Source organism: Ranitomeya imitator, chromosome 6 (assembly GCF_032444005.1).
Source record: "Ranitomeya imitator isolate aRanImi1 chromosome 6, aRanImi1.pri, whole genome shotgun sequence".
NCBI lineage: Eukaryota > Metazoa > Chordata > Amphibia > Anura > Dendrobatidae > Ranitomeya > Ranitomeya imitator.
The window spans coordinates 387127742-387199830 of record NC_091287.1 but is presented as its reverse complement, the minus strand read 5'-3'; the positions used below and the strand labels follow the sequence as shown (position 1 = coordinate 387199830).

Here is a 72089-nt window from a genome sequence, read left to right as displayed (position 1 = left end):
ATAATAATAGTTGAAGAAAATGAATATGAAGAATGTAATAAAAAAAAATGTAGAAGATGAAGAAGAAGATGAATAAGGTGAAGAAGAAGTTTGTCGATGATGATGAAGATGAAAGTGTGGGAAAAGGAAAAAAAAAGAAGGGGAAGGGCGTGGAATAGTGAAACATCAATAGCTGACAAAATAAAAAAAAACTTTACATAGTCAATATCTTTGTACCTCCGAACGTCTTAAAAAAAAATTAAAATTCCCGCTATTCTATTTGATTGGGCTAAACCTCTATGCCTTTAATGTCTCCGCCACCTCCCCAAATACATCCTGCATTATTCTTAGTTGTTTTCCTTCTAATGAACCTACAAGGAAAGAAAGGGTTTATTTTAATTCCGATATTTTGGTCCCATTGACTTGTATTGGGATCGGGTATCGGTATCGGCGATATCCAATATTTTTTGAATATCGGCCGATCCAATCCGATACCGATACTTTCCGATATCGGAAGGTATCGCTCAACACTGATTATAAAGCCTATACTCTTTCTTTCTTTAATATAACTGTGGAAAAAGAAATGCAGTTTCAAAGTTATAAGCTAGTCCTCCTTTTGGCATTGTACTAAAGTGGGGCAAAGTAGGAGCTCCTATGTGACTGAATATACACACACATATTATTATAATATTTGAATTGCACACAATTATAGGGAAAATGAAGGGTGATAATTAAATGTGTTTCTTTTTTGTTCTCTGGCATGTCATGAATATACTTGTTCTAAAGTCTGCACTGTTAATTGCATGTTTACTTTACATAATAGTACCTTTTGAACAAAGGCACAGCTCAGCAATTCTTGGGGAAAGTAAGCATTGATTAACTGCTGAAGCAACCAATGGCTGAGAGAGAGGATCTTGTGATTTTGTGGGCCTGATAACAGTAGGTCTAGATCAGGAGCTGATAGGGAGGGGTAAGAGATCAGCACTGTCAAAATACACTGTGTGCAGACTTATTAGGCAAGTTATATTTTAGAGGATTATTTTTATTATTGATCAACAATTATGTTCTCAATCAACCCAAAAGACTCATAAATATCAAAGCTTAATATAGTTGGTGTTTTTTTTTATTTTTTAGATTTGGCTATCTTAGGAGGATATGTTTGTGCAGGTAACAATTACTGTACGGAATTAATAGGAAACTTAATAAAAACCAAATATATTCCCATCTCGCTTGTTTATTTTCACCAGGTAAACCAATATAACTGCACAAATTTTAGAAATAAACATTTTTGACATGCAAAAACAAAACCCCAAAAAATTAGTGACCAATATAGCCACCTTTCTATATGATGATACTCAACAGCCTCCCATCCATAGATTCTGTCAGTTGCTTGATATGTTTACCGTCAACATTGCGTGCAGCAGCCACCACAGCCTCCCAGACACTGTTCTGAGGGGTGTACTCCCTGTAGATCTCACATTTTATGAGGGACCGCAGGTTCTCTATGGGCTTCAGATCAGATGAACAAGGGGGCCATGTCATTATTTTTTTCTTCTTTGAGACCTTTACTGGCCAGCCACACTGTGGAGTAGTTGGAGGCATCTGATGGAGCATTGTCCTGAATGAAAATCATGTACCACTGCTTGAAGAAGTTGTCTTCCAGAAACTGGCAGTAGGTCTGGGAGTTGAGCTTCACTCAATCCTCAACCCAAAAAGGTCCCACAAGTTCATCTTTGATGATACCAGCCCATACCATTACCCCACCTCCACCTTGCTGGTGTATGAGTCGGAGTGGAGCTCTCTGCCCTTTACTGATCCAGCCTCTGGCCCATCAAGAGTCACTCTCATTTCATCAGTCCATAAAACATTTGAAAAGTCAGTCTTAAGATATTTCTTGGCCCAGTCTTGATGTTTTATCTTATGTTTTTTGTTCAAAGGTGGTCATATTTCAGCCTTCCTTATCTTGGCCATGTCCCTGAGTATTGCACACCTTGTGCTTTTTGTTACTCCAGTAACGTTGCAGCTCTGAAATATGGCAAAACTGGTGGCAAATGGCAGCTTCACCCTTGATTTTCCTCGATTCATGGGCAGTTATTTTGCTCCTTTTTTGCCCAACATGCGTCTTGCGACCCTGTTGGCTATTTGCCATGAAACGCTTGATTGTTTGTTGATCTCGCTTCAGAAGTTTGGCAATTTCAAGACTGCTAAATCCCTCTGCAGAGCCCTTCAAATCTCTCTTCTGACCCATTTTGCCAAAGGAAAGGAAGTTGCCTAATAATTAAACACACCTTTATATAAGGTTTTGATGTCATTAGACAACACCCCTCATCATTACAGAGATGCACATCACCTGATTTACGTAATTGGTAATTGGCTCTCAAGCCTGAACAGCTTGGAGTAGGACAACATGTATAAAAAGTATCATGTGATCAAAATACAACTTGCCTAATAATTCTGCACACAGTGTATATTATAGAATTTAGTGGGTAGAGAGGTAACTTGGGATCTCAGTAGTTAGCTGTCAGATCTCCACCTTAAATGTAGCTACTGTGCCTGCTCGGTCTTTCTTTGCTGGTCTCTACCTTTTGGCATCAAGCTATAAGCAATGTAAGACAAAAATATGACAGAGACTGACAGTTCTGACTTAAGAATCCTTAGTGATGGTCCATAAAGCATAAGATATGTGGGTAGCTTAACCCCTTTCTGCCATATGACGTACTATCCCGTCGAGTTGGGGTGGGCCCGTATGCCCACCGACTGGATAGTACGTCATATGTGATTGGCCGCGCTCACGGGGGAAGCGCGGCCGATCGCGGCCGGTGTCAGCTGCCTATCGCAGCTGACATCTGGCACTATGTGCCAGGAGTGGTCACGGACCGCCCCCGGCACATTAACCCCGGCACATTGCGATCAAACATGATCGCGGTGTGCCGGCGGTATAGGGAAGCATCGCACAGGGAGGGGCTCCCTGCGAGCTTCCCTGAGCCCCCCGCAGCAACGCGATGTGATCGCGTTGCTGCGAGGGTCTCCTATCTACCTTCCTGCAGCAGGCCCGGATCCAATATGGCCGTGGCATCTGGGTCCTGCAGGGAGGGAGGTGGCTTACCAAGTGCCTGCTCAGAGTAGGCGCTTGGTAACCCTGCACTGCTCTGAGACAGATCGGTGATCTGACAGAGTGCTGTGCAAACTGTCAGATCACCGATCTGTGATGTTTCCCCTGGGACAAAGTAAAAAAGTTAAATTTTTTTTCCAAATGTGTAAAAAAAAATATATATATATATTATTCCCATAAATATCTTTCTTTATATAAATAATAAAAAAAAAACAATAAAAGTGCACATATTTAGTATTGCAGCGTCCGTAACGACCCGACCTATAAAACTGGCCTACTAGTTAACCTTCAGTAAACATCGTAAGAAAAAAAAAAACGAGGCAAAAAACGCTTTATTATCATACCGCCGAACAAAAAGTAGAATAACACGCGATCAAAAAGACAGATATAAATAACAATGGTACCGCTGAAAACGTCATCTTGTCCCGCAAAAAATGAGCTGCCATACAGCATCATCAGCAAAAAAATAAAAAAGTTAGTCCTCAGAATAAAGCGATGCAAAAATAATAATTTTTTCTATAAAATAGTTTTTATGGTATAAAAGCGCCAAAACATAAAAAAAGATATAAATGAGGTATCGCTGTAATCGTACTGACCCGAAGAATAAAACTGCTTCATCAATTTTACCAAACGCGGAACGGTATAAAAGCCTCCCCCAAAAGAAATTCATGAATAGCTGTTTTTTGGTCATTCTGCCTCACAAAAATCGGAATAAAAAGCGATCAAAAAATGTCACGTGCCCAAAAATGTTATCAATAAAAATGTAAGCTCGTCCCGCAAAAAATAAGACCTCACATGACTCTGTGGACCAAAATATGGAAAAATTATAGCTCTCAAAATGTGGTAACGCAAAAAATATTTTTTGCAATAAAAAGCATCTTTCAGTGTGTGACGGCTGGCAATCATAAAAATCCGCTAAAAAACCCGCTATAAAAATAAATCAAACCCCCCTTCATCACCCCCTTAGTTAGGGAAAAATTAAAAAAATGTATTTATTTCCATTTTCCCGCTAGGGTTGGGGCTAGGGTTGGGGCTAGGGTTAAGGCTACAGTTAGGGTTGGGGCTAAAGTTAGGGTTAGGGTTGGGGCTAAAGTTACAGTTAGGGTTTAGATTACATTTACGGTTGGGAATAGGGTTGGGATTAGGGTTAGGGGTGTGTCAGGGTTAGAGGTGTGGTTAGGGTTACTGTTGGGATTAGGGTTAGGGGTGTGTTTGGATTAGGGTTTCAGTTATAATTGGTGGGTTTCCACTGTTTAGGCACATCAGGGGCTCTCCAAACGCGACATGGCGTCCGATCGCAATTTCAGCCAATTCTGCGTTGAAAAAGTAAAACAGTGCTCCTTCCCTTCCGAGCTCTCCCGTATGCCCAAACAGGGGTTTACCCCAACATATGGGGTATCAGTGTACTCAGGACAAATAGGACAACAACTTTTGGGGTCCAATTTCTCCTGTTACCCTTGGGAAAATACAAAACTGGGGGCTAAATATAATTTTTGTGGAAAAAAAAGATTTTTTTATTTTCATGGCTCTGCATTATAAACTGTAGTGAAAGACTTAGGGGTTCGAAGCTCTCACAACACATCTAGATGAGTTCCTTCGGGGGTCTACTTTCCAAAATGGTGTCACTTGGGGGGGGGGGTTTCTACTGTTTAGGTACATTAGGGGCTCTGCAAACGCAATGTGATACCTGCAGACCATTCCATCTAAGTCTGCATTCCAAATGGCGCTCCTTCCCTTCCGAGCCCTCCCATGCGCCCAAACAGTGGTTCCCCCCCACATATGGGGTTTCAGCGCACTCAGGACAAATTGTACAACAACTTTTGGGGTCCAATTTCTTCTCTTTCCCTCGGGAAAATAAAAAACTGGGGGCGGAAAGATAATTTTTGTGAAAAAATATGATTTTTTTATTTTTACGGTTCTGCATTATAAACTTCTGTGAAGCACTTGGTGGGTCAAAGTGCTCACCACACCTCTAGATAAGTTCCTTAGGGGGTCTACTTTCCAAAATGGTGTCACTTGTGGGGGGTTTCAATGTTTAGGCACATCAGTGGCTCTCCAAGCGCAACATGGCGTCCCATCTCCATTCCTGTAAATTTTGCATTGAAAAGTCAAACGGCGCTCCTTCCCTTCCGAGCTCTCCCATGCGCCCAAACATAGTAACATAGTAACATAGTTAGTAAGGCCGAAAAAAGACATTTGTCCATCCAGTTCAGCCTATATTCCATCATAATAAATACCCAGATCTACGTCCTTCTACAGAACCTAATAATTGTATGATACAATATTGTTCTGCTCCAGGAAGACATCAAGGCCTCTCTTGAACCCCTCGACTGAGTTCGCCATCACCACCTCCTCAGGCAAGCAATTCCAGATTCTCACTGCCCTAACAGTAAAGAATCCTCTTCTATGTTGGTGGAAAAACCTTCTCTCCTCCAGACGCAAAGAATGCCCCCTTGTGCCCGTCACCTTCCTTGGTATAAACAGATCCTCAGCGAGATATTTGTATTGTCCCCTTATATACTTATACATGGTTATTAGATCGCCCCTCAGTCGTCTTTTTTCTAGACTAAATAATCCTAATTTCGCTAATCTATCTGGGTATTGTAGTTCTCCCATCCCCTTTATTAATTTTGTTGCCCTCCTTTGTACTCTCTCTAGTTCCATTATATCCTTCCTGAGCACCGGTGCCCAAAACTGGACACAGTACTCAATGTGCGGTCTAACTAGGGATTTGTACAGAGGCAGTATAATGCTCTCATCATGTGTATCCAGACCTCTTTTAATGCACCCCATGATCCTGTTTGCCTTGGCAGCTGCTGCCTGGCACTGGCTGCTCCAGGTAAGTTTATTATTAACTAGGATCCCCAAGTCCTTCTCCCTGTCAGATTTACCCAGTGGTTTCCCGTTCAGTGTGTAATGGTGATATTGATTCCCTCTTCCCATGTGTATAACCTTACATTTATCATTGTTAAACCTCATCTGCCACCTTTCAGCCCAAGTTTCCAACTTATCCAGATCCATCTGTAGCAGAATACTATCTTCTCTTGTATTAACTGCTTTACATAGTTTTGTATCATCTGCAAATATCGATATTTTACTGTGTAAACCCTCTACCAGATCATTAATGAATATGTTGAAGAGAACAGGTCCCAATACTGACCCCTGCGGTACCCCACTGGTCACAGCGACCCAGTTAGAGACTATACCATTTATAACCACCCTCTGCTTTCTATCACTAAGCCAGTTACTAACCCATTTACACACATTTTCCCCCAGACCAAGCATTCTCATTTTGTGTACCAACCTCTTGTGCGGCACGGTATCAAACGCTTTGGAAAAATCGAGATATACCACGTCCAATGACTCACCGTGGTCCAGTCTATAGCTTACCTCTTCATAAAAACTGATTAGATTGGTTTGACAGGAGCGATTTCTCATAAACCCATGCTGATATGGAGTTAAACAGTTATTCTCATTGAGATAATCCAGAATAACATCCCTCAGAAACCCTTCAAATATTTTACAAACAATAGAGGTTAGGCTTACTGGCCTATAATTTCCAGGTTCACTTTTAGAGCCCTTTTTGAATATTGGCACCACATTTGCTATGCGCCAGTCCTGCGGAACAGACCCTGTCGCTATAGAGTCACTAAAAATAAGAAATAATGGTTTATCTATTACATTACTTAGTTCTCTTAGTACTCGTGGGTGTATGCCATCCGGACCCGGAGATTTATCTATTTTAATCTTATTTAGCCGGTTTCGCACCTCTTCTTGGGTTAGATTGGTGACCCTTAATATAGGGTTTTCATTGTTTCTTGGGATTTCACCTAGCATTTCATTTTCCACCGTGAATACCGTGGAGAAGAAGGTGTTTAATATGTTAGCTTTTTCCTCGTCATCTACAACCATTCTTTCCTCACTATTTTTTAAGGGGCCTACATTTTCAGTTTTTATTCTTTTACTATTGATATAGTTGAAGAACAGTTTGGGATTAGTTTTACTCTCCTTAGCAATGTGCTTCTCTGTTTCCTTTTTGGCAGCTTTAATTAGTTTTTTAGATAAAGTATTTTTCTCCCTATAGTTTTTTAGAGCTTCAATGGTGCCATCCTGCTTTAGTAGTGCAAATGCTTTCTTTTTACTGTTAATTGCCTGTCTTACTTCTTTGTTTAGCCACATTGGGTTTTTCCTATTTCTAGTCCTTTTATTCCCACAAGGTATAAACCGCTTACACTGCCTATTTAGGATGTTCTTAAACATTTCCCATTTATTATCTGTATTCTCATTTCTGAGGATATTGTCCCAGTCTACCAGATTAAGGGCATCTCTAAGCTGTTCAAACTTTGCCTTCCTAAAGTTCAATGTTTTTGTGACTCCCTGACAAGTCCCCCTAGTGAAAGACAGGTGAAACTGCACAATATTGTGGTCGCTATTTCCTAAATGCCCAACCACCTGCAGATTTGTTATTCTGTCAGGTCTATTAGATAGTATTAGGTCTAAAAGTGCTGCTCCTCTGGTTGGATTCTGCACCAATTGTGAAAGATAATTTTTCTTGGTTATTAGCAGAAACCTGTTGCCTTTATGGGTTTCACAGGTTTCTGTTTCCCAGTTAATATCCGGGTAGTTAAAGTCCCCCATAACCAGGACCTCATTATGGGTTGCAGCTTCATCTATCTGCTTTAGAAGTAGACTTTCCATGCTTTCTGTTATATTTGGGGGTTTGTAACAGACCCCAATGAGAATTTTGTTACCATTTTTCCCTCCATGAATTTCAACCCATATGGACTCGACATCCTCATTCCCTTCGCTAATATCCTCCCTTAAAGTGGACTTTAGACAAGACTTTACATAGAGACAAACCCCTCCTCCTCTCCGATTTTTACGATCCTTTCTAAACAGACTGTAACCCTGTAAGTTAACTGCCCAGTCATAGCTTTCATCTAACCATGTCTCGGTTATTCCCACTATGTCAAAGTTACCTGTAGATATTTCTGCTTCTAGTTCTTCCATCTTGTTTGTCAGGCTTCTGGCGTTTGCGAGCATGCAGTTTAGAGGATTTTGTTTTGTTCCAATCTCCTCACTGTGGATTGTTTTAGAAATGTTCTTACCTCCCTTCTGAGTATGTTTTCCTGGGTCGTCTTTGTTCGAGTCTAATGTTTTTCTTCCCGTCCCCTCTTCTTCTAGTTTAACGCCCTCCTGATGAGTGTAGCGAGTCTTCTGGCGAATGTGTGTTTCCCAGGTTTGTTGAGGTGTAGTCCGTCTCTGGCGAGGAGTCCATCATACCAGTAATTCACACCGTGGTCCAGGAATCCAAATCCTTGTTGTCTGCACCATCGTCTTAGCCAGTTGTTTGCATCAAGGATCCTGTTCCATCTCCTGGTGCCATGCCCGTCTACTGGAAGGATAGAAGAAAAAACTACCTGTGCATCCAGTTCCTTTACTTTCTTCCCCAACTCTTCAAAGTCCTTGCAGATTGTCGGTAGGTCCTTCCTTGCCGTGTCATTGGTGCCAACATGTATCAGAAGAAATGGGTGGACGTCCTTGGAGCTGAAGAGCTTTGGTATCCTATCGGTCACATCCTTGATCATCGCACCTGGAAGGCAGCATACTTCTCTTGCAGTTATGTCCGGTCTGCAGATGGCTGCTTCGGTGCCTCTCAGTAGTGAGTCTCCCACCACCACCACTCTTCGTTGCTTCTTGGCTGTACTTTTTGCTGTCACTTGTTGCTGTGTGCCCTTTTCTTTTTTGCTTGCTGGTATTGCTTCATTCTTAGGTGTGCCATCTTCATCCTCTACAAAGATTTGATATCGGTTCTTCAGTTGTGTGGTTGGTGATTTCTCCAGTGGTTTACCCCCACATATGGGGTATCAGCTGTAAGGCAGTGACCGGTGTCATATGCGAGGGTCGCTATGTATCCCCCAGGATGTGCTTAGAAGCATATTAGATCCGCTGGAGTGTCCTGTGCTCACAGCAGGTTTGCCTGTGAGACACAGGGAAGAATAAAAGTGAGTGTGAACTAGTTCAAGTTATTTGACCCAGAAATTATTCAGGAAAACCTGGTATGGGCTTTTATTTTTGAAACGGACTGCAGGAAGGTAGTGGGGCCGGTCCGTTTCCTCCAGCCCAGATCTTATAGTGGCCCATGGTCATAGAATCTGGAGGATAGAAAAAAAAACCCTGCAAGAGAGTTTGGGTGTGTCAGTGTTGGTCTGGGAGTCAGACCTAGCAGGAGGCTTATAAAGGGCTCTTTCCCTGTGGAGCAACACGGGCCTGGCAGAGCCTGAAAAGCCTGACACCCCAGCGTATACGGGGGGTGTAATACGCTCACGGCAGCGGATTGTGGACTGTTGTTATTTTTCCCGGCTGCATACTGAAGGACTTGTTGCTTATGTTTTCGGTTTGTGAGTATGCTGTGAAATAAACAAGACTTTATTTGAACTTTATATGGGTCACTGCCTATTCACTGCACAGCAAGGACATCGCTACATCACACAACGTACTCAGGACAAATTGTACAACAACTTTTGGGGTCTATTTTCTCCTGTTACCCTTGGTAAAATAAAACAAATTGGAGCTGAAGTAAATTTTTTGTGAAAAAAAGTTAAATGTTCATTTTTATTTAAACATTCCAAAAATTCCTGTGAAGCACCAGAAGGGTTAATAAACGTCTTGAATATGGTTTTGAGCACTTTGAGGGGTGCATTTTTTAGAATGGTGTCACACTTGGGTATTTTCTATCATATAGACCCCTCAAAATGACTTCAAATGAGATGTGGTCCCTAAAAAAAAAAGGGTGTTGTAAAAATGAGAAATTGCTGGTCAACTTTTAACCCTTATAACTCCCTAAAAAGAAAAATTTTGGTTCCAAAATTGTGCTGATGTAAAGTAGACATGTGGGAAATGTTACTTATTAAGTATTTTGTGTGACATATCTGTGATTTTATTGCATAAAAATTCAAAGTTTGAAAATTGCAAAATTTTCAAAATTTTTGCCAAATTTCCATTTTTTTCACAAATAAACGCAGGTAATAGCAAAGAAATTTTACCACTATCATGAAGTACCATATGTCACGAGAAAACCTTGTCAGAATCGCTGGGATCCGTTGAAGCGTTCCAGAGTTATAACCTCATAAAGGGACACACCCTTGGGGGTAAAGGGGTTAATTTATACTAAAAACTAAATCAGACACTCGCCATTGTTTCCTGTCAAAAATGATATCGGATACAATTTAATGATAAATGTTTCAGTATCAAATGTGACTGGAATTGGTGGGCTCAATATAATTAGGGCTAGCATAAAGCTGGAAGGCAGGAATCGAACATATCAGTTTGTTGTGTGTGGTTTTTTTTGGGGTTTTTTCTGTTTCCTTCAGAAAAAATGCAGGAGTAAATTCATAATAAGGAAAATCATAACAGCCTGACACTGGTACCAGTGTTTGACTCAAAGCTGCATCACTTGACTGCAATTGAATAAATTGTCAGATGAGGCTTATCTTCTTTCTCTGTGAAAAGGAATAATGTATAGTGATGAGCGAGTGTACTCCTTGCTCGGGTTTTCCAGAGCACGCTCGGGTGACCTCCGAGTATTTGTTATTGCTCGGAGATATAGTTTTCATTGCCTCAGTTGCATGATTTTACGGCTTCCAGATACGCTGAATACATGTGGGAATTCCCTATCTAGAAGCCGTAAATAATGCAACTGAGTGGATGAAAACTATATCTCCGAGCAATAACAAATACTCGGAGGTCACCCGAGCATGCTCGGGGAAAACCCGAGCAACGAGTATACTTGCTCATCACTAATAATGTAATAAGAATTTATACAGCTTACTATGTGTTCAATATTCGCTATATTAATCCACATGTAGTTAGTCCCACAGCTTACCCAGTGTTAACTGTATGCAGCAGGAATTTTCTAGTTAAACCTTATATCAGTAAGGATATCTGTCAGCTCTGTCTACAGACAAATGCAAAGCATGCCTCTTTGTTTAGCAGATCCCAAGAATTCCCTGGTGTCTAACTTTTAACCAATATACAGTGCATCTGGTCTTGGTTCCATGGGCTCAAAGAAGCCATTCTCAGAATAATTGCTGGCCGGTGGAGTGAGTTTAGGGAAAATCATAACGCTCTGTCTTCTCATCTTCGCTGATATTGTTGAAGCAAAGAAAACCTGTTGTTTCCCCTTTTTAAACAGATCACCTTTTGAATGCTCAACTTGTTCTACCATCAGTGCCTGACAGGCATCTGACAACGATTGAGACAGCACAATAGTTAGGCAGGCATTTAAAGAGTATTGCCACATTTACACTTTTCAGGTTAACCCCTTGCATCACATCCCTTGCTATCTCCGCTAACTCCATTATTAATACACGTACAAAATATTAGGATGGAATTTTGGAGCTGGGAATACCCCTTTAACTTGGGGGACTGGAAGTACACTTAGTAAGGCTATTTTTCTATATCCTGGTGGTATGTATAGTGTAGCATCTTAAAGTAGATGACACTTTTTGTTTAACACTGATACAAATGTTAGATGAGTTTTGATGCATCCTAACAATGGTATTGTGCATGTAAAAAAATGGTGCGTTAGGGGAAAAGTGAATGAGAAATTTCAGCAAATTTGAAGTCTCTTTAATATGGTAACAATTGTGGCTATTATTACAATATTATTAAACCTATTACAAGCTTTTCTGCTAATGATCACATAACTGCTTTCTTTGTGACCACTATATAAAACTAATGACTGGCTTATTAGGAGCATATTTAATATAACTTCCTTTGATACATCAATTCTATTAAGATTTCCATGCTTGTAATGCATAAACAGAAGAAATCTCGTAATTGGATGAACGTTTGTCTGAATAAGCTCTGCTGGGTGCACACTCTAATTTTCCTCTAGCTGTGATTAAGATACTTCTGATTATCTTGATAGTCACATAAAATACAAACAAAGAATAATAGAAAATAGTCATGTACTGCTCAGTGGTATGATCTAAAATGGGATTCACAAGACCTAGGAAACAGGAGAGATGGTAAAGGAAATGGCTTTGTGAAATGAGTCAATATTATAGGCCAATTCACATAATTCTTAGCTCTGTTCTTGATTGAAGGCATAGAAATTGAATGTTTGATGAAACCAAAGTGTCCTTTCAGATGGAGGGGAAGTGTTTAGTAGAAAACAGCAGCAATACTTTATAAGAAAAATATTGCTTCTGTCCATGAAGTATAAAGTATGTAAGTGATTTGGTAAAATACCTGAAAAGTAAGGTTGTATTCAAATGGTTATAGTAATGTGTCTGTGCCAAATATATTGAACCTTTTGGTAACCTTTTAAGAGCAATTACTACACTTTAATAGATCAATCTGTGGTTATGTAACATTAGTGATTTTATTAGTAAATGTTTTTTTCATTTATTGAAGAAAAAAGTGTGTATATGTATGTGTATATATTGACCAGAAGTTAATATACACTGTATAAAAAGACTCATAAGCATGTTTTGGTCAATATCTGCAATGAAATCAGAATAAAACTTTCCCGTTGTAATGTCAGTTAGGATTGCCATCATTTATTTGCCAAATGCCAGAATAATAGAGAATGTTTTAAGGCATTTTTTATTACTGCAAAACAAGTTTACATACTAATGAAATGTATTTAATACCATTGCCATTAAACTGAATGACTTGAGTCAAATGATTGGGATAACCTTCCACAAGTTTCTCACAATAGTTGGTCGAAATTTGGGCCATTCCTCCTGACAACTGGTGTAACTCATCCAAGTTTGTAGGTCGCCTTGCTCGCACCTGCCTTTTCAGCTTTGCCTATACATTTTCAATAGGATTGCGATCAGGGCTTTGTGATTGCCACTCCAAAACATTGACTTTGTTCTCTTTAAGCCACTTTGCTACCATTTTGGCAGTATGCTTCGTAACATTGCCCAATTGGAAGACCCATTTCTGCCCAAACTTTAACTTCCTGGCTGATGTCCTGAGATGTTGCTTCAGTATTGCCACATAATCTTTTTTTCTCATGATGCCATCTATTTTGTGAAGTGCACCAGTCCCTCCTGCAGCAATACAACCCCACAACATGATGTGGCCACCCCTGTGTTTCACAGTTGGGATGGTGTTCTTAAGCTTCCAAGATTCTCCCTTTTTCCTCCTAACGTAAGGATGGTCATTATGACCAAAAAGTTAAATTTTAGTTTCATCAGACCACATCACCGGTCTCCAAAAATTAAGGTCTTTGTTCCTGTATGCATTTGCAATCCTTAATCTGGCTTTTTTATAGAGTAATTGCTTCTTCCTGGCAGAGTGGCCTTCCAGCCCATGTTGATACATTCGATTTATTGTGGATATTGACACAGTCTTACCAGCTTCCAAAATCATCTTCACAAGGTCTTTTGCTTTTTTTTCCTTGAGTTGATATGCAGATATCTCATCAAAGCATGTTATTCTCTAAGACATAGTACCAGTCTCCTTCCTGAGCGGTATGGTGGCTGGACATTCCCATCTTGTTTGTACTTGGCCTATAATTGTTTGTACAGATGAATGAGGCACCTTCGGGTATCTTGAAATTGTACCCAAGGATGAGTCAGAAATCTGCAAGTCCCCAATTCTCTTTCTGATACCTTGGCTTATTTCTTGAGACTTTCTCATGATGCTACACAAAGAAGCAGTGTGTTTCAGGTGTGCATTAAAATACATCCACAGATGTGTCTCTAATTAACTCAGGATTTTTTTGCAACATCTATCAGAAGCTTCCAAACACATGGCATCATCATATGGGCAATCCAGAATTGTTTGAAGGCTTAGTAATCTTATTGTATGTACACTTTTGACTTTGCACTATGCAATAAAAGTGCCTTAAAACATTCTCTCTTTTTCATTATTCTGGCATTTGGTAAATATTAATAGATATGCTAATCTATTCGTTGAACCCCTTGGGGCACAGGGATTGGATCCTGAAGGTCTGTTTGGATCCTGAGGGTCCAAGGGGCTCAATGAACAGATTCTATATACATGTTTTTAGTAAAGAGCGTACCTTGTTGCTACGTTCCTCTCAGCAAATCATGGGCCGTATTGTAACCTTGAAGCTGACATGCATCACTTCATGTGATTTCCCTATCATGAGCCTCTTATCTATATCTATTTCTGTTCTAAACTATTATGTGGTATCAATGATAATGTACTGCAAGAAAATTCTGGCCCCAATAAGGTTTATTTCCACCTCTTTTTTTTTAAATTAATTTGATGATCCATCGCAAGGTTATCTTTTACACCTCTCCACTCATACTAAAATGTGCTGGAAATGGCGTTTCCCTACGGCATCTTTTGCCACTGCTCATGGACTGACACCTGAGCCATCGACCTAAAGTTACATACTGCATACACCGGCACTGTGTGCTACATTTGCGCTTCTTCACCAAACAGGGTGGTCCTCCTCTCCGCCGCCATACACCAAAGTGCTCACGGCTATGCATTCCAGTCTGGAATGCAAGCCTTTCCGGCCTCCGGCTATCGGCGGAAGTGTAAATTCCATGAGCTTGTGTAGTTAGCATCTGTGCAGCTCAACCTGGAATGCAGACACTCTTCCGGTATCTGGCAGATGCTTCACGCTGGCACGTGACTGTAATACCGTCACATCGCTTCTACCCAATGCCTTATACAGACAATGGTCTGGGAGAGATATGGTTTGCCTCAGCATCAGCTATACCATATCTCTCCCAGACCATTGTCTGTATAAGGCATTGGGTAGAAGCGATGTGACGGTATTACAGTCACGTGCCAGCGTGAAGCATCTGCCAGATACCGGAAGTGTGTCTGCATTCCAGGTTGAGCTGCACAGATGCTAACTACACAAGCTCATGGAATTTACACTTCCGCCGATAGCCAGAGTATATACCAGAGTATTCATCTCAGCATGTGGTTGGTATAAGTTTGCTATTATGATTTGGAGAAGGGGAGGGGTCTGTGTGACCAACTAAACCTCTCCATATTCAATTAAGCAATAGCCTTTTTAGATAGAAGGATAAGCGTGGAACCATATTTAAGAGCGCATGTTGCATAGCGCAAGCACACCACCATGGGTCTTTAATCATCCTACATAATCTCTACCTTTTTTTGAACACATCAAGTCTCCTGATGAACAACCTAAGGAAGTATAGAAGCATCCTAAACCCATCTACATTAGAATAAGTAACTTCTATCTTTACTTACCACGTGTTTCCCAGCATCCCGTTCCCACTTTTAGCCTACTTGTCTATGGTCTGGTCTAGGCTCCCTGCATACATATTAGCACAAGGCCTGCAGGGTAAGTGGGGATGCCAAATATCACATTTTTTGGTGCCAGCCTCCGCTGACAGGGATGTTGGTGGACATTTCCTAGGCCGTGTGTGCATAGGGAGATGGACCAGGCTAGTGATATCTCTCTCGCATCAGGGCTGGAACTGTCCGGTCTGTCACCATTGTTGCCAAGGGGAAGTACTTTCTGATTGGATTTATGTGAATATTATTAACTAGATGGTGGCCCGATTCTAACGCATCGGGTATTCTAGAATATGCATGTCCACGTAGTATATTGCCCAGTCACGTAGTATATTGCCCAGCCACGTAGTATATTGCCCAGCCACGTAGTATATTGCCCAGTTACGTAGTATATTGCACAGCGACATAGTATACAGCACAGAGCCATGTAGTATACAGCACAGACACGTAGTATATAGCAGCCATGTAGTGTATAGTACTGCCCATGTAGTATATAGCAGCCATGTAGTATATAATACTGCCCACGTAGTGTATAGCAGCCATGTAGTATATAGTACTGCCCACGTAGTATATAGCAGCCATGTAGTATACAGTACTGTCCACGTAGTATATAGCAGCCATGTAGTATACAGTACTGTCCACGTAGTATATAGCAGCCATGTAGTATATAGTGCTGCCCACGTAGTATATAGCAGCCATGTAGTATATAGTACTGCCCACGTAGTATATAGCAGCCATGTAGTATATACTACTGTCCATGTAGTATATAGCAGCCATGTAGTATATAGTACTGCCCACGTAGTATATAGCAGCCATGTAGCCAACACAGTATTTAGCAGTGTGGGCACATATCCCTGTAAAAAAAAAAAAAAAAAAGAATTAAAATAAAAAATAGTTACATACTCACCCCTGGGATCCAACGGCGCTGTGGCGATGGGCGCGTGGCTGCCGCCATCTTCCGTTCCCAGGATGCATTGAAAAATTACCCAGAAGACTTAGCGGTCTCGCGAGACCGCTAAGTCTTCTGGGTAATTTCGCAATGCTTCCCTGGGATTGGAAGATGGCGGCAGGCGCGAGCGGCTTGGCGGACTACGGAGGGTGAGTATAGCAGGTTTTTTGTTTATTATTAACATTACATTTTTTTTACTATTGATGCCGCATAGGCAGCATCAATAGTAAAAAGTTGGGGACACACAGGGTTAATAGCGGCAGTAACGGAGTGCGTTACCTGCAGCATAATGCGGTCCGTTACCGCTGGCATTAACCCTGTGTTAGCAGTGGCTGGACGGGAGTATGCGGGCGCCGGGCAGTGACTGCGGGGAGTAAGGAGCGGCCATTTTCTTCTGGACTGTGCCTGTCGCTGATTGTGGTTGTGGCTGTTTTGACGCAACCAATCAGCAACTTGGATTTCCTTGACAGACAGAGGCCGCGACCAATGAATATTCGTGACCGAAAGAAGGACAGACAGAAAGACAGAAAGACGGAGGTAACCCTTAGATAATTATATAGTAGATACTAGTAGTAATGCATAATGCAGAGATTTGTTTTCCAATACTCAACTGTTTGGTAATGCAAAGGCACATTTCTAAATATTTTCTTGTGGTATGGTCCATTAAGACCCATGTTAGAGCAGAGAGTCACATTGGCTGTACATTGTCTTTATCAAAATAAGTCGAACACCAGCAATAATCTGGACTTTGGGGAAATTGTAATTTCTAGTATCTATATCTGCCTTTCTACTTGGAAGGAAGTAAATGGTATCAGATTAGTGATTTAATGATTTTTCCTTTGCTAATAAGATGCAGCTATCTCCACAGTACAGAGTGTATGAATTATTAACTCACTTTCTTCTTCATAGGAATGTGCAGCTGTTCCGAGGCAGAATCTGAATTGCTAGAACTTCCATTCTTTGAAGAAGACATTTCAAAAGTGTTTGAAAGTATGTCAAAACATCAGTCTTCAATTTTCATACCGGAAAGCATGAATTGTCTATTTTTTTTGTCGGAGTTGTATTTTCCTATGTATTTCCATAACTAATCTTCCTTTTAAATTCCTGAGGCATGCATAATTGATCTCTAGCAATCTGCAACTAAAAGATAAAGGTTTTTCTTGAAAACATTAACTAATTAGGATAATTAAAAGTAAAAATTTGAGTCTAGGACAAGACCTCAACTAGGATATCTATTGGATGAGTCTAGAAAGAAAGACCTGCTTAGCGCTAAATACACCACTGAATGGTTTCTGGACCTGCTGGTTAGGAGTCTTTACGCAAAAACGATAGATTACATTTTTTTCGTCCCATTTAGCCAATAATGTTTTCTGATGCAGGCGTTTTTTTTCAACCAAAGTCAGGAAGCAATGTAAAAATGAAAATGTAAGTTCTCACAGTAATTTTCTCCTGCATATGTTCCATTGCTACTGTTGGTTAAAAGCTACCCTAATAAATGGTGCTCATTATTTTTTTACTTTTTCTATTACCACCATTAATTTAAACAGAGGTATATGACCATTTTACTGGTTTTCTGCAGCCTTCGCTAGTGGATGCTTAAACATTTGCTGCATATTGTTCATATTGTCATATCATTGAGTTAAATCTACAACAATATTCAGTTTGCTCTTAACATCTTGTCATGTGCTGGAGCCCGCGTCGAAGGATGGGGTAGACGACCTTGGACGTACCTACTGTATTTGTAGAATGAACAGCGCTCTATCCGGGTGTAGAAATCTTGAAAAAAAGCTTTATTGAGCCATGATACAGCAACGTTTCGACCGACACTCAGTCTTTATCAAGCATACAATACAGCACAGGGAGCCATCTTAAGTAGTGTGGATGCCACACAGTGCACCAATCAACACCAGACGCCGCCCTCCCACATAGAACAATAAACAGGTAACTCCTAAAGAAACAGACATCGGTATTACACATACAATAGTGTCATAAATACATAACCTTATATCACATAAAAAAACACACTTCGCCGTATGAGTAGAAAGATCTTCTTATATTTATCCTGGATCCGTGAGCCGCTGTGTTATGATAAGGTAATTCAGTACCGCAATGGATATAGAGGTCAGAGCACATACAGTGACCTGACAATAACCCAAAAACATTGAACGAGCTCTGAGACGTGGGAACTCTGCTGACCGCAATCCCTAATCCTCTCCAACCACACTAGAGGCAGCCGTGGATTGCGCCTAACGCTCCCTATGCAACTCGGCACAGCCTGAGAAACTAGCTAGCCTGAAGATAGAAAATAAGCCTACCTTGCCTCAGAGAAATACCCCAAAGGAAAAGGCAGCCCCCACATATAATGACTGTGAGTTAAGATGAAAAGACAAACGTAGAGATGAAATAGATTTAGCAAAGTGAGGCCCGACTTTCTGAACAGAGCGAGGATAGGAAAGGTAACTTTGCGGTCAACACAAAACCCTACAAAAACCACGCAAATGGGGCAAAAAGACCCTCCGTACCGAACTAACGGCACGGAGGTACACCCTCTGCGTCCCAGAGCTTCCAGCAAGCAGGAAAAAACAAATAGACAAGCTGGACAGAAAAAAAACAGCAAACAAAATAGCAAAGCAGAACTTAGCTATGCAGAGCAGCAGGCCACAGGAACGATCCAGGAGGAAACAGGTCCAATACTAGAACATTAAAGAAAAAGAACCCAGCACTCAACTGATGCTTTAGTGCAATTTTAATCGTAGTAGTACCCAATAAACGTTTCGGTCCTTGAATGGACCTTCGTCAGTAACTACATGTGAAAACCAAAAACAAGTGTAAACAAAAATTACAGAAAATAAAGTTGCATACAAAATAAAGTATATACAAGGTATTTTGGAAAAGGACAATAGCATCGATACAAAACTCTGGTCAATCTATACATAGAGTATATGCTGGGGAGAAAATAACCCGAATATCTAGGCTGAATTATGTTCCACTCAGGATGAAATAAGGAGAGATACACCAGAAAGATGATAGTGGGAGAGGAGGTACATACCGTACTGTAGAATAATAGAATAGACCGTATGGTCATAGGGTACAAAAAAGCAGCGTCTGTAAGTGTAAGAAAGTCCCATAAAATTCCCATGGACCGGTAAGCACAGGGTGTCAGGGGATATAAGGTAAAACATACCTTATGTGTGAGTCAGATAGGAGCGGTACTGTGGGTGGATAATGAAAAAGAAATTACATGCCGAAAAAAAAAAAAAAAAAAAAAAAAAAAAAAAAAAAAAAAAATTACATACAGCAAAAACCGGCCGATCAGAGAAACGCTCTAGTGCAGGGGATTTACCTGAGGAGACCGAGCTGGATGGTGGTGCTGTCAGACGCGGTGTCCACCGCTAGTCTGATCAGAAGTAAGTGCGGCCGCCATCTTATAAGAAAGGGGCGGGACAAGCCAGCTCCAACAGCCAATCAGCGGCTGGGTGGCAGACAGGAAGTGACGGCGTGCTGTGAGGACTACCTCAGTGTGCAGCTCAATGAGAGTTCCTGTGTATGGTAACCGGAAGTGACATCACGTTGTCATAGGGATAGGGCAATACAATGGAAAAAAAAAAAAAAAAAAAAAAAAAAAAAAAAAAAAACAAACACGAGCGCTGCGGAAAGCGCGGCAAGGAGAAAGTAGAAAAGGAATGAAAATACAGGCAACATAGGACAAGTGATATGGAGCTGAAGTGCCTATACGGAGATGATATGCTGGGTGAACAATCTCCATGGTGATAGGTGCTCCTATGGTCTATAGGTCTGATTAGTGATATGATCAGCTAGGTGAGGATAACCAGCTTGGTCCAGTGAGGTGTGCGGGTAGACCGAAGTGATCAGTACAGACGACTCTAGAGGTAAAAGAAAGGAAGAATTAGACAATGGTAAAAATTGCATCAATGACTTACAATGGAAAAAAATAACAAAACCAGGAAGATAGAAGAAGTCCGTAATGACCTGTGGGAAAATAACATGATACCACATTGCAGGGCAAATCACCCGATAGTACCATACAGTCTCAGAGAAAAGAGGCTAGATCATAGTCTCTATTGAGTCCCAATGGGTGGAGGGTCTCCAATGTGTGGATCCAAAACGCTTCCCTCCGCTTTAGGCGAGCAACCCGATCACCACCCCGCCGGATGGGGGGGATATGTTCTATTACCTGGAACTGTAGCTGTGAGATATTATGACCCAAATTATGGAAGTGGAGGGGGATGGGTAACAACAGGTTCTTACAGCGGACCGTGGATTTATGTTTGGAAATCCGATCGCGAATAGGTTGCGTTGTTTCACCTATGTATAGAAGTCCACAGGGACATTTGATTAAGTATATAACCCATGATGAAGCGCATGTGAAATACTCCGGGATTCGGAATGACTTTCCAGAGCGAGGATGATGGAAGCGGGGTCCTTTAAGGACATTATGACATTGAGAGCAGTTCAGGCATGGGAAGGTCCCGGTACGTGGACTCTGTAAGAACCGTTGGCGGGGGGATGGAATACCTGATCCCAAGTCTGCCCTGACCAACGAGTCCTTTAAGTTGGGTGGACGTTTGAAACAGGGAAGAAAAGGGTTCTGAAACTCAGTAACGTTGGGGTAACCCTTGGACAGCAGGTGCCAATTCCGGCGTATTGACCTATGTAGAATGTACGCAAACGGGTGATATGAATGAACAAACGGGATCCGATTAGAGGCTCTATTGGGTCGTGGGGTAGGGGGGGCAGCGGCTTTTTCCAGTATCGCTGGCGGGTAACCCCGTTGAGTGAACTTAGAAGCCATTTCCTGGAGGCGGATCGATCTAAGCTCTGTGTCAGACACAATCTTAGAGACCCGATAAAATTGGGACTTAGGTACTGAATTTTTTGTGGCCGGAGGGTGGAAACTCGTAAAATGTAACAAACTGTTACGGTCAGTGCTTTTAGTGTAGAGGTCGGTAGTGAAAGAGCCATCAGGTTGTAGAATGACTAAGGTGTCTAGGAAATTGACTCGTTGGTCAGGGCAGACTTGGGATCAGGTATTCCATCCCCCCGCCAACGGTTCTTACAGAGTCCACGTACCGGGACCTTCCCATGCCTGAACTGCTCTCAATGTCATAATGTCCTTAAAGGACCCCGCTTCCATCATCCTCGCTCTGGAAAGTCATTCCGAATCCCGGAGTATTTCACATGCGCTTCATCATGGGTTATATACTTAATCAAATGTCCCTGTGGACTTCTATACATAGGTGAAACAACGCAACCTATTCGCGATCGGATTTCCAAACATAAATCCACGGTCCGCTGTAAGAACCTGTTGTTACCCATCCCCCTCCACTTCCATAATTTGGGTCATAATATCTCACAGCTACAGTTCCAGGTAATAGAACATATCCCCCCCATCCGGCGGGGTGGTGATCGGGTTGCTCGCCTAAAGCGGAGGGAAGCGTTTTGGATCCACACATTGGAGACCCTCCACCCATTGGGACTCAATAGAGACTATGATCTAGCCTCTTTTCTCTGAGACTGTATGGTACTATCGGGTGATTTGCCCTGCAATGTGGTATCATGTTATTTTCCCACAGGTCATTACGGACTTCTTCTATCTTCCTGGTTTTGTTATTTTTTTCCATTGTAAGTCATTGATGCAATTTTTACCATTGTCTAATTCTTCCTTTCTTTTACCTCTAGAGTCGTCTGTACTGATCACTTCGGTCTACCCGCACACCTCACTGGACCAAGCTGGTTATCCTCACCTAGCTGATCATATCACTAATCAGACCTATAGACCATAGGAGCACCTATCACCATGGAGATTGTTCACCCAGCATATCATCTCCGTATAGGCACTTCAGCTCCATATCACTTGTCCTATGTTGCCTGTATTTTCATTCCTTTTCTACTTTCTCCTTGCCGCGCTTTCCGCAGCGCTCGTGTTTGTTTTTTTTTTTTTTTTTTTTTTTTTTTTTTTTTTTTTTTTTTTTCCATTGTATTGCCCTATCCCTATGACAACGTGATGTCACTTCCGGTTACCATACACAGGAACTCCCATTGAGCTGCACACTGAGGTAGTCCTCACAGCACGCCGTCACTTCCTGTCTGCCACCCAGCCGCTGATTGGCTGTTGGAGCTGGCTTGTCCCGCCCCTTTCTTATAAGATGGCGGCCGCACTTACTTCTGATCAGACTAGCGGTGGACACCGCGTCTGACAGCACCACCATCCAGCTCGGTCTCCTCAGGTAAATCCCCTGCACTAGAGCGTTTCTCTGATCGGCCGGTTTTTGCTGTATGTAATTTTTTTTTTTTTTTTTTTTTTTCGGCATGTAATTTCTTTTTCATTATCCACCCACAGTACCGCTCCTATCTGACTCACACATAAGGTATGTTTTACCTTATATCCCCTGACACCCTGTGCTTACCGGTCCATGGGAATTTTATGGGACTTTCTTACACTTACAGACGCTGCTTTTTTGTACCCTATGACCATACGGTCTATTCTATTATTCTACAGTACGGTATGTACCTCCTCTCCCACTATCATCTTTCTGGTGTATCTCTCCTTATTTCATCCTGAGTGGAACATAATTCAGCCTAGATATTCGGGTTATTTTCTCCCCAGCATATACTCTATGTATAGATTGACCAGAGTTTTGTATCGATGCTATTGTCCTTTTCCAAAATACCTTGTATATACTTTATTTTGTATGCAACTTTATTTTCTGTAATTTTTGTTTACACTTGTTTTTGGTTTTCACATGTAGTTACTGACGAAGGTCCATTCAAGGACCGAAACGTTTATTGGGTACTACTACGATTAAAATTGCACTAAAGCATCAGTTGAGTGCTGGGTTCTTTTTCTTTATAGTCTATGAAGGTGTGGGAACCTAACCTAGCACCATTCTTCTCCAGTAGTGCACACGGTTTTTGTATCTGATAATCTTCCCCTACGTGATTGCACACTGACGGGTCATGTCCACATTCTCCTATAATGCTGAGGAGACCTCGAATATCCTGGCACGTTCCACTTTCAGTAGCGATTTTTTAAAAATCCCTCCTAGGGAAGCAAGGGGGAGAGATCTAGAAAGGGAACTCCGTCACTTTACCAACATCGAACTTCACTGTGCCACACTCTCTGAGTATCTTCGAGCACAACGGATCCCTAGGGGTCTACGGGTTCCACTACGTCCCACACTGTTTCGGGACTCTCCCGAGTATTGCACCAGATATGAACAAATATTAAATAAATGTTCTTTCGACATTATTACCCTGACGATTGAGCACCTGCAGAAAGCGATCTCCACAAGCTCCGAGACCATCAAATCCATCGAGGCTCAACTGTCTTCATCTGGGACCCCCGAGGAACTGATTACCCTCAAGGACCAAATATCCAGAAACATCGAGAAGCACCGACGGGAGACAGAGGACAGAAAACGTAGCAAATTCAATAGGGACACGGAGGACTACGAGCGCCAACAGGTATACAGATGGCAGGACAATTATGCCGGACGTCGAAACCCATCTCGCCAGGCCCAGCGTACCTCCCTCGACTACTCAACATCAGGCTCAGAACAGGAGTTGGGTACCCCTGCCACACTTCCACCCCGTTTTTTAGGCCAACGACAACGTTTCCCGAGAAGAAGACCACGAGGCGCGGCCACGGACATAGGAGGAGACTCGGCCCAAGGGAGGATAACGAGATCTCAGGTACCAATCCATTGGTAATTAACATCTCTGATAGATTACTTGGTGTAGCGGAATACAAAGTCCTGCAGAAGGGTTTGTCTTTTTGTCCATCATACCAATGTCATACATTTGATCTTGAAATGGATCTTCAGAGATTCTTTCGATCACTTAGACTTAAGGCCTTTTTCTCCACATCTCCCGAATCATCTTCTACCCTACCCTCCACGGGCTCATCTGACGGTCCTCTCTCTTCACGGAGCCTAGGGCTCTACACCAAAAGTCATTTCAGACCTCCCCAAGGCTCACACGCCATGGAATCTTTCATAGGTTTCGTGAAAGAATCATTTAAATTACTATGTGAGGATATCAGAAAGGGTAAATTGTTTTTTCCCCCCAATCTCTCTCCCATGGAACGACAAGCCATACGGGGCCTACAAAACGACAACAACCTCATTTTCAAACCTGCAGATAAAGGGGGCGCCCTTGTGATTATGAATAGATCGGACTACCTTCTTGAAATCAAACGCCAACTAGGTGATCCCACGATCTATGTTAAATTACCACATGACCCCCTATCCGTGACTCGTCAAATCATCTCGGACACTCTTTTGAAATATATTGAGTTAGGGGTCTTAGACCCTAAGACACGGGACTTCCTCACCAAACTACACCCTATCACCCCAGTATTTTATACCATTCCCAAAATCCACAAAAACTTAGAGAAACCCCCAGGGAGGCCCATAGTCGCCTCTACCGACTCTATCCTCTCCCCACTGGCCATTTACCTAGAAAAAATTCTCACCCCATTGATTAGGACATCAAAATCCTTTATCCTGGACACAGGATCCTTCCTTAACATCCTGAAAGACATAAGTCCCATTCCTCCACACTCAATTCTGGTAACAATGGATGTAAAAGACTTGTATACATCTATCCCCCATATAGAAGGCATCAATTCGGTCCATAAACTCCTGACCCAGTCCGGCTTGCTACCCAACCAGATCAACTTGTGTATTGACCTACTAACCATCATTCTTACCCGTAATTATTTTTTGTTCCAGGATGACTTTTATCTACAAATCCGTGGTACCGCGATGGGCTCCAACGTAGCACCCCCGTATGCTAATTGCTACATGGCCGATTTTGAGGAGAGTCAGATATACCCTCACCCACTATTTCGTGACCACGTCCTTGTATGGAAACGTTACATCGACGACGTCTTTTGCATATGGGGGGGCTCGTTGGAAGCCCTCGCGTTCTTCTTCGATTGGCTGAACACGGCCTGGCCAGGTATCTCTTTCACCATGTCTTACAGTACTACACAGATCAATTTCCTAGACACCTTAGTCATTCTACAACCTGATGGCTCTTTCACTACCGACCTCTACACTAAAAGCACTGACCGTAACAGTTTGTTACATTTTACGAGTTTCCACCCTCCGGCCACAAAAAATTCAGTACCTAAGTCCCAATTTTATCGGGTCTCTAAGATTGTGTCTGACACAGAGCTTAGATCGATCCGCCTCCAGGAAATGGCTTCTAAGTTCACTCAACGGGGTTACCCGCCAGCGATACTGGAAAAAGCCGCTGCCCCCCCTACCCCACGACCCAATAGAGCCTCTAATCGGATCCCGTTTGTTCATTCATATCACCCGTTTGCGTACATTCTACATAGGTCAATACGCCGGAATTGGCACCTGCTGTCCAAGGGTTACCCCAACGTTACTGAGTTTCAGAACCCTTTTCTTCCCTGTTTCAAACGTCCACCCAACTTAAAGGACTCGTTGGTCAGGGCAGACTTGGGATCAGGTATTCCATCCCCCCGCCAACGGTTCTTACAGAGTCCACGTACCGGGACCTTCCCATGCCTGAACTGCTCTCAATGTCATAATGTCCTTAAAGGACCCCGCTTCCATCATCCTCGCTCTGGAAAGTCATTCCGAATCCCGGAGTATTTCACATGCGCTTCATCATGGGTTATATACTTAATCAAATGTCCCTGTGGACTTCTATACATAGGTGAAACAACGCAACCTATTCGCGATCGGATTTCCAAACATAAATCCACGGTCCGCTGTAAGAACCTGTTGTTACCCATCCCCCTCCACTTCCATAATTTGGGTCATAATATCTCACAGCTACAGTTCCAGGTAATAGAACATATCCCCCCCATCCGGCGGGGTGGTGATCGGGTTGCTCGCCTAAAGCGGAGGGAAGCGTTTTGGATCCACACATTGGAGACCCTCCACCCATTGGGACTCAATAGAGACTATGATCTAGCCTCTTTTCTCTGAGACTGTATGGTACTATCGGGTGATTTGCCCTGCAATGTGGTATCATGTTATTTTCCCACAGGTCATTACGGACTTCTTCTATCTTCCTGGTTTTGTTATTTTTTTCCATTGTAAGTCATTGATGCAATTTTTACCATTGTCTAATTCTTCCTTTCTTTTACCTCTAGAGTCGTCTGTACTGATCACTTCGGTCTACCCGCACACCTCACTGGACCAAGCTGGTTATCCTCACCTAGCTGATCATATCACTAATCAGACCTATAGACCATAGGAGCACCTATCACCATGGAGATTGTTCACCCAGCATATCATCTCCGTATAGGCACTTCAGCTCCATATCACTTGTCCTATGTTGCCTGTATTTTCATTCCTTTTCTACTTTCTCCTTGCCGCGCTTTCCGCAGCGCTCGTGTTTGTTTTTTTTTTTTTTTTTTTTTTTTTTTTTCCATTGTATTGCCCTATCCCTATGACAACGTGATGTCACTTCCGGTTACCATACACAGGAACTCTCATTGAGCTGCACACTGAGGTAGTCCTCACAGCACGCCGTCACTTCCTGTCTGCCACCCAGCCGCTGATTGGCTGTTGGAGCTGGCTTGTCCCGCCCCTTTCTTATAAGATGGCGGCCGCACTTACTTCTGATCAGACTAGCGGTGGACACCGCGTCTGACAGCACCACCATCCAGCTCGGTCTCCTCAGGTAAATCCCCTGCACTAGAGCGTTTCTCTGATCGGCCGGTTTTTGCTGTATGTAATTTTTTTTTTTTTTTTTTTCGGCATGTAATTTCTTTTTCATTATCCACCCACAGTACCGCTCCTATCTGACTCACACATAAGGTATGTTTTACCTTATATCCCCTGACACCCTGTGCTTACCGGTCCATGGGAATTTTATGGGACTTTCTTACACTTACAGACGCTGCTTTTTTGTACCCTATGACCATACGGTCTATTCTATTATTCTACAGTACGGTATGTACCTCCTCTCCCACTATCATCTTTCTGGTGTATCTCTCCTTATTTCATCCTGAGTGGAACATAATTCAGCCTAGATATTCGGGTTATTTTCTCCCCAGCATATACTCTATGTATAGATTGACCAGAGTTTTGTATCGATGCTATTGTCCTTTTCCAAAATACCTTGTATATACTTTATTTTGTATGCAACTTTATTTTCTGTAATTTTTGTTTACACTTGTTTTTGGTTTTCACATGTAGTTACTGACGAAGGTCCATTCAAGGACCGAAACGTTTATTGGGTACTACTACGATTAAAATTGCACTAAAGCATCAGTTGAGTGCTGGGTTCTTTTTCTTTATAGTCTATGAAGGTGTGGGAACCTAACCTAGCACCATTCTTCTCCAGTAGTGCACACGGTTTTTGTATCCAATACTAGAACATTGACTGGAGGCCAGGATCAAAGCACTAGGTGGAGTTAAATAGAGCAGCACCTAACGACTTCACCACATCACCTGAGGAAGGAAACTCAGAAGCCGCAGTACCACTTTCCTCCACCAACGGAAGCTCACAGAGAGAATCAGCCGAAGTACCACTTGTGACCACAGGAGGGAGCTCTGCCACAGAATTCACAACACCGCTGCTTCCTGTGTCTCCGTCACCATGGGAACACTCGACCAATCCGCTACCTCCGGTCATCGCAGTGTCCAATCCCGGTGTATTACACCAAAGGGAAAAACACCCAATCACACCCTCCAGTGCATATTATCCCACAGAGGTCACCCAATCAATAGTGCTCTTTACTCCAGACAAAATCAATCCCCATACACTACTTCCGGGTCAATAAAGTTCATACACAGGACGCATTGGGAAGCGCAGGCGCACAGGTCACAAAGTGAACCGCCACCCCATGACCGCAGCTGGGGCCATCCCCCAAGACATACCCCGCACCCATACGGACACCCAAACTTCAAGCGCCGCAGACGCGCGCAGGCGCACTACATCCGGGACGAGACACCGCCGCAGGCCCGAAGCGTCAGCTCACCCCCGTGTCCCAACGCCCAGGCGCCATCTCTCAAGCCATATAGCGCACTGACAGCGGGTACATAGGGAGCTACTCCGGTGGCGCGCAGGCGCATCACAGCCAGGGTGAGATCCAAAGGAGCTCCTCCCATGACATAGATCCGCGAGCGCAACCTCCGTAGACATCATCTGCCCGCCCTCATCAGGCGCATAAGTCATAAAGAGAATTCCATCCCTATTATATTTGGTAAAAACCATAAGGAAAACCAATGACCCCCATAAACTATGGTAAGTAGCACAAACCGCAAAATGGCAATAGAAGTGAAAACCAAACATGCACCATATCTATAGTACAATGAGACAATCGGACAGCATAAATGGAGACAGATACATCAATAAACATCCATTCATTAATAAATTCTATAGGACAAAAAGAATCCTTTTAGACAATAAAGAATCCATCTCCATCAGCCTCCGACTGTCCCAGTGTAGGTACACAAAGGGGATATGCTCACATGGCTGTCTTCTCGGTGGCCTATTACAAATGCTCTCACGCGATGTATCGCGGGCCCTCATCTTAAACTCATTCACCACCACCCTTGGGTATCCCCTCTTTAAGAATTTAGCACACATCTCCTCCAGTCGTAGGTCCACCCTTTCTTCATCTGATACAATACGTCTGACACGTAGAAGTTGACTGGTGGACTTCTGGGGGGAGCTCAACAATGTGTACCCCGAATTACAGTTTACCCTTACCCATTCTACCACTCAGATACAGTTTCTAGACACCCTGGTGTATAAAGATGGGGGAGTATTGAAGACTGACATTTACATCAAGGGGACAGATAGGAACAGCCTTCTGTTATTTAACAGCAATCACCCCAGGAGAATGGTGGGCTCCCTTCCGTGGAGTCAACTTCTACGTGTCAGACGTATTGTATCAGATGAAGAAAGGGTGGACCTACGACTGGAGGAGATGTGTGGTAAATTCTTAAAGAGGGGATACCCAAGGGTGGTGGTGAATGAGTTTAAGATGAGGGCCCGCGATACATCGCGTGAGAGCATTTGTAATAGGCCACCGAGAAGACAGCCATGTGAGCGTATCCCCTTTGTGTCTACCTACAATTCTGCCAGCAATCAAATTGGTCGGGTGTTGAAGAGACATTGGGCTTTTCTCCAACGGGGACTGCCGTCCATTGTGGGTTTTAGGTCACCTCCGATGTCGTTTAGAAGGGGTCGGAATTTGAATGATAAATTAGTGAGATCTGATATCAGTTCCGAAAGGACCCCTACTCAGCAGCTTTTGGGCACAGCCAGGCATGGCAATTTTCTGTGCCTGGGTTGTGCCTGTTGTAACAATTTGCTGAAGGGTGAATTTTTTTATCACCCTCATACTGGCAAGAAGATCTTCTTAAAGGAAAGATACACCTGCTTGTCAAGTTACGTGGTGTACATGATTGTGTGCCCATGTGGCTTGACTTATGTGGGTGAGACGACTACAGCAGTAAAGATCCGTATTAGCAAACATAAAAGCATGATAAGGACGGGCTTGACGGATTTACCGGTTCCGAAGCATTTTGTGGAGATGAGGCATTCTGTGAACCAGCTTCGCTTCAGGGTCATTGATAGTGTTCCCATGTTGAGAAGAGGAGGTGATAGGGTGCAGATACTCAAGAAAAAGGAGATGAGATGGATTTACACATTGGGGTCGCTACAACCTAAGGGTTTGAATTTGGATTTTAATTTATTATCATGTGTTTAACATGGTCATTACCCCGCAGGTCAGTTGATTCGTCAGTATGTGTTTGTTTTTAATTGGACATTGGATTTTTGATATTTCTTTAATGTCATGTTTTTATCTTTTTTCTTGTAGACACTGGGACAGTCGGAGGCTGATGGAGATGGATTCTTTGTCTAAAAGGATTCTTTTTGTCCTATAGAATTTATTAATGAATGGATGTTTATTGATGTATCTGTCTCCATTTATGCTGTCCGATTGTCTCATTGTACTATAGATATGGTGCATGTTTGGTTTTCACTTCTATTGCCGTTTTGCTGTTTGTGCTACTTACCATAGTTTATGGGGGTCATTGGTTTTCCTTATGGTTTTTACCAAATATAATAGGGATGGAATTCTCTTTATGACTTATGCGCCTGATGAGGGCGGGCAGGTGATGTCTACGGAGGTTGCGCTCGCGGATCTATGTCATGGGAGAAGCTCCTTTGGATCTCACCCTGGCTGTGATGCGCCTGCGCGCCACCGGAGTAGCTCCCTATGTACCTGCTGTCAGTGCGCTATATGGCTTGAAAGGTGGCACCTGCGCGTTGGGACACGGGGGTGAGCTGATGCTTCGGGCCTGCGGCGGTGTCTCGTCCCGGATGTAGTGCGCCTGCGCGCATCTGCGGCGCTTGAAGTTTGGGTGTCCGTATGGGTGCGCGTGCGGGGTATGTCTTGGGGGATGGCCCCGGCTGCGGTCATGGGGTGGCGGTTCACTTTGTGCCCTGTGCGCCTGCGCTTCCCAATGCGTCCTGTGTATGAACTTTATTGACCCGGAAGTAGTGTATGGGGATTGATTTTGTCTGGAGTAAAGAGCACTATTGATTGGGTGACCTCTGTGGGATAATATGCACTGGAGGGTGTGATTGGGTGTTTTCCCTTTGGTGTAATACACCGGGATTGGACACTGCGATGACCGGAGGTAGCGGATTGGTTGAGTGTTCCCATGGTGACGGAGACACAGGAAGCAGCGGCTCACGGATCCAGGATAAATATAAGAAGATCTTTCTACTCATACGGCGAAGTGTGTTTTTTTATGTGATATAAGGTTATGTATTTATGACACTATTGTATGTGTAATACCGATGTCTGTTTCTTTAGGAGTTACCTGTTTATTGTTCTATGTGGGAGGGCGGCGTCTGGTGGTGATTGGTGCACTGTGTGGCATCCACACTACTTAAGATGGCTCCCTGTGCTGTATTGTATGCTTGATAAAGACCGAGTGTCGGTCGAAACGTTGCTGTATCATGGCTCAATAAAGCTTTTTTTCAAGATTTCTACACCCGGATGAAGCGCTGTTCATTCTACATTTATCGGTCTGACTATATCCGGGACGGTTCCCTGGATGTTGAACGGGCGCCCCAGGACTGTGAGTGCTGTCAGCTTTTGCTTTTTGTATTGTACCTACTGTATTTGTCCAAAGTGGTAAAAGGGTTAATTGCATGGCTACAACTGCACAATTCAAAGTGTAGAAGGTATAATGCATCACTGTGGCAAATGCTGTATCCATTTTTTATTTTAAAGTGATTATCAATACAGAATTTTAAACCTTTTTTATGTTTTAAAAGCTAGTTCAGACTTGAAATAGATGAATTTGTTAGATTGTAATTAATTCTGCAAATATCTGTGAGAATATGGCTTTTTACTGCTTTGCTAGGCACAATTTTTTTGTAATTCGTTACGCCATCTCCTAACAATAGAAAGACTAGACAAGATTGAGTTAAAAAAAAACCTCAAAAACAATACTTATCTAGCTGCTCCCTGCCCAGAGTATAATGAGAACTATTCAAATTGCGCAGAATCTCTGCAAGCTGACTTTACTGGGACAATCTGCATGAGCCGGACAGTTCAAACTTTGTCTGATACGCTCATGTCTTGTCCAGCCTTATTTAAAAAATGAGCATTCAAAACTAATTTGTTCTAAAATATTTTATGTACATCCAATCCTTATATCATTATGAAGATCTTATGAGTAGAAAATGTTTTTTTTCATTGACAACATAATTATTTCACGCTACGTATTAGATGACTTTGCAAAACCTTTTAAAGAGAACCTGTCATCAGGGTTATGCATTTTTAACTAAAACGATTCCCATATTGGCGCTGTAATACTGATTTAATACATACATTCGGTGAAGAAATCCACAGCCTGGTTGTTTTTAAAATCATAATTAGAAGTTTTGGTCTTTGTGCATTGGGGCGGAACTCTAGGTAGGGTCTTTGACTCTGCCATGGCATCTCTGCTGCCTCTGGTGTTTTTATCTTCTCCCTTATTCAAATTTTGTGCATGTGACATTTTATCCACGGGTGGCATTTGCACAAATTGATCTCCTGGCAATCTTCAGGAAAATGGTGCTGGCGCATGCACAGATTAAGATTACAGCTCAATAACAATCCAAGATCTCAATTTCCGCATGCGTCACCATCTTACTGAGGACCGCTGGAGGTTAATCTGCGCAGGCGCCGCTACTAGTGCCATTTTACTGATTTTGCCACAAAATCAATCTGTGCAAGCAACACCCAAGGTTAGGGTATTGCGAGTGCAAAATGTAATTGTCCCCTTTTCCTGCCCACACACTAATTTCTAGTAGGGCATATATAGACTAGAACAGTGTTTTTACAATTTTTTTAAGTCCAATGCACTCTTCTCGTCTATGGAAACGCATGCGTTTTTATGCACATGCGTTTGGGTGCGTTTTTGAACACATGCGTTTCAATAGAGATAACCATGTCTAGACACTGATAAGCCACCCCCTACCATTAAGGTGATAAAAGGGAGGTTGGGGACAGTTTCAGGAGACTTCTCACCAGACTCTCAAGAAGACAAGACACTGGCAGGCCACATTTTGGAGGACAAGACCCAGATCAATGTGAGTATATCCTAGCCAATGCCTTTATTTTCTATTTTTTGGCTCTACATGTCCTAATTTCTTCCATTTATTTCTTTCTACATGCATCAGAATGTCTTCTGCGGAGTCTTCATCTGATGAGGAATATCAGCCACGTCAGTCGGAAGTGGAGCAGGTCAGTGAGGTGAGTATTTGCCTCTTCAGCTTGGTAAGTATTCACTGTCACATCGACACATGTGACAATTTGATTTTTCCTTTTTTTAGAGCACTTCTACTGAGGCACAGACCGGGCTGGAGCAGCGGAGTCAAGGTCCGGTGGGAATATGGCAGCCGGTATGCATACAAGGCTGACTGTCCTCATTGTAATATTCTTGAATCTTCCTTTCTTTACACTCGTATTTCTTTAAATTTTTCTTCTGGAATCCTTTTGTATGTTGACTTTCGTATTCATGCCATTTCTCATCATCTGTTCTCTTTCTTTTCCTTATGAGTAGTGTTGAGCATTCCGATACCGCAAGTATCGGGTATCGGCCGATATTTGCGGTATCGGAATTCCGATACCGAATTCCGATACTTCCCGCGTATCGGATACCGGAATCGGAAGTTCCCAGAATTCAAATTGAACGCAGCAGCCAATGAGGAATGAATGAAAGTGTGGGCACATCCTGTTTAGCATGGTGGGCATGTAAGTACTGGCAAGGCTGTGATTGGCTGCTGAAATGATGTCACTCTGCACTATAAAAAACGCTGCCGCCATTTTGCGCTCACTCTGCTGTGATTTCAGTTAGGGACAGGACGCTGTGTTCTAACTGAGGGCCAGTTGAGCTTGCTAATTGCTTTATTTTCCTTTCCAAAGGCTAATTTAGCAAAACGCTGTGTGTTCTTCACTGTTCACCTTGCTCTTGCCTTGCAGCGCTGTTTTAACAGCGTTCTGCAAGGTCTCTGTGTGTGTGTGTGTGTGCAGCTCACTCTGTAGTCTGTGTGCAGCCATATACCCGGTTGTATTCAGCTCAGGGGGGGTTCACACTGCCTCACACAGTTGTTCTTTTTTGCTCTTAGTGCAGCCTGCTGCACATTTTTTCTCAAATTTCCTATTAGTGTTTTTCCACCAGTCTCCAGCTCTATTGTGGAAAAACACTACATAGGATAACCTAGAGGAGGGTTTTTTGGCCTTGCAGCGCCGTTTACGGCTGTCTGCACGGTCTCCGTGTGAGCCCAGCTCGCCCTGTAGTCTGTGTGCAGCCATAGCCGGTTGGATTCAGCTCAGGGTTCGTTACTGGCTCATACCTTGCGAAAAATTTTCCTTTTTTTTCAAATAGTGCAGCCTGTTTAAAATTTGAAAAAAAAAAATCCTATAAGTGTCTTTCCACTCGTATCCAGCTAAATAGTGGAAAAACACTATATAGGATAACCTAGAGGAGGGTTTTTTGGCCTTGCAGCGCCGTTTACGGCTGTCTGCACGGTCTCCGTGTGAGCCCAGCTCGCCCTGTAGTCTGTGTGCAGCCATAGCCGGTTGGATTCAGCTCAGGGTTCGTTACTGGCTCATACCTTGCGAAAAATTTTCCTTTTTTTTCAAATAGTGCAGCCTGTTTAAAATTTGAAAAAAAAAAATCCTATAAGTGTCTTTCCACTCGTATCCAGCTAAATAGTGGAAAAACACTATATAGGATAACCTAGAGGAGGGTTTTTTGGCCTTGCAGCGCCGTTTACGGCTGTCTGCACGGTCTCCGTGTGATTTAAACTAGCTCTGTAGCCCGATCTGCACCAAAAAAAAGGTTAAGTTCACCAAACACAACTTAACACTTGTGTAGGCCACATTTGAAAAATAATAAAGTTTAGTCCACAATTTACAACATTAGTGTTTCTTACACCTGTTAGGAGGAGCATTACAGGAATAAGCACACTAAGGCCTTAGTACTTTTCTGCTTATCTTTATCTGTCAACCAAGATGAAGAGGGCAGGGAGTAAGGCACGTGGGCGTGGGCTCGGAGCAGGGAGAGGAGCAGGGAGAGGACGTGGTGATTCTGTGCCTGCTGCGGGCGCCGGTGACTCGTCGTCACTCAGTTTCAGCAGGGAACAGTCCTTCATGCGCAGCTTTGTCGGAGAGCGCCGTGCACCGCTGCTGCGTGAAGACCAAATTGAAGCCGTTGTCGGGTGGATGGCAGCTAACGCCTCGGCATCGACTTCAGTTAGTGCCACATCCTCTCAGGCACAGAGCACTGGAGAGCAGCCATCTGTCTCTTCACCACCTGCCAAATTGGCCAGGCAGTCAGAGAGCCCAGGACAGGAGCCGTCTCTACTTCTGTTCTCTGAATCTCTTGGCTTGGAAACAGGGGGCCAGCCAAGCAGCATTGGAGAAATGGAAGAAGAGGCAGTGTGCAGTGATGCCCAACACCTTTTTCTCTCTGACTCTCAAGAGGCAGGTGGGCCAGTGCCTCCGGTGACCACAGCGCAGTATGCATCTGATGATGAAACTCAGGTGCCGCTTTCTCGTGCGTACTGTGCTGCTGAGACTACCCAGGAGGAGCAGTTGGTGGCAGAGGGTAGTGGAGATGATGAGGTCCTTGACCCATCGTGGCGTGAGGAACAGGAAGGTGGTGGGAGCAGCTCAGAGGAAGAGCTTCCTCTTACGGGCCAAAGAGGGAGAGGGAGGGGGAAGACTGCGGAGCCTGTAGCCTCCACTTTGGCACCCGTTAGGAGCCTGTCTCTTTCCAAAGCCAAAAAGGGCGCTCCCAAGACTTGCAGTGCCTCGTCCTTTTTTGACACAGTTGCAGATGACATTTGTTTTGTCAAATGCAAGCTGTGTCATCATAAAGTAAAAAGAGGGAAAAATGTCAGCAACCTCAATACCACAAATATGTGGAAACATGTGCGGACCAGGCACGCGGTGGAGTTACAGAAACACACTGAAGATGTAGGCCAACCAACAGCGGCAGCTACCACCTCTTCAGCTCGTGTTGCCTCTTCCTCCAGCTCACGCACAGCTGGTTTGGCTTCCTCCCAGAGACCTTGTGTAATTCCACCCACAGCACCACCTTCCCAGTCATCCTCACACTCCCAGTCTACTCTACAGCCATCGGTAGTACAGGCATGGGAGAAAAGGCGGGCATTCTCGGCCAACCACCCCCGAGCACAGGCTCTGAATGCAGGCATTGCCAAACTGTTGTCCCTGGAAATGCTCTCGTTCAGGCTGGTGGAGACTGACAGCTTCCGTGACTTGATGGCATTGGCAGTCCCACAGTACAAGGTGCCCAGCCGCTTTTACTTCAGCAGGCAGGCTGTCCCTGCCCTGCACAGGCATGTTGAGGCAAACATAAAACATGCGCTACTGAACGCCGTCAGTAGCAAGGTCCACCTCACCACCGATGCGTGGACCAGTCAGCATGGACAGGGGCGATATGTTTCCCTCACTGCCCATTGGGTTAATGTTGTTGAGCCAGGTACAGATCGTGCGAGTGGCGCAGGACGTGTCCTGCCCACTCCAAGGATTGCAGGAATCCAGTCTGTACGCATCGACTCCTCCTCTTACACCAGTTCCTCTGATTCCTCTCTGCAGGATCCGTCACAGTCCACCCCCACATGGACCCGTGAACGTTTACCTATGACCGACATGAGCACAGCCGTGGCCAAACGTCAGCAGGCCGTCTTGAAACTAGTTTCATTGGGGCATCGAAGCCACACAGCGCAGGAGCTCTGGAATGCCATAAAGCAGGAGAGCGATGTGTGGTTACTGCCAGCGAATCTCCAGCCAGGCATGGTAGTGTGTGACAATGGCCAAAATCTGGTGGCAGCTTTGGCCCTTGGCAACCTCAATCACATCCCATGTCTGGCACATGTGCTCAATTTGGTTGTGCAGAGTTTTCTGAGGGACTATCCGGATCTTGATGCCCTGCTGCACAAGGTCCGCCTAGAGTGTGCTCACTTGCGGCGTTCCAGCTTGGCCAGATCCCGCATTGCTGCTCTGCAGCGCCGATTCCGCCTTCCGGAACACCGCATCATATGTGACCTACCTACCCGGTGGAATTCCACGTTACATATGTTGGAGCGGTTGTGTGAGCAGCAGCAAGCAGTTATGGAGTACCAGCTGCATCAGGCGCAAAGAAGTTGCAGTCAGCGCCGATCAGACTTCACAACCACAGAGTGGGCCACTATGAAGGACGTCTGCCAGGTTTTGCGTCCTTTTGATTATTCCACACGGATGGCAAGTGCAGATGATGCACTAGTCAGCATGACTGTCCCCCTTATCTGCCCGCTTCAGCAAACTTTGCAAGGGTTAAGGGATGATGTGGTGGAAGAGGTGGAGGATGAGGAGTCACCTTTTCCATCAGCTTCTGGAGAGTCAGCGCCACGTGGTTCCTCACAAAGGGGTACGCAGGGGCAATTTGTGAGGAGGATGAGGAGTCAATGGAGGAGGAAGAGCTCCATCCAGAGGAGGGAGCGACACAATTGTCCAGTGGTCAGTGTGTACAGCGAGGGTGGGGTGATGACGAGCGGGCAGAGATCATGTCTCAAGCAGGGGACAGCGTTTCTGGGCCAGTTGGCACTCTGCAGCACATGGTGGATTTCATGCTGCAGTGCCTGAGAAACGACCGCCGCATCGACCACATTCTCAACATGCCTGATTATTGGGTGTTCACCCTTCTCGATCCTCGCTACCGGGACAACGTCCAAAACCTCATCCCTGCGTTGACCCGGGAGCGTAAATTGCGGGAGTACCACGACACACTGGTGAATTCCATCATCTTCTCCTGTCCAACTGAGAGGAGTGCTGCTAGTGCTTTACAAAGCAGCTCAGTGCGTCGAGGCAGTGGGGGAGGCTCTGCCCAAAGAGGGAGCAGAAGCAGTGCCTCTGCCCAAGGCAAGCCCAGTATGGCACAACTCTGGCACACTTTTGTGTGCCCGCCCCAAATGTCTACACCATCACCGGCGGCTCCAGTCAGCAGGAGGCAACGGTTCCGTCAGATGGTGACAGACTACATGGCTTGCCCTCTTACTGTACTCCCAGACGGCTCTTCCCCGTTCAAGTTTTGGGTCTCTAAGCTGGATACATGGCCAGAGCTAAGCCAGTATGCATTGGAGGTGCTGGCTTGCCCTGCGGCTAGTGTCTTATCGGAACGTGTCTTTAGTGCCGCAGGTGGTGTACTAACAGACCGTCGCATGCGACTATCCTCCGATAACGTTGACCGGCTTACTTTCCTGAAAATGAACCAGGCCTGGATCTCGCAGGAATTTGCCACTCCTCTGCCTGATTAAGTAATTGGGTGTCATCCAGGTCTCCTGCTGTGTTCATCTTTCTACCACCTGAACTGCTATTCCTGGGCTCCAACACCGCCAGTTGTGGCTCAGAAGTGCAGGCTGCACAGTAAAAACATACGACCCAGTGTTATTGGGTTTCAGTAACGTCAGCTGATCCCCAGCTGTGTAGCCGGCAAAGTGTCCTGCGACCGCCACGCTGGCACAACAACCTAAATGTAAGGGAACCTGTCCCCCCCCCCCCCAGTCGTTTGTTACTGAAAGAGCCATCTTGTGCAGCAGTAATGCTGCACAAGGAAAAGGTAGCTCTTTTTTTTTAGCTCTTTGCACACGCCGAACTTAACACTTATAAAATGTGTTCACTGATACCGTTATACCGTCCCGGAGCTGGGACTTTCCTTCATAATGTGACGCAGCACAGCCGTCATTCCTACCCCCTTGGTGCCATGCGCTGCCTCCTCAGCGTTGTTTTAAGCTGTCACGGAGCCTGCGCTGTTCTGTTATCCCTTGGGCATGCCCTATTTGCGCTGCCTGTCTTCTGACATAATTTGGTGTCAGGCTGGCTGCGCCTGTGCGGCCGCGGTGCCCGAGATCCCGCCTCGCAGTGTCTTCTGATTGAGTCACACTGCGGGCCTGGGATCCATGGGCATGCGCAGTGCATATCTTCCCCTCGGGCTCTCGCTCATTTCCCTCCGCCTTCTTTAGACTGTGCGCCGTCAGCTGATCCCTAGCATGCCACGGCCGTGACACCGCACAGTCTGAAGAAGAGGGAAGGAGGGGAGTGAGAGTCGAGGTTATGCACTGTGCATGCCCATGGTTCCAAGGCCCGCAGTGGGATTACGTTAGATGAGACTGCGAGGTGGGATCTGGAGCAGCGTGGACGCACAGGCACTGACAGCCTGACACCAAATTATGTCAGAAGACAGGCAGCGCTAATTGGGCATGGCCAAGGGCTAACAGAACAGCGCAGGCTCCGTGACAGCTTAAAACAACGCTGAGGAGGCAGCGCACGGCATCAAGGGGATAGGAATGACAGCTGTGCTGTGTCCCATTACGAAGGAAATTCGCACCTCCGGAACGGTTTAACGGTATAAAGGGACACATTTTTAGTGTTTACTTCGGTGTTTGCAAGGAGCATAATTAAAAGAGCAACCTTTTCCTTTTGCATCCTTAGTGCTGCACAAGATGGCTCTTTCAGCTACAAACGTCTTGGGGGGGGGGGTTAAAGGTTTCCTTTCAACTTGCTCCAATCAGGCTTCGGCCTACACTCTGTTCCTCTGCTCCTCCTGCTGTCCCTGGGCTCTAACACCGCCAGTTGGTGCCTGGAAGTGCTGTGTGCACAGTCAACAGTCGCTCCTCTGTTATTGGGGTTCAGTAACGTCAGCTGATCCCCAGCTGTGTATCCGGCAATGTGTCATGCGACCGCCACGCTGGCACAACTAAAATGTAAGGGGACCTGTCCCCCCCCCCCCCCAGGCGTTTGTTACTGAAAGAGGCACCATGTGCAGCACTAATACTGCACAAGGGAAAGGTCGCTCTTTAAATTATGCTCCTTGCAAACGCTGAACTACACACTCATGTAATGTGTCCCCTCACACCGTCCAACCGTCCCGGAGGTGGGACTTTCCTTTGTAATGTGACACAGCACAGCCGTCATTCCAACCCCCGTGGTGCAGTGCGCCACCTCCTCAATGTTGTTTGATTCTGTCACGGAGCCCGCGCTGTAATGTTATCCCTTGGCCATGCACACTTAGCGGTGCCCGTCTTCTGACATCATTTAGGTGTCAGGCTGGCAGTGCCTGTGCGTCCAAGCTGCCCGAAATCCAACCTCGCAGTGTCATCTAATGTAATCCCACTGCGGGCCTGGGAACCATGGCCATGCGCAGTGCATATACTAGCCTCTCACTCCCCTTCTTCACGCTTCTTCAGACTAGGCGGCGTCAGCTGATCCCTAATAGCATGCCACGGCCGTGACGCCGCACAGTCTGAAGAAGCAGGAAGGAGGTGAGTGAGAGGCGATGATATGCACTGCGCATGCCCATGGATCCCTGGCCCGCAGTGGGACTACATTAGATGACACTGCAAGGTTGGATCTCGGGCAGCTTGGACGCACAGGCACTGCCAGCCTGACACCTACATGATGTCAGAAGACGGGCACCGCTAACTGTGCATGGCCAAGGGATAACATTACAGCGCGGGCTCCGTGACAGAACCAAACAACGTTGAGGAGGTGGCGCCCGGCACCAAGGGGGTTGGAATGACGGCTGTGCTGTGTCACATTACAAAGGAAAGTCCCACTTCCGGGATGGTTTGACGGTGTGAGGGGACACATTATATGAGTGTGTACTTCAGCGTTTGCAAGGAGCATAATTTTCGGAGCCACCATTTTCCATGTGCAGTATTACTGCTGTACAAGATGGCTCTTTCAGCAACAAATGCCTGGGGGGGGGGGGGGTTAAAGGTTCCCTTTCAACTTGCTCCACTGCAGGCTTCGGCCTACACTCTGCTCCTCTTTGATTCCCTGGGTTTCAACACTGTCAGTTGCCACCTGGAAGTGTTGTCTACACAGAAAAAACACTAGGTGATGTGTCAGTGGGGTTCAGCACCGCCAGCTGTTCCCCTGCTGTGTAGTCGGCAACGTGTCCAGCACAAGCCACGCTGGCACAACAGAACAAAAGCTGCCACCAGTGCAGGCTTCGGCCTACACTCTGCTCCTCTCCTCCTCCTGCTGACACTGGGCTCAAACACCGCTAGTTTTTGCCCGGAAGTGCTAGCTGCACAGAGTAAAACACCAGCCAATGTGTTAGTGGGGTTCAGCAACGCCAGCTGTTCCCCTGCTGTGTAGCCGGCAATGTGACCTGCAAACGCCATGCAGGCACAGGAACTGAAATTAAAGGGAACCTGCCCCCCACCCCCCCAGGTGTTTCTATGTATAACAGCCACCTAGTACAGCAGTACTGCTGCATTTGTACAAGGTGGCTGACTTTTTCTCCTTGGCCACGTGGAACTCAACACATACAAAATGTGTCTCATTGAGACCATTCCACTGTCCCTGAGGTGTGACTTTCCTTTCTAATGATACGCAGCACCCCCCTTGGTAGCGTTTCCCGTCTTTTGTCATCATGGTTAGCTGGCTGCGCCTGTGCATCCGCCCTGCTAGAAACAACGCCCCTCGTTGTCATATTTATTTTGTCAGCGAGGGTGTGGTTTATGGGCACGAGCAGTGCATATGTTCGCCTGTCTTAACTCATCTCCTTCCGCCTTCTTCAGACTGTGCGGCCTCCTGGCTGTGGTAGGCGATAAGGGATCAGCTGAGGCCGCCCAGTCTGGAGCAGGTGTAAGGACATGTGTAAGCGGCAAACCTGTTTACTGCACAAGGCCACGAATCCCAGCCACCAGTGTGATTTTTTGAAAACACACTGTGGGTCTGGGATTCATGTCCATCGCTAACCGCAACGGCCGACATGAAATGAGGTCAGAAGACAGGAAGCGCTCACAGCGCATGGCCAAGGGATCACAATAGCGCAGACTCCTGTACAGCAAATAACAACGCTCAGGAATCTGCGCCCAGTACCTAGGTGCAAATTTTGACACCTGTGCTGCGTCTCCTTAAAAAGACAAGTCACGCCTCCACAACTGTTTGACAGTATAATGGGCTAAATAGTGTACGTGTTTTAGTCAGCGTGTGCAAGGAGCAAAACAAATAGAGCAACCTTTTACTTGTGCAGCATTAATGCTGTTCAAGGTGTGGCTCTTGTACCTTGCAACACCTGAGGGGGGGTTAAAGGTAACCTTTGAAATTGGTTCAACTAGGCTTCGGCCTACACTCTGCTCCTCTCCTGCTGACCCTGGGCTCAAACACCGCCAGTTTCTGCCCGGACATGCTAGCTGCACAGAGAAAAACACCAGCCAATGTGTTAGTGGGGTTCAGCAACGCCAGCTGTTCCCCTGCTGTGTAGTCGGCAACGTGTCCAGCACAAGCCACGCTGGCACAACTGACCAAAAGCTGCCACCAGTGCAGGCTTCGGCCTACACTTTGCTCCTCTCCTCCTCCTGCTGACCCTGGGCTCAAACACCGCCAGTTTCTGCCCGGACATGCTAGCTGCACAGAGAAAAACACCAGCCAATGTGTTAGTGTGGTTCAGCACCGCCAGCTGTTCCCCTGCTGTGTAGCTGGCAACGTGTCCTGCAAACGCCACGCAGGCACATGAACTGAAATTGAAGGGAGCCTGCCCCCCACCCCCCCAGGTGTTTCTATGTATAACAGCCACCTTGTACAGCAGTACTGCTGCATTTCTACAAGGTGGCTGACTTTTTCTCCTTGCACACGTGGAACTCAACAAGTACAAAATGTGTCTCATTACAGACCATTACAATGTCCCTGAGGTGTGACTTTCCTTTTTAATGACACGCAGCACCCCCATTGTTAGCGCTGCCCGTCTCCTGACATCATTGGTTGGCTGGCTGTGCCTGTGCGTCCCCCCTGCCCGACACAACGCCCCCCGTTGTCTCATATATTTTGACTGCAAGGGTGTGATTGATGGGCACGAGCAGTGCATATGTTCCCCTGTCTTCACTCCCCTCCTTCCGCCTTCTTCTGACTGTGTGGCCTCATGGCCGCGGCATGCGATAAGGGATCAGCTGAGGCCGCCCAGTCTGAAGCAGGTGTAAGGACATGTGTGAGCGGCGAACCTATTTACTGCACAAGGCCACGAATCCCAGCACCGCAGTGTGACTTTAGGAAAAGCCACTGTGGGTCTGGGATTTATGGCCATCGTTAACCGCACCGGCCAACATGAAATGAGGTCATGAGACGGCCTGCACTAACAGGGTATTGCCAAGGGATAACACAAGAGCGCAGTTTCCTGTTCTGCAAATAACAACGGTAAGGAATCTGCGCACAGCACCTAGGTGTAAATTGGTACACCTGTGCTGCGTCTCCTTAAAAAGACAAGTAGTCACGCCTCCACTACTGTTTGACAGTATAATGGGCTAAATAGTGTACGTGTTTAATTCAGCGTGTGCAAGGAGCAAAATTAAATAGAGCAACCTTTGACTTGTGCATCATTAATGCTGTTCAAGGTGTGGCTCTTGTACCTTGCAACACCTGAGGGGGGGTTAAAGGTAACCTTTGAAATTGGTTCAACTAGGCTTCGGCCTACACTCTGCTCCTCTCCTGCTGACCCTGGGCTCAAACACCGCCAGTTTCTGCCCGGACATGCTAGCTGCACAGAGAGAAACACCAGCCAATGTGTTAGTGGGGTTCAGCACCGCCAGCTGTTTCCCTGCTGTGTAGTCGGCATTGTGTCCAGCACAAGCCACGCTGGCACAACTGACCAAAAGCTGCCACCAGTGCAGGCTTCGGCCTACACTTTGCTCCTCTCCTCCTCCTGCTGACCCTGGGCTCAAACACCGCCAGTTTCTGCCCGGACATGCTAGCTGCACAGAGAAAAACACCAGCCAATGTGTTAGTGGGGTTCAGCACCGCCAGCTGTTCCTCTGCTGTGTAGTCGGCATCGTGTCCAGCACAAGCCACGCTGGCACAACTGACCAAAAGCTGCCACCAGTGCAGGCTTCGGCCTACACTTTGCTCCTCTCCTCCTCCTGCTGACCCTGGGCTCAAACAACGCCAGTTTCTGCCCGGACATGCTAGCTGCACAGAGAAAAACACCAGCCAATGTGTTAGTGGGGTTCAGCACCGCCAGCTGTTCCCCTGCTGTGTAGCTGGCAACGTGTCCTGCAAACGCCACGCAGGCACATGAACTGAAATTGAAGGGAGCCTGCCCCCCACCCCCCCAGGTGTTTCTATGTATAACAGCCACCTTGTACAGCAGTACTGCTGCATTTGTACAAGGTGGCTGACTTTTTCTGCTTGCACACGTGGAACTCAACAAGTACAAAATGTGTCTCATTACAGACCATTACAATGTCCCTGAGGTGTGACTTTCCTTTTTAATGACACGCAGCACCCCCATTGTTAGCGCTGCCCGTCTCCTGACATCATTGGTTGGCTGGCTGTGCCTGTGCGTCCCCCCTGCCCGACACAACGCCCCCCGTTGTCTCATATATTTTGACTGCGAGGGTGTGATTGATGGGCACGAGCAGTGCATATGTTCCCCTGTCTTAACTCATCTCCTTCCGCCTTCTTCAGACTGTGCAGCCTCATGGCCGCGGCATGCGAGAAGGGATCAGCAGAGGCCGCCCAGTCTGAAGCAGGTGTAAGGAGGACGTGTGTGAGCGGCCAAAATATTTACTGCTCAAGGCCACGAATCCCAGCACCGCAGTGTGGCTTTATGAAAAGACACTGTGGGACTGGGATTTATGGCCATCGTTAACCGCACCGGCCAACATGAAATGATGTCATAAGATGGGCAGCGCTAACAGGGCATTGCCAAGGGATAACACAAGAGCGCAGACTCCTGTACAGCAAATAACAACGCTCAGGAAGCTGCGCCAAGCACCAAGGCGTTATTTTGGACACCTGTGCTGCGTCTCATCAAAAAACCAAGTCACGCATCCACTACAGTTTGACTGTAGAATGGGGTAAATTGTGTATGTCTTTCATTCAGCGTGTGCAAGTAGACAAATTAATAGAGCAACCTTTCACTTGTGCAGCATTAATACTGCACAAGGTGTGTCTCTTGTACTTTGTAACACCTGAGGGGGGGGTTAAAGGTTTCCTTTGAAATTGGTTCAACTAGGCTTCGGCCTACACTCTGCTCCTCTCCTCCTCCTCCTGCTTCAACACGGGCTCTAACATCGCTAGTTTTTGCCCGCAAGTGCTAGCTGCACAGAGAAAAACACACGCCATTGTGTTAGTGGGGTTCAGCAACGCCAGCTGTTCCCCCAGTGTGTAGCCGGCATCGTGTCCTGCAAACGCAACGCAGACACAAAGCTGCCTCCAGTGCAGGCTTCGGCCTACACTCATCTCCCCCTGCTTACCCTTTGCTCCAACACCGCTAGTTGGGGCTCTAGGAAGACAATCTTTAATAGGCAAGGCAACGCATCCGGGTTCCAGCACCGCCAGCTGGTTCTCGGCAGTGTTCTTGTCACAGGTACTCCCTCGTGCCAAGCCTGGTTTCAGCACCGTCAGCTGTTTCCGGGTTGTGTCAACTTCACTGAGACGCCTATGCTTGCCCCGTCGTGGTGCGGTCGAGTTAGCCAACTCCAGGGTGCCTCCAGTTTAGGAGCTTCCTATGTGGGCTGCGTGAACTGGTAGTCAAGGCTGGTTCTGTAGTGCCAGTAGGCCCAGCTCCCCCTGTAGGACTGTTGGGGTTCGGTAACTGCGGCTGCCTCGCGGCCTAGCTGTTCTCTCCTCTCCTGTGGGCCTTCGGGTCCACCACCTGGTTCCAGCACCGTCAGCTGGTTCCGGGCCGAGCCTTTGGCTTAGGTGCCTCCTCCTGGGTATCCGAGTTCCGCCAACGCCAGGCGGTCCTTGGTAGTGCTTTTAAGCGCGGGCACCTACAGCTTAGTAACCGGGTTCCAGCACCGTCAGCTGGTCCTCGGTCGTGCCATTGGCTCTTGCACACTGGGGCAACGCATCCGGGTTCCAGCACCGCCAGCTGGTTCTCGGCAGTGTTCTTGTCACAGGTACTCCCTCGTGCCAAGCCTGGTTTCAGCACCGTCAGCTGTTTCCGGGTTGTGTCAACTTCACTGAGACGCCTATGCTTGCCCCGTCGTGGTGCGGTCGAGTTAGCCAACTCCAGGGTGCCTCCAGTTTAGGAGCTTCCTATGTGGGCTGCGTGAACTGGTAGTCAAGGCTGGTTCTGTAGTGCCAGTAGGCCCAGCTCCCCCTGTAGGACTGTTGGGGTTCGGTAACTGCGGCTGCCTCGTGGCCTAGCTGTTCTCTCCTCTCCTGTGGGCCTTCGGGTCCACCACCTGGTTCCAGCACCGTCAGCTGGTTCTAGGCAGTGTCTTTTGCTCTTGTACCTTCTGCTCCCCATCCTGATTCCAGTAACATCAGCTGGTTCCGGGCAGAGCCTTTGGCTTAGGTGCCTCCTTCTGGGTATCAGAGTTCCGCCAACGTCAGGTGGTCCTTGGTAGTGCTTTCAGGCACGGGTACCTCCTGCTTAGTAACCGGGTTCCAGTAACGTCAGCTGGTCCTCGGTAGTTCCATTGGCTCTTGGACCTTCGGCTACCCATCCGGGTTCCAGTACCGTCAGCTGGTTCTCGGCAGTGTCTTTTGCTCTTGTACCTTCTGCTCCCCATCCTGGTTCCAGTAACGTCAGCTGGTTCCGGGCAGAGCCTTTGGCTTAGGTGCCTCCTTCTGGGTATCAGAGTTCCGCCAACGTCAGGCGGTCCTTGGTAGTGCTTTTTAGCACGGGTACCTCCTGCTTAGTAACCGGGTTCCAGTAACGTCAGCTGGTCCTCGGTAGTTCCATAGGCTCTTGAACCTTCAGGTAGCCATCCGAGTTCCAGTTCCATCAGCTGGTTCTTGGCATTTTCTCAGCCTTCTTGTACCTTCTGCTACATTTCCAAGTTGAAGACCCTAAAGTCGATGACCCGGAAGACCACCCCGATGACGACGACCCGGAAGACCACCCCGATGACGACGACGACGACGGAGACGACGACGGAGACGACGACGGCGGAGACGACGACGGCGGAGATGACGACACTGAAGACGACGACCCTGGAGACGACGACATGGAAGACCGAGAAGCAGAAGAACAAGAGGCTGCAGAACAAAGAGCAGAAGAACATTAAGCATAACACTTAATATCAGAGCAAAAGATATTATCTAAATTATATGCAGAAGAAGACTAAGCAGTGTATGGGGGTGAGTCCGTTCCTCCTCGTGGTGCCCCTGGATAAAGCCTGATGCTGCAGGCCAAACTGAACGCGGACAAATGTAACTTTTGTGACTGGCAGAACGGAAGGTGTAATCTTCCAACTTTTATAGATAACAACTACGGGAATGCCTGTCACAAATGAGAATATGATGAAGAAGTAGAATAGGAAGAATAATAACAGTGGAATAAAAAGAATATGTAGAATAGGAAGAATAATAATAGTTGAAGAAAATGAATATGAAGAATGTAATAAAAAAAAAAAATAGGTAGAAGATGAAGAAGATGATGAATAAGGTGAAGAAGTTGATGTCAAAGATGCTGATGATGATGAAGATGAAAGTGTGGGAAAAGGAAAAAAAAGAAGGGGAAGGTCGTGGAATAGTGAAACATCAATATATGACAAAATTAAAAAAAATTTACATAGTCAATATCTTTTTCAATCCGAACGTCTTTAAAAAAAAAAAAAAATCATGCTATTCTATTTGATTGGACTAATCCTCATTGCCTTTAATGTCTCCGCCACCTCCCCCATACATCCTACATTATTCTTAGTTGTTTTCCTTCATGTAGAATGAACCTACAAGGCAAGAAAGGGTTTATTTTAATTCCGATATTTTGGTCCCATTGACTTGCATTGGGATCGGGTATCGGTATCGGCGATATCCGATATTTTTTGAATATCGGCCGATCCAAACCGATACCGATACTTTCCGATATCGGAAGGTATCGCTCAACACTACTTATGAGCAAACTTTAATGATTTTCTTTAATTTTTAGGTTTCACAACGGGACGATGACCTTATCGACAACGGCCTCCTAATAACACTGGTCAAGGAGCGAGTTCCGTTGTGGGACAGCTGGGATCCACTGCATTCGATGAATAGCACGCTCCGCCGTTTATGGAATGAGGTGCCCCAAGCGTTGTGGGATGGCTGGGACAATGCCCCACCACGGGTCCGTAGTGCATTTGGTAAGTATTGCACTGCAGTGTGAAGCAGCAGAGACCTTGGCCGTGCTCTCTTGACTGTGTGTGATGAAAGAAACTCTCCGGAGTTTCTCTCATCACACACAGTTGTCTTTGCACGGCAAAAAGTCCATTTCCTGACCATAATGTGTATTTTTTTTAACCGTGGACAAAGTAAAAACACGTTGGCGTTCCATGAATGACCGCTTCAACAAGGACGTATGCCAAGAGAGTCGTGCTGCTAGTGGTTCAGGAGCAAGGATCAGACTGTACAAGTATCATTGCGTGCTGTCATTTTTAAGACCGGTCCTTGTCCAGAGAACGTAAGTTTTTGTCACATGCTTTTGGTTGTATTGTATTGACATAATCTGTATTTTAAAACTCCACAGGATTTAGCATCTGGTTATTTTTTGGTATTAATTTTCTGTTTCCTTTTTTCACAGCACACACAGCACGACTGTCGGCCCAGGCTCTGGAGCGGTCCTTCATCCGGCAGCCACGGACCCGTCGCAGCCATCCAGCAGCGCAGCAGCAGGTGGACCTTCCACACTAACTGGAGACCAGGGAGCTGACCCATCAGGTCTTCCCCTTTCGCAGTCCTCTTCCACTGCACCATTTTTTGGGGGCTCATCCCGGCAGCGACAGAGGTCACTCATGCCTGAGTTTTTGCACTTGAGCTCAGTTTTACACGAAGCAATCAAGGCTTTAGGTGACCGAATGGATGTTTCTCATAACCTCTTGAATGCCCATATCAAGGAGGTCACCAAAAGCCTTGATCAAGTGAAAGCCAACCTCCAGAGGCCAGCTCATCATTTTTTTAACCAAATTGAGCAGGGCATGTCGGAACACCTTATCCCTGATCTCCAGCTCAGTGTGATGCAGGCCTGCAATGCTGCTTTTGTGCAGGCTATACAGCAGAGTCGGTATTTACAGCAGACAGTGGCGGCATATCCAACTGTGCCATCACTGTCACGATTAACCTCAATGCCGACCTCTGCTGCATACCACTGCACGGCCACCTCAATTCCTTCCACAGGCGTACTCCACTACAGCGCCAACACCATGATGACGAGTGCATTTGGACATCCCACCGCCACCACCGTGACAACCGCTGCTCTGGCTTGGACCTCCTCCACTGACATCACGATGCAGCAGGACCCTGGCGTGGCTTTTCGGACCGGCCCCACCACGATGCCGCAGGACCCTGCCATGACTTTCAGGACCGCCCCCACCACGACGCAGCAGGACTCTGGCATGGCCGATCGCTTGACATGCGCTATGGACTGTGAGACAGTGCAGCCGGACCCTGACGGGTCACCCGCCACGACGCTACAGCATATGAGCCCACCAAGACGTCCCCATACCAGGCAAAACCCAAAAAACTCAGAAAAAAAAACAAACAAAAAACTCTTAGTATTCCTCCCTCTTCACCTACCGATGTGTCTGTATTGTCAGTTTTGTCTCACCCTTCCAGTGCGTCTCAAGCCTCTCATGTGTGAAGCCCCATCCTCGAACTTCCAGACCCTTCTAGTTTCATTGCCCCTTCTCCTGCCACCTCTGCGTCGTCCATGGTTAGCCAGGCCTCATTTCTTCACACCCCCCGTTTACATCACTATACCCCAAGCCGACGCAGTAAAAAATAAATTTGTGCAGTTTTTTGTTAACAAAATTAAAAACAGTTTGATTTTCCACAATTATGTTTGGTTTATTGTGTCTATCGCCGCCGGCAACACACACCATGCGCCAAGAAACGTCGCAACACACTTACTTTTTGGGCCACATCATATCTCCAGTAATTAAAAATAAAGACTGCAGCTTTGTGTGTCTTTAGTACACAGATATGAGGTGGGCCAAAAAATATAACATGTATCTCCATATTCTCTTTTTGTCTAGGCCTAGTGTGCCAGTATGAAGAGAAAATGGTGGAAATACAGTGCAGTCCTCTACTGAACAGGTCAGGTGTCAAAAACTCATTAGCTATGACACCTGACCTGTTGAGTAGATAACTGACTTGTGCATAATCTATTACACACAAATTGAGGGCACAGTGGTTGTCACACGCTACATATCTATGCTCACCTGTCCATGTGTCAGAAATAGTGAATTCATGAGCCTGTATATGTTTAGCATGAATGCATTATTTCTGACACCTGACTTGATGAGTATAGATAGCGTGGCAGTGATTGTCTCTTCAGTTTATGTCCAATGGATACATGAGAAGACAATCATGATGCAATGACGTCAACAAGCTTACCAATAAAGCAACATGGCTGCCATTATTAGCAGTACGTGGCCAGTGTGTTATAACAGTATTTGTAAACCAAAACAAGGAGTGGAAAAATTATAGGTAAATTATGATAACATAATAACTAGCACCTCTGCTTGTATCGCCCACTCCTGGTTTTGGATTACAAAAAATGATATTAAATACCGATCAAATACTGCCAGGTTTTGTACAACCTTGCTTTAGAGAGGAAAAAGATAGGAGACACGGTCAACACAACCAACACTAAAGTTTATTAATTATTTTCATTGTAGAAAATTACTGGTGAAAAAAGCAAATCTAGATAAATCTAATTGGAAAATATCCAACAAATCCCACCAATATTAGAAGAACATAGCTATAGTAGGAATCTAAAACATAACCTTTAATGTGTACAAGGTAAAAATATTGACAACAACAAAAAAACAAATAATGTCACCCCAAAAAAATATATATTGGTACTAAATGGTGTAGCCTGTATAATAAAATGCCATTTATATGTGATACCAAAATAAAATGTTCATGAGAACAGCCGTAACACATACAGTGTGCTGTCCCACGCTACCAAGATACCACTAGTTATTAACATAAGCACACGTAGGTGCAAAAAATGTTCAGCCGGGTAAACTTGTGTGTACAAATATTGGCAGGTATCAAAGACAGATTAATGAAGCAGGCGGGAGGGGATAAGGCAAAAAAAAGGGGATATCATGCAACAATAAAGGTAGTTAAAACAGGAATGATCTCACCAATTGCCATAAACGAAGTAGGTGAACGTAATATCAAGTGAAGGGTAAATACCCTATCGTTCACCAACCCCAGAGTAGTCACAATATATGAGAACTAGTCCCATCTCCTCATCTTACCCTTTTCCTTTTCCATGGTTCACAACACGCGCCCCTACGCGCGTTTCGCCCACAGCTTCGTCGGGGGGCCCGCATAGTACATATGTCTCCCATATCCTACTTTTTATAGTACGCGGTAGTGCCAATTAGCGGCACATGTCAGTGACGAACACGGACGCTGCAGGACGCATCATTCAAAGCGCCAACATGGCAGTGCGGGTCACCGGAATGAGCCGGTGACGTCATTGACCCGCACACGTCACAACACGGCGCCCGGACGATACCGCAGCCATTGTCCGCGTCACGGACATGCGCACTGGCTACACACCGACTTCCTATGCAAGCACTGATGGAACATTACTCTGTGTGGTAAGGACAACCCATCAGTGCATAGCGCCCAGCAAGTTCCACACTACTACATCATCTACTATGCGATCTAGAGAATGCTATCACGGACAGCTACAGTGTTATAAATTGTGCCTAATTATCAGTTATTAATTATTAAACAGGTGTAACAATATAAACACCTAACACCATTACATTAATAAATACAATACAATAATGAGGTAAATATTACAATTGAGCAAAATAATATAAAGTGACAAGTGACAACATAAAAGCAATTACTACATTAATAGTGAATAATGCAAGTCAATGTGCAAGAATATGTAAATGGCATCCCAGATCCATCTTGAGACATCAATAGGGAGAGTGCAGGGCATGATATTGTCCAGGGGTAGCTGTGGACTGCCCTCGTAAGGGCGGGAGTTTGGGATTGTAGGTTTATGAATAGCCCCTCAGGGATTGACAGGGCATTGTCTCCCGGCATCGCTGTTATATGGATTTTTCCACTCCAGTGAACTGTGGGCTTCACCTACTTCGTTTATGGCAATTGGTGAGATCATTCCTGTTTTAACTACCTTTATTGTTGCATGATATCCCCTTTTTTTTGCCTTATTCCCTTTCGCCTGCTTCATTAATCTGTCTTTGATACCTGCCAATATTTGTACACACAAGTTTACCCGGCTGAACATTTTTTGCACCTACGTGTGCTTATGTTAATAACTAGTGGTATCTTGGTAGCGTGGGACAGCACACTGAATGTGTTACGGCTGTTCTCATGAACATTTTATTTTGGTATCACATATAAATGGCGTTTTATTATACAGGCTACACCATTTAGTACCAATATATATTTTTTTGGGGTGACATTATTTGTTTTTTTGTTGTCAATATTTTTACCTTATACACATTATAGGTTATGTTTTAGATTCCTACTATAGCTATGTTCCTCCAAAAAATTACTGGTAAAGATACAACAGGACATTTACACAACATTGTCCTGCCATGACACCCGTCCAATATCTGAATCAAAAAAGGCAGCAAATTGGTCTCGCATGAGACCAACGGCTGCAGTTGACCGCAGCGGGTGATGCTCGAAATCAGGCAGTGGGTGTGCAACTGGTTCATCCAGTTCAATGTTGGGTCGCTCCTTAGTAATTATGTAATTGCGGAGAACCACACAGGCTTTGACCACCTCGTCAACTGTTTCCACTTTTAGATTTATGGCTGATGCAAGAATGCGCCATTTAGCGACCAGAATGCCAAAGGTACACTCTACTGTTCTTCGGGCCCTGGTCAGTCTGTAGTTGAAGATCCTTCTAGTGTGGTCCAAGTCCCGACTGGAATAGGGCTTCAGTAGATTTTCACACATCTGGAAGGCCTCATCCCCAACCATAACAAATGGCAGCGGCGGACCTTGAGTGTTGGGGAAAGGTTGTGGAGGGGGAGAATTGAAATTGTTGCCATACACACGCCGGCCCATATCCGAGCTCTTGAAAGTCTGGGAATCATTGCCACGGCCAAAAGCTCCAATGTCCATGGCGATGAAGCGACAGTCCGCATCAGCTATTGCCATGAGCACTACAGAAAAATAGTTTTTGTAGTTGAAAAACTCAGATCCGGTTCTGGCAGGTTTGATAATGTGGATGTGCTTTCCATCCACCACTCCTAAACAGTTGGGGAAATCACACACATTCCAGAATTTTTCTGCAATTTCACGCCACATGTCCGCGGTGGGTAGGGGTATAAACTCATCACGGAGTACATTCCACAAAGCCCGACAGGTGTCCACAACTATTCCGGACAGGGTGGATATTCCAAGCCGGTATTGGAAGTGGAGGGATGATAAACTCTCCCCTGTGGCAAGAAATCTAGAAGAAAAACACAAACAAAAAAACAACATTACAATCTATTCTTTTTACGGTGTGGATACAAAAAAAAAAAAGAGGAAAATAAACAAAAAATACATGTCAGAATAACCTAAATTTGGACTGTCATTGGTTTAGATTTTGAACGTACCTTAATGTCACCAGCAGACGTTCCTCGGCTGGAATCGCTCTACGGAGCTGGGTGTCCTGTCGCCGTATGGCTCCTTGGACACGAGACAGCAAATCCCGGAATGATTCTTGCGACATTCTTGTGTACTCCTGGAATTTCTCTGGGTTGGCATTCAGCTCGGCATAGAGCATGTGATAGGCTCCACGGCTCTCACGCACTTCAATAATGGGGTGCCTCCAGAAATGCCTACGTTGTCTCCTTCTCCATCTTTCGTGATTCTGGTCTTGCTCCCAAGCAAAAGCACAGGTAAGAAACAGCTTGAAGCTGAAATCCAGGTTGAAATAAAAGCTCTCCATGCGAAGATCCATCATGACACAGGATACAGTAGCAAGCTGTAAAAATTTCAGTAGCCCTAGGGTCTATATATAGAGATCCCTTCATATACGCCCTCTCTAGTCCCATTGGTGGTGTCTGGTTATCTTGATTTTTCTCTTGTGAAATTTCTCTTCTTGCGCACCAAAAACACAAACGCAGGAAAAAACGTATGTAAACGCGCACTAACGCATTCGGCTAAAAAACGCTGCATTTGTACGCCTTTACATGCGTTTTTTCCTGCACTTGCAGATGCGTTTAAAACGCTGCAAATCAAAACGCAAGTGTGAAACCAGCCATAGTTGGTAGTATTGCTGCTGCTTTTTTTTTTTTTGCTGCATCCCTGACACTGGCATCTTTTACTATTGTTTAATTATAAAAAGTATGTGGCTTTCAAATGAAGTTGTCTGAGGAGCAAACATGTTACTAGTTTTAACTGCTTCACAGTTTATGAACTCTGAAGCAGCTAAAAAGTGATGAAATACTGGACTTGTGCACAGCAATGTCATTTTTACATTGCTGTGCATTGTTCATTTTTCTGTGGCACTTTCAGGTGGCTTCCAAGCAATATCTGTCTAAAAGAGACATCATGTGCGCATACAAAATTCCTTTTGGAAAAACCACCTAGCTCAAATAATATGGCAAATCCACTTTATTCTTCAATTAAGGAGCTTTTGGAGCATTTTTTTTTATCCTAAAAGGCTTTGAATAATTCTTTTTGTGGGGAGAAAACAAAGTTTGCCGCATCTTTTTCTAAGTACCGTATATACTCCAGTATAAGCTGAGAATTTCAGCCCATTTTTTTAGGCTGAAATTGCCCCTCCCTGCTTATACTCGGGGGAGCGGAGCTGTCTAATAATACTCACCTGCGCCTGGCGCGGTCCCTGGGCGTCCCTCGCTCTCCAGGTGCTGACAGCTTCTTCCTGTAGTGAGCGGTTCCATGGTACCGCTCATTACAGTAATGAATATGGACTCCACTCCCATAGGGGAGGAGCCGCATATTCATTACTGTAATGAGCAGTACCATGTGACCGCTCACTGCAGGAAGAAGCTGCCGGCGCCGGGGAACAGACGTGCAGGGACGCATCAGGAGCAGGTGAGTATGACCGGGGCAGTGTGCGATATTCACCTGGTCCCCGTTCCACCATCTGCGCCGCTGTGTCTTCTGCATCTTCTGCAGTGATGCTCAGGTCAGAGGGCGTGATGATGCAATTGGTGCGCGCCGCCTTCTGCATTATATGGGGGGGCAATTATCTGTACGGAGCATCTTATGGGGCCATGTGCAGCATTATATGGGGCAAGGAGCATCTTATGGGGCAAATATCTGTATGGAGCATCTTATGGAGCCATGTGCAGCATTATATGGGGAAAATATCTGTATGGGGCCATGTGCAGCATTATATGGGGCAAATATCTCTATGGAGCATCTTATGGGGCCATAATCATCATTTGTGCAGCACTTTATGGGGCAAATGTCTGTATGGAGCATCTTATGGGGCCATAATCAACATTTGTGCAGCATTTTATGGGGCAAATGTCTGAATGGAGCATCATATGGGGTCATAATCAACATTTGTGCAGCATTTTATATGGGGCATATTTTAATATGGAGCATCTTATGGAGCCCATCATACACTGTTTGGAGCATTATATGGGACACATTTTGTATGGAGCATCTTATGGGGCCATCATGAACTGTATGGAGCATTATATGGGGCTCCTGATTTCAATATGGATATTCAAAAACACTTAACCTACTGATATCTCAATTAATTTTACTTTTATTGGTATCTATTTTTATTTTTGAAATTTACCAGTAGCTGCTGCATTTTCCACCCTAGGTTTATACTCGAGTCATTTAGCTTTCCCAATTTTTTGTGGCAAAATTAGGGGGGTTGGCTTATATTCGAGTATATACGGTAGATTTTGAAGGAAACTTGTCCAAATTTCTTCACACAGGAAGGAGAAATATATTTGTACCGTGTAAGGCCAGTCTCACACGTCCAGATATTTCCGGTACCGGAAGAAACGGTCCCGGAGCTAGCGTGTCCATGTGTGCATGTAGGCTATCAGTGTGTCCGTGTTTATCATCCGTGTGCTGTCCGTGTATTGAAACAAATTGTTTCAATTTTAACCCTATGACTTTAAAAAAAAGCACATGGATGGCATCCGTTTGCGGGACGTGTTTACACGCACCCATTGACTTTAATGGGTCCATGTGATCCGTGCACTCCCACAAATACTAACATGTCTCTGTGTTTTGCACACTGAACATCTACAGAGATTCATTTATTGTAATGTGACTACGTGTGTCAGTGTCTCAGGTACGTAAGGAAACTGTCACCACACGTACTGGAGCCACTGAAGTGTGAAACCGGCCTTAGCTGGTAGATAGAAAAATATTTAGAATTGAGAGTCCTCAGTGGTTGATACCTTCTAACGGCTAACTGAAAAGATGGTAACAAATTGCAAGCTTTTGAGACTGCTCAGGTCTCTTCATCAGGCATAGACTAATACAAAATTTGATCAGTGTAGTCTCGAAAGCTTGCAATTTGCTACGGTCTCTTCAATTAGCCATTAAAAGGTATCAACCACTGAGGACTCCAAATTCTAAATATTTTTTCAAATTTCTTTAAAAATCCTTTAAGGGTATGTGCGCACACTTTTTTTTTTTTTTTGGCTGAGTATCTTGAGCAGAAAGTGGGCAGAAAAAAAACAATTTTTTCAGATTTGGAGAAGGATTTATGGAGCATAATGAAATTTGTAGTTAATTTGGTGAACAGTCTTGTATTATCAAATAACCTGTTTGTTTCTATTTCAGTTAAAATGAATTTAAGAACCAATAAAAGAAAGAAAAAAACTTTTTTGAAAAGAAAATGGTACTTTAGAAAGTACCGGTGTCCTAGTGTAAAACAAAAGGGAAGTTCCTCAAGTCTGATTACTACTCAAGAGACTAGGCACACTGAACAGAACACTAGTAAAAAGAGAGAAGAAAATCTTGAAAATGGTAAAGAATGGTCTTCTGAACTTCTGTCCGGTGAGGGAAAAGTGTGTAACCTAGAAACCACACAGACAATAAATCAGACTCAACATGTTCACAATATTGCACCACAATTACATGATGATATCCAAACTGCCGATGAGATGACGCCAGAAAGTTATGTTACTGGACAAAGCTTTGCATCTATTAATGAAGACTGCCCTGTGCAAGGACCATTACTGCATACGATGGGCATTAAAGAAGAACATCTTAGCAAAAATGACTCCAAGTTGGAAAGCGATGAGAACTGTCAACTAAGGGAAGGTGCTGAAAAGCCTAAAATGGAGTGTGATATTCTACATAACTCATCTGAAGAAAATGGAACAAAAAATTCAGGAGAAACTAACTCAAATATGCAAATGGATAATGTTCATAACACTTCTAATGATAAAAGACTCCGTCCAAATTACTTTGTTGCAATTCCAGTCACTAATGATGAGGTAGCTATCATCTCATATTAGGTTATTATACTGTAACATATAGCTTAACCACTTGACCTCACAGTTACTGATGAATGAACAAGCTCAGATAACATTTTTCATTTTATCTGACCATGCACAGGTGCATGATTTGCGACTGGTAGACAGCCTCAGTTCATGGGGATTGCCTATTTGTTAAGCAATCCCAACATGTTCAGGCTGTCTAACAGACGCAAATCATGCAGGTATCACCCTAGCATGCTCAGATAAGATGTTTTCCAAGCACGTTCACTCATCACTAGTCGTAGCCAGTTTTGACTGTCCATTTTTATTTATATTTTTTTCACATTTTTCAGCTTTTTTTTTTTTACTTGCCTTCATGTTGATACCCATAGTACCAGTGTGTGACCCCCCACACACCCAGTAAGCCTCCATGGACCATAAGCCACTCAAGGGCACGCAAGCCCTCCATCAGGATTCCCTGTCCTGCATCTGGTGGGGGGCATGTATGGTTTTTGTTCGTCTCTGCAGAGGACTTCTGGATTTTGAACAACTTTGTAAACTGTTCAAAGACTAAACAGTGATAGTGTGAGCATCTCTGCCCAAGTAGCAGGCTGATCTCATGTGAGGTAGATAGGAAAAAGACTCATGTTGAGTCATGCTGCATCTTGGAAGGGCTAGGAATTAGTGTTGAGCGATACCTTCCGATATCGGAAAGTATCAGTATCGGATTGGATCGGCCGATATTCAAAAAATATCGGATATCGCCAATACCGATACCCAATCCCAATGCAAGTCAATGGGACCAAAATATCGGAATTAAAATAAACCCTTTCTTTCCTTGTAGGTTCATTCTACATGAAGGAAAACAACTAAGAATAATGCAGGATGTATTTGGGGAGGTGGCGGAGACATTAAAGGCATAGAGGTTTAGCCCAATCAAATAGAATAGCATGTTTTTTTTTTTTTTATAAAGACGTTCGGAGTGACAAAGATATTGACTATGTAAATTTTTTTTTAGTTTGTCAGATATTGATGTTTCACTATTCCACGCCCTTCCCCTTCTTTTTTTTTACTTTTCCCAAACTTTCACCTTCATCATCATCAGCATCTTTGACATCAACTAATTCTTATTCATCTTCTTCTTCATCTTCTACCTATTTTTTTTTTTTATTACATTCTTCATATTCATTTTATTCAACTATTATTATTCTTCCTATTCTACATATTCATTTTATTCAACTGTTATTATTCTTCTACTTCTTCATCATATTCTCATTTGTGACAGGCACTCCCGTAGTTGTTATCTATAAAAGTTTGAACATTACACCTTCCGTTCTGCCTGTCACAAAAGTTACATTTGTCCGCGTTCAGTTTGGCCTGCAGCATCAGGCTTTATCCAGGGGCACCACGAGGAGGAACGGACTCACCCCCATACACTGCTTAGTCTTCTTCTGCATATAATTTAGATAATATCTTTTGCTCTGATATTAAGTGTTATGCTTAATGTTCTTCTGCTCTTTGTTCTGAAGCCTCTTGTTCTTCTGCTTCTCGGTCTTCCATGTCGTCGTCTCCAGGGTCGTCGTCTCCGCCGTCGTCGTCTCCGCCGTCGTCGTCGTCATCGGGGTGGTCTTCATGGTCGTCATCTCCAGGGTCGTCGTCATCTCACTGGTTGTCATCTCTGGTGTCGTCGTCATCTTAGGGGTGGTCTTCCGGGTCGTCGACTTTAGGGTCTTCAACTTGGAAATGTAGCAGAAGGTACAAGAAGGCTGAGAAAATGCCAAGAACCAGCTGATGGAACTGGAACTCGGATGGCTACCCGAAGGTTCAAGAGCCTATGGAACTACCGAGGACCAGCTGACGTTACTGGAACCCGGTTACTAAGCAGGAGGTACCCGTGCCTGAAAGCACTACCAAGGACCACCTGACGTTGGTGGAACTTGGATACCCAGAAGGAGGCACCTAAGCCAAAGGCTCTGCCCGGAACCAGCTGACGGTACTGGAACCAGGATGGGGAGCAGAAGGTACAAGAGCAAAAGACACTGCCGAGAACCAGCTGGCGGTGCTGGAACCCGGATGCGTTGCCCCAGTGTGCAAGAGCCAATGGCACCGAGGACCAGCTGACGGTGCTGGAACCCGGTTACTAAGCTGTAGGTGCCCGCGCTTAAAAGCACTACCAAGGACCGCCTGGCGTTGGCGGAACTCGGATACCCAGGAGGAGGCACCTAAGCCAAAGGCTCTGCCCGGAACCAGCTGGCGGTGCTTGAACCAGGTGGTGGACCAGAAGGTCCACAGGAGAGGAGAGAACAGCTAGGCCGCGAGGTAGGCGCAGTTACCGAACCCCAACAGTCCTACAGGGGGAGCTTGGCCTACTGGCACTACAGAACCAGCCTTGACTGCCAATTCACGCAGCCCACATAGGAAGCTCCTAAACTGGAGGCACCCTGGAGTTGGCTAACTCGACCGCAACACGACGGGGCAACGCATAGGCGTCTCAGTGAGTTTGACAGTACCCGGAAACAGCTGACGGTGCGGGAACCAGGCTGGGCACGAGGGAGTACCCGTGACAAAAACACTGCCGAGAACCAGCTGGCGGTGCTGGAACCCGGATGCGTTGCCCCAGTGTGCAAGAGCCAATGGCACCGAGGACCAGCTGACGGTGCTGGAACCCGGTTACTAAGCTGTAGGTGCCCGCGCTTAAAAGCACTACCAAGGACCGCCTGGCGTTGGCGGAACTCGGATACCCAGGAGGAGGCACCTAAGCCAAAGGGTCTGCCCGGAACCAGCTGATGGTGCTGGAACCAGGTGGTGGACCAGAAGGTCCACAGGAGAGGGGAGAACAGCTAGGCTGCGAGGCAGCCACAGTTACCGAACCCCAACAGTCCTACAGGAGGAGCTTGGCCTACTGGCACTACAGAACGAGCCTTGACTGCCAATTCACGCAGCCCACATAGGAAGCTCCTAAACTGGAGGCACCCTGGAGTTGGCTAACCCGACCGCAACACGACGGGGCAAGCATAGGCGTCTCAGTGAGCTTGACACTACAGCTGACGGTGCTGGAACCAGGCTGGGCACGAGGGAGTACCCGTGACAAAAAAAACTGGCCGAGAACCAGCTGGCGGTGCTGGAACCCGGATGCGTTGCCTATTCAAGATTGTCTTCCTAGAGCCCCAACTAGCGGTGTTAGAGCAAAGGGTAAGCAGGGGAAGCATAGTGTAGGCCGGAGCCTGCACTGGAGGCAGCTTTCTGTCTGCGTTGCGTTTGCAGGACACGATGCCGGCTACACAGCGGGGGAACAGCTGGCGGTGCTTAACCCCACTAACACATTGGCTGGTGTTTTTCTCTGTGCAGCTAGCACGTCCGGGCAGAAACTGGCGGTGTTAGAGCTCAAGGTCAGCAGGAGGAGGAGAGGAGCTGAGTGTAGGCCAAAGCCTAATTGAACCAATTTCAAAGTTAACCTTTAACCCACCCTCAGGTGTTACAATGTAGAAAAGCCACACCTTGTGCAGCAGTAATGCTCCACAAGTGAGAGGTTGCTCTTTAAATTTTGCTCATTGCACACGCAGAATGAAAGACGTACACAATTTTGCCCATTGTACAGTTGAACTGTATTGGAGGCGTGACTTGTCTTTTTAAGGAGATGCGGCACAGGTGTTCAAAAATAACGCCTTGGTGCTGGGCGCAGCCTCCTGAGCGTTGTTATTTGCTGTACAGGAGTCTGTGCTCTTGTTAGCCCATGGCCATGCGCTGTGAGCGCAGCCTGTCTTATGACCTCATTTCATGTTGGCCGGTGCGGTTATCGATGGCCATGAATCCCAGACCCCCAGTGTGTTTTCAATAATTCACACTGCGGGGCTGGGATTCATGGCCTTGTGCAGTAAATATGTTCGCCGCTCACAAATGTCCTAACACCTGTTTCAGACTGGGCGGCCTCAGCTGATCCCTTATCGCATGCGCGGCCATGAGGCCGCTCAGTCTGAAGAAGGCGGAAGGAGATGAGTGAAGACAGGCGAACATATGCACTGCATATGCCCATCAATCACACCCTCGCAGTCAAAATAGATCAGACAACGAGGGGCGTTGTGTCGGGCAGGGCGGACGCACAGGCACAGCCAGCCAACCAATGATGTCAGAAGACGGGCAGCGCTACCAAGGGGGGTGCTGCGTGTCATTAAAAAGGAAAGTCACACCTCTGGGACATTGTAATGGTCTGTAATGAGACACATTTTGTACTTGTTGAGTTCCACGTGGGCAAGGAGAAAAAGTCAGCCACCTTGTATAAATGCAGCAGTACTGCTGTACAAGGTGGCTGTTATACATAGAAACACCTGGGGGGTGGGGGCAGGTTCCCTTTAATTTCAGTTCAGGTGCCTGCATGGCTTTTGCAGGACACGTTGCCAGCTACACAGCAGGGGAACAGCTGGCAGTGCTGAACCCCACTAACACATTGGCTGGTGTTTTTCTCTGTGCAGCTAGCACGTCCGGGCAGAAACTGGCGGTGTTTAAGCCCAGGGTCAGCAGGAGGAGGAGAGGAGCAGAGTGTAGGCCGAAGCCTGCACTGGTGGCAGCTTTTGGTCTGTTGTGCCAGCGTGGCTTGTGCTGGATACGTTGCCGACTACACAGCAGGGGAACAGCTGGCGGTGCTGAACCCCACTGACACATCAGCGAGTGTTTTTTCTGTGTAGACAACACTTCCAGGTGACAACTGACAGTGTTGAAACCCAGGGAATCAAAGAGGAGCAGAGTGTAGGCCGAAGCCTGCAGTGGAGCAAGTTGAAAGGGAACCTTTAACCCCCCCCCAGGCATTTGTTGCTGAAAGAGCCATCTTGTACAGCAGTAATACTGCACATGGAAAATGGTGGCTCCTAAAGTTATGCTCCTTGCAAACGCTGAAGTACACACTTATATAATGTGTCCCCTCACACCGTTAAACCGTCCCGGAGGTGGGACTTTCCTTTGTAATGTGACACAGCACAGCCGTCATTCCAACCCCCTTGGTGCCGTGCGCCACCTCCTCAACGTTGTTTGGTTCTGTCACAGAGCCCGCGCTGTAATGTTATCCCTTGGCCATGCACAGTTAGCGGTGCCCGTCTTCTGACATGTAGGTGTCAGTCTGGCAGTGCCTGTGCGTCCAAGCTGCCTGAGATCCAACCTCGCAGTGTCATCTAATGTAATCCCACTGCGGGCCTGGGATCCATGGGCATGCGCAGTGCATGTCATCGCCTCTCACTCCCCTCCTTCCTGCTTCTTCAGACTGTGCGGCGTCGCGGCCGTGGCATGCTTTTAGGGATCAGCTGACACCGCCTAGTCTGAAGAAGCGTGAAGAAGGGGAGTGAGAGGCTAGTATATGCACTGCGCATGGCCATGGATACCAGGCCCACTGTGGGATCACACTAGACAACATTGCGAGGTGGGATTTCGGGCAGCGTGGACGCAGAGGCGCAGCCAGGATGACAACAAATGATGTCAGAGGACGGGCAGCACAAACTGTGCATGGCCAAGGGATAACATAACAGCGCAGGGTCCATGACAGAATCAAACAACGCTAAGGAGGCAGCGCACGGAGCCAAGGGGGTAGGAATGACAGCTGTGCTGCGTCACATTACAAAGGAAAGTCCCACCTCCGGGACGGTTTGACGGTGTGAGGGGACACATTACATGAGTGTGTAGTTCAGCGTTTACAAGGAGCATAATTTCAAGAGCGACCTTTTCCTTGTGCAGTATTAGTGCTGCACAAGGTGGCTCTTTCAGTAACAAACGCCTAGGAGGGGGGGGGACAGGTTCCCTTACATTTTTGTGGTGCCAGCGTGGCGGTCGCATGACACGTTGCCAGATACACAGCTGGGGATCAGCTGACGTTACTGAACCCCGATAACAGAGGAGCGACTGTTGACTGTGCAGACAGCACTTCCAGGCACCAACTGGCGGTGTTAGAGCCCAGGGACAGCAGGAGGAGCAGATTGGAGGTATTGCCGCACACACAGCTGGGGATCAGCTGACGTTACTGAACCCCAATAACAGAGGAGCGACTGTTGACTGTGCACACAGCACTTCCAGGCACCAACTGGCGGTGTTAGAGCCCAGGGACAGCAGGAGGAGCAGAGGAACAGAGTGTAGGCCGAAGCCAGATTGGAGCAAGTTGAAAGGGAACCTTTAACCCCCCCAAAAAACGTTTGTAGCTGAAAGAGCCATCTTGTGCAGCACTAAGGATGCAAAAGGAAAAGGTTGCTCTTTTAATTATGCTCCTTGCAAACACAGAAGTAAACCCTAAAAATGTGCCCCCTTATACCGTAAAACCATCCCGGAGGTGGGAATTTCCTTCGTAATGGGACGCAGCACAGCTGTCATTCCTATCCCCTTGGTGCTGTGCGCTGCCTCCTCAGCGTTGTTTTAAGCTGTCACGGAGCCTGCGCTGTTCTGTTATCCCTTGGCCATGCCCAATTTGCGCTGCCTGTCTTCTGACATAATTTGGTGTCAGGCTGTGAGTGCCTGTGCGTCCACGCTGCTACAGATCCCACCTCGCAGTGTCGTCTAATGTAATCCCACTGCGGGCCTTGGATCCATGGGCATGCACAGTGCATATCCTCGACTCTCACTCCCCTCCTTCCCTCTTCTTCAGACTGTGCGGCATCACGGCCGTGGCATGCTATTAGGGATCAGCTGACGGCGCACAGTCTAAAGAAGGCGGAGGGAGATGAGCGAGAGCCCGAGGGGAAGATATGCACTGCGCATGCCCATGGATCCCAGGCTCGCAGTGTGATTCAATCAGAAGACACTGCGAGGCGAGATCTCGGGCAGCGCGGGCGCACAGGCGCAGCCAGCCTGACACCAAATTATGTCAGAAGACAGGCAGCGCAAATTGGGCATGGCCAAGGGATAACAGAACAGCCCAGGGTCCGTGACAGCTTCAAGCAACGCTGAGGAGGCAGCGCATGGCACCAAGGGGGTAGGAATGACGGCTGTGCTGCGTCACATTACGAAGGAAAGTCCCAGCTCCGGGACAGTATAACGGTATCCGTGAACACATTTTATAAGTGTTAAGTTCTGTGTGTGCAAGGAGATAAACTAAAAGAGCTACCTTTTCTTTGTGCAGCATTACTGCTGCACAAGGTGGCTCTTTCAGTAACAAATGCCGGGGGGGGGACAGGTTCCCTTACATTTAGGTTGTTGTGCCAGCGTGGCGGTCGCAGGACACATTGCCGGCTACACAGCTGGGGATCAGCTGACGTTACTGAAACCCAATAACACTGGGTCGTATGTTTTGACTGTGCAGCCTGCACTTCTGAGCCGCAACTGGCGGTGTTGGAGCCCAGGAATAGCAGTTCAGGTGGTAGAAAGATGAACACATCAGGAGACCTGGATGACACCCAATTACTTACTCAGGCAGAGGAGTGGCAAATTCCTGCGAGATCCAGGCCTGGTTCATTTTCAGGAAAGTAAGCCGGTCAACGTTATCGGAGGATAGTCGCATGCGACGGTCTGTTAGTACACCATCTGCGGCACTAAAGACACTTTCCGATAAGACACTAGCCGCAGGGCAAGCCAGCACCTCCAATGCATACTGGCTTAGCTCTGGCCATGTCTCCAGCTTAGAGACCCAAAACTTGAACGGGGAAGAGCCGTCTGGGAGTACAGTAAGAGGGCAAGCCATGTAGTCTGTCACCATCTGACGGAACCGTTGCCTCCTGCTGACTGGAGCCGCCGGTGATGGTGTAGACATTTGGGGCGGGCACACAAAAGTTTGCCACAGTTGTGCCATACTGGGCTTGCCTTGGGCAGAGGCACTGCTTCTGCTCTTTCTTTGTGCAGAGCCTCCCCCACTGCCTCGACGCACTGAGCTGCTTTGTAAAGCACTAGCAGCACTCCTCTCAGTTGGACTGGAGAAGATGATGGAATTCACCAGTGTGTCGTGGTACTCCCGCATTTTACGCTCCCGGGTCAACGCTGGGATGAGGTTTTGGACGTTGTCCCGGTAGCGAGGATCAAGGAGGGTGAACACCCAATAATCAGGCATGTTGAGAATGTGGTCGATGCGGCGGTCGTTTCTCAGGCACTGCAGCATGAAATCCACCATGTGCTGCAGACTGCCAACTGGCCCAGAAACGCTGTCCCCTGCTTGAGACATGATCTCTGCCCGCTCGTCATCACCCCACCCTCGCTGTACACACTGACCACTGGACAATTGTGTCGCTCCCTCCTCTGGACGGAGCTCTTCCTCCTCCATTGACTCCTCCTCATCCTCCTCACAAAGTGGCCCCTGCGTACCCCTTTGTGAGGAACCACATGGCGCTGACTCTCCAGAAGCTGATGGAAAAGGTGACTCCTCATCCTCCACCTCTTCCACAACATCATCCCTTAACCCTTGCAAAGTTTGTTGAAGCAGGCAGATAAGGGGGACAGTCATGCTGACTAGTGCATCATCTGCACTTGCCATCCGCGTGAAATAATCGAAAGGACGCAAAACCTGGCAGACGTCCTTCATAGTGGCCCACTCTGTGGTTTTGAAGTCTGATCGGCGCTGACTGCGACTTTTTAGTGCCTGATGCAGCTGGTACTCCATTACTGCTTGCTGCTGCTCACACAACCGCTCCAACATATGTAACGTGGAATTCCACCTGGTAGGTAGGTCACATATGATGCGGTGTTCCGGAAGGCGGAACCGGCGCTGCAGAGCAGCAATGCGGGATCTTGCCAAGCTGGAACGCCGCAAGTGAGCACACTCTAGGTGGACCTTGTGCAGCAGTGCATCAAGATCCGGATAGTCCCTCAGAAAACTCTGCACAACCAAATTGAGCACATGTGCCAGACATGGGATGTGAGTGAGGTTGCCAATGGCCAAAGCTGCCACCAGATTTCGGCCATTGTCACACACTACCATGCCTCGCTGGAGATTCGCTGGCACTAACCACACATCGCTCTCCTGCTTGATGGCATTCCAGAGCTCCTGCGCTGTGTGGCTTTGATTCCCCAATGAAACTAGTTTCAAGACGGCCTGTTGACGTTTGGCCACGGCTGTGCTCATGTCGGTCATAGGTAAACGTTCACGGGTCCATGTGGAGGTGGACTGTGACGGCTCCTGCAGCGATGATTCTGAGGAACTTGTGTATGAGGAGGAGTCAATGCGTACAGACTGGATTCCTGCAATCCTTGGAGTGGGCAGGACACGTCCTGCGCCACTCGCACGATCTGTACCTGGCTCAACAACATTAACCCAATGGGCAGTGAGGGAAATGTATCGCCCCTGTCCATGTTGACTGGTCCACGCATCGGTGATGAGGTGGACCTTGCTACTGACGGCGTTCAGTAGCGTGTGTTTTATGTGTCCCTCCACATGCTTGTGCAGGGCAGGGACAGCTTGCCTGCTGAAGTAAAAGCGGCTGGGCACCTTGTACTGTGGGACTGCCAATGCCATCAAGTCACGGAAGCTGTCAGTCTCCACCAGCCTGAAGGAGAGCATTTCCAGGGACAGAAGTTTGGCAATGCCTGCATTCAGAGCCTGTGCTTGGGGGTGGTTTGCCGAGAATGGCCGCCTTTTCTCCCATGCCTGTACTACCGATGGCTGTAGAGTAGACTGGGAGTGTGAGGATGACTGGGAATGTGGTGCTGTGGGTGGAATTACACTAGGTCTCTGGACAACAGTGCCAGAGGTTCTTCCATGGCGAGCTGAAGAGGTGGTAGATGCCGCTGTTGGTTGGCCTACGTCTTCAGTGTGTTTTTGTAACTCCACCACGTGCCTGGTCCGCACATGTTTCCACATATTTGTGGTATTGAGGTTGCTGACGCTTTTCCCTCTTTTGACTTTCTGATGACACAGCTTGCATTTGACAAAACAAATGTCATCTGCAACTGTGTCAATAAAGGACCAGGCACTGCAAGTCTTGGGAGCACCCTTTTTGGCTTTTGAAAGAGACAGGCTCCTAACGGGTGCCAAAGTGGAGGCTACAGGCTCTGCAGTCTTCCCCCTCCCTCTCCCTCTTTGGCCCGTAAGGGGAATCTCTTCCTCAGAGCTGCTCCCACCACCTTCCTGTTCCTCACACCACGATGGGTCAAGGACCTCATCATCTCCACTACCCTCTGCCACCAACTGCTCCTCCTGGGTAGTCTCGGCAGCACAGTATGCACCAGAAAGCGGCACCTGAGTTTCATCATCAGATGCGTACTGCGCTGTGGTCACCGCAGGCACTGGCCCACCCGCCTCTTCAGAGTCAGAGAGACAAAGCTGTTGGGCATCACTGCACACTGCTTCTTCTTCCATTTCTCCAATACTGCTTGGCTGGCCCCCTGTTTCCAAGCCAAGAGATTCAGAGAACAGAAGTAGAGACGGCTCCTGTTCTGGGCTCTCTGACTGCCTGGCCAATTTGGCAGGTGGTGAAGAGACAGATGGCTGCTCTCCAGTGGTCTGTGCCTGAGAGGATGTGGCACTAATTGAAGTCGATGCTGATGCGTTAGCTGCCATCCATCCGACAACGGCTTCAATTTGATCTTCACGCAGCAGCGGTGCACGGCGCTCTCCGACAAAGCTGCGCATGAAGGACTGTTCCCTGCTGAAACTGAGTGATGATGAGTCACCGGTGCCCGCAGCAGGCACAGAATCACCACGTCCTCTCCCTGCTCCTCTCCCTGCTCCGCGCCCACGCCCACGTGCCTTACTCCCTGCCCTCTTTATCTTGGTTGACAGATAAAGATAAGCAGAAAAGTACTAAGGCCTTAGTGTGCTTATTCCTGAAATGCTCCTCCTAACAGGTGTAAGAAACACTAATTTTGTAAAGTGTGGACTAGACTTTATTATTTATAAAATGTGGTCTACACAAGTGTTAAGTGGTGTTTGGTGAAGTTTACTTTTTCTTTTTTCTGCAGATCGGACTACAGAGCGAGTTTAACTCACACGGGGACCGTGCAGAGAGCCGTAAACGGCGCTGCAAGGCCCAAAAACCCTCCTCTAGGTTATCCTATGTAGTGTTTTTCCACTATTTAGCTGGAGACGGGTGGAAAGACACTGATAGGAAATTTTTTTTAAAATTTTCAACAGGCTGCACTATTTGAAAAAAAGGACAAGTTATTCAACGGTATGAGGCAGTGATGCACCCTGAGCTGAATACAACGGGCTGTGGCTGCACACAGACTACAGGGTGAGCTGCGCTCACACGGAGACCGTGCTGACAGCCGTAAACGGCGCTGCAAGGCCCAAAAACCCTCCTCTAGGTTATCCTATGTAGTGTTTTTCCACTATTTAGCTGGAGACGGGTGGAAAGACACTAATAGGAAATCTTTTAAAAAATTTTCAACAGGCTGCACTATTTGAAAAAAAGGACAAGTTATTTAACGGTATGAGGCAGTAACACACCCTGAGCTGAATCCAACCGGCTGTGGCTGCACACCGACTACAGGGCGAGCTGCGCTCACACGGAGACCGTGCTGACAGCCGTAAACGGTGCTGCAAGGCCCAAAAACCCTCCTCTAGGTTATCCTATGTAGTGTTTTTCCACTATTAAGCTGGAGACGGGTGGAAAGACACTAATAGGAAATTTTAGAAAAAATGTGCAGCAGGCTGCACTATGAGCAAAAAAGGACAATGGATAGAACTGTATGAGGCAGTGTGAACCCCCCCTGAGCTGAATACAACCGGGTATATGGCTGCACACAGACTACAGAGTGAGCTGCACACACACACACACACACACACACACAGAGACCTTGCAGAACGCTGTTAAAACAGCGCTGCAAGGCAAGAGCAAGGTGAACAGCGTTTTGCTAAATTAGCCTTGGGAAAGCAAAATAAAGCAATTAGCTATCTCAACTGGCCCTCAGTTAGAACACAGCGTCCTGTCCCTAACTGAAATCACAGCAGAGTGAGCGCAAAATGGCGGCAGCGTTTTTTATGGTGCAGAGTGACATCATTTCAGCAGCCAATCACAGCCTTGCCAGTACTTACATGCCCACCATGCTAAACAGGATGTGCCCACACTTCCATTCATTCCTCATTGGCTGCTGCGTGCAATTTGAATTCTGGGAACTTCCGATTCCGGTATCCGATACGCGGGAAGTATCAGAATTCGGTATCGGAATTCCGATACCGCAAATATCGGCCGATACCCGATACTTGCGGTATCGGAATGCTCAACACTACTAGGAATGGATCTGCTGCTGCCAGCCAGATCCTGGTACCATTACTGGGACTGTTTGAGACTGAGAATCATCTGCCACATACTATTGCTACCTGCCTTGCCTACCCTGCTGGATTTGATAAGCTATTCAGAGGACAAGTGTTTTATTTTCCTTGGTGTTTGATTAAAAGGTGGTATCCCCAAATTTGTTCCTATTGCTGTTCGACTCTGTGGAATTTTGTATGTTTGATTGCTCACCAGTCCACTGTCCCTTTTGTGATCTGTCACATACCCCATCACATCGCATAATTTTTCAGCAGATGGAGCTATATGAGGGTTTCTTATTTTTGAGACAAACTAATTTTCGTTGGTACGAATTTTGGGTAATACAATTTTTTTTAATCCCTTTATAATTCATTTCTATTGGTAGTAGGTATGAAAAAAAACATCTAGAATTGTACCAATTTGGAATAAAAGTATAAATCTAGGAATAGTAAACAGAGTGCGGAATAGGGTGATACCTATGGAGGTAAAGGAGGAGAGTGCTGGTTACCATCATCTGGTGAGGTTGTGAAAGACAACTCTTATGTAGGCATGAAAAAATGCCCCGTGGCTGGGGAATCAATCCTCCAGGAGAATGGGCTGCGTTTCTGAAATGAATCAATTCTTCAGAATAGATGATGAGCGAAAGGCTTTTTATTCACAGTGCGTCTCAACGCTGTACCAGTGTCTTTTGCAAGTGAAAAAATGCCCCTTATGACGCACCATTTGAATATCCCAGCATGCACTGGGATTCTTAAATTAAGTTTCATCATACAGGAATTGTGGAGAAAATGCAATAACATTAGATAGTGTATTGAGGGAACAGTAGGTAATTTTTAATTTAAGAATATTGGAAATTAGTTTAGTTTACAGCATCAAATAGAAAAAGTTTTAGATTAAAATTTGTTTAACTTCCGGAAAAGTATTTGTGAAATGTAAAGGAAATAATTCATGGTTTTCTATATATTTTAAAAATATAAATCTTAAAATTGTGATGTGCATTTGTTTTCGTCCCCTTTCGGTCAATACTTTGTAGGTCCACCTTTCACTGCAATTACTGATGCAAGTCTTTTGGCGTTATGTCTCTATCAGTTATGCACATCTAGAGGCTGCCATTTTTGCCTATTCTTTGCAAACTAGCTCAGTGATATTGGATGGAGGCATCTGTGAGCAGCAATTTACAAGTTTTGCCACAGATTCTTAATAGGATTTAGGTATGGACTTTTTATGAGTCATTCACACACATGAATTTGCTTTGATATAAAACATTCCATTGTAGCTCTGGTAATATGTTTAGGGTCATTGTTCTGTTGGAAGGTGAACCTATGCCCCGGTCTTAAGTTATTTGCAGCCTCTAACAGGTTTTCCACCAGGATTGCATTGTATTTAGCTCCATCCATCTTCCCATCAACTCTGACCAGCTTCCCTGTCCCTGCTGAAGACAAGCATCCCCTCAGAACGATACTATGATCACCTTGTTTGAAAGTAACACATGATGTTTTCAGGGTGATGTGCAATGTTAATTTTCCGCCATACATTTGCATTTAGCCCAAAAAGTTGCACTTTGGTCTCATCTGACCAGAGCATTTTTTTCTATATGGTAGATGTATCCCCATGGTTTTTTGTAAACAGGACTTCTTAAAGGCTTGTTTTCAAAATGTCTTTTGTCTTGCCACTCTTTCATAAAACCTAAACTTGTAGAGTTTACAACTGAGCCCAGGGTCACATAAGCCTATAACACTGCCGACTGCTTTGCGAGAAAACATCACTTAGCACTCAGATGAGTGTTATACTATGGGGTAGCTCACATCTGCGATTTTCTCATGCCGATTCGGCATGAAAGAAGAATCTCAGCATGCTGTGATTGGCAGTGAGACTTTACTGACTTTACAAGTCTATAGGTGCGCGTGAAACATCAGACTGCACTCAAATGTCATCCTAGTGCAGTTGAGTATACGGAGAGACAGACAATGGAAGAGATTTTATAAATTACTTTGTCTCCTCCACACCTGTGTTGCGATTCTCCCAGGTGTGAGGATTGGAGCACAGTACACTGAGGCTGGGTTCACACTGCGTTGTGTGAACCCGTTTAACGGACTACGTTACACCACGGCATAACGCGGTGTAACGTAGTCCATTAACACCGCCATTACTTGCAATGGCGAACGCATTCGCTAGCGCACGCCCACAATGGGCGTGCGCTAGCGATGTGCCGTCATTGAGTGACAGACCTGAGACGCGGGCTGCAACGTTTCCGGGTCCGTCACTGCTAGCGCACTGCTAGCGCAGATGGAGCTAGCAGATGCTCCATCTGCGCTAGCGCAGTGCCAAAGTCGGCACTTGCATTAGTGCAGTCCGTTTAACGGATTTGTTGAACGGACTGCACAACGCAAGTGTGAACCTAGCCTTACACTCGACTCATGCGCGCAGAAATAAATTTCTCCATTTTCCAAGACCCGTAGCATCTCCATTTTTTGGGACCTGGGGCCGGGGGAGGGCTTATTTTATGCGTGCCGAGCTGACATTTGTATTGATACCATTTTGGGGTAGATATGGTTGATCACCCATTATTGCATTTTATTGCAGTGTTGCAGTAACAAAAAAAATAATTCTGGCATTTTGATTTGTTTTCTCGTTACGCCGTTTTCTGATTGGAATAATTTTTTTTTTATACATTGATTGGGTGATTCTTAACACAGCAATAGCAATTGTATGTGTATATTTGAATGTTTTAATTGTTTTATTTGAATGGGGTAAA

General features: G+C 46.0%; 1 protein-coding gene across 1 annotated transcript; it reads left to right on the top strand.

Annotated features, from left to right (window-relative positions):
- The first annotated feature begins 22745 nt into the window (after positions 1-22745).
- On the top strand, positions 22746-26707 carry LOC138642714 (uncharacterized). The gene is made up of 2 exons (XM_069731085.1): positions 22746-24017; positions 26458-26707. Exons 1-2 carry the CDS (start codon positions 23283-23285, stop codon positions 26470-26472), a joined length of 750 nt encoding a protein of 249 aa, XP_069587186.1. The 5' UTR covers positions 22746-23282; the 3' UTR covers positions 26473-26707.
- Positions 26708-72089: the final 45382 nt, after the last annotated feature.

What these genes read in the sequence shown, in the direction of transcription:
- LOC138642714 (XM_069731085.1), top strand. Translation starts at nt 23,283, where the DNA reads ATGTCCACATTCTCCTATAATGCTGAGGAGACCTCGAATATCCTGGCA.